Source organism: Balearica regulorum, chromosome 1 (genome assembly GCF_011004875.1).
Source record: "Balearica regulorum gibbericeps isolate bBalReg1 chromosome 1, bBalReg1.pri, whole genome shotgun sequence".
Taxonomy (NCBI): domain Eukaryota; kingdom Metazoa; phylum Chordata; class Aves; order Gruiformes; family Gruidae; genus Balearica; species Balearica regulorum.
Genome location: NC_046184.1, coordinates 113677311 through 113749399, shown reverse-complemented (window position 1 = coordinate 113749399; position 72089 = coordinate 113677311). Strand labels below are relative to the sequence as shown.

General features: G+C 41.1%; 1 protein-coding gene across 1 annotated transcript; it reads left to right on the top strand.

The window, feature by feature from the left end:
* Nucleotides 1–23861: 23861 nt before the first annotated feature.
* On the top strand, nt 23862–65570 carry ADAMTS5 (ADAM metallopeptidase with thrombospondin type 1 motif 5). The gene is made up of 8 exons (XM_075770198.1): nt 23862–24957; nt 36422–36554; nt 50458–50625; nt 56601–56884; nt 59414–59597; nt 60039–60214; nt 61067–61242; nt 64719–65570. Exons 1-8 carry the CDS (start codon nt 24010–24012, stop codon nt 65290–65292), a joined length of 2643 nt encoding a protein of 880 aa, XP_075626313.1. The 5' UTR covers nt 23862–24009; the 3' UTR covers nt 65293–65570.
* Nucleotides 65571–72089: the final 6519 nt, after the last annotated feature.

Genomic DNA, 72089 nt, shown 5'->3' with positions numbered 1-72089 from the left:
AAGTCTTTGTTTTTTTCAAAGACATTTTTGTGATCCTTTTTTAAAAGGAAAGCACATGTTCACAGTGTCTGGGTGCGTTCTGTAAAACCCCCCAACTTTCCGTAGGGATGGAGGTGTGGGAAACAAAAAAAAACCTAAAAAGATGCGCTGGTAAATCTTGAGAAATTTCTCAGTCACCTATGGAAATGTTATCTTATACAGTTTTTTGACTACATTAGATGCTTTTGCTACATTTTTTCCCCCCAAAAAAAGCTTAGGGAAGTAATTTTTGAGTCAGATTAAATAACAGGGGCTTATTCTTTGGTCTTGAACAGCCTCCTGCAAGGGCAACAGATTTGTTTGCAACCCACTGAAATGACTGGAAATTTGGAGGGTAAATCTGAGCAAGATACATGCTTGTGTCTGTTTCCATTTAAATTTAACGATGTATTTCTGCACTTGTTCTAACCAAGTACTGTGACGCTAAGCGGTTCTCCTGTCTACAGATGTCAGGAATGACTTGATATATTGGGATATTTGTGATGTTCATCTTTAAAAAGTTGGATACCAGTGCTCTCCCAGTACTTCAAGCAGTGTCACAGCTTCAGAGGTACTGCTGCTTCAGCAAATGTCAGGAAGCCGTGTGCTTGTCAGGTACCATATGGAGATTCCCAGAAGAGACTGAGCACTCTCAACTTTATTGCCTTCCCAGAGTTTCAGGTCACTGAGGACCATATCAAACTGAACCCTTTAGCAGATTGAATAATGATTTTTTTATTATTATTTTTATTTTTAATTATAGAGGCAAAAGAAGTAGCAGCACATGTGCTGGCTCCAATATTTCCATTTCAATCCAGCCCAGCTTCTGAGGATGTTAAGTGTGTGGCCTCTTTTGGACTTTGGAAATAAAAAGAGTATCTGAATAAAGCTTCCTTTTATTTGAAAAGAGAAGCATTCTTTTGAAACTGTCTCAAGTATCATACTTGGCTGGCAGCACATTTTGGGAAAGACAGGTGAGAAATGAAGCACATTCCTTCCATTATGCCTTTTGCCACAGTGTCCAGCTTTATCGTCTGGGCAATTACATGTCTTTGAAAAAAGCTCAAATACCAGTAAAGTTTTTACTTAAACCAAGACAGAAAAAAAGATATTTTAAGCTTATTACATTAAAACTTTATCTCTGCTTCACTTTGGTAGGACTAGAATAGTATTTAAGGAAAGCAGCAGATATTTCATTACTGTATGGGGCCTGATTTTTCTTAGACCATTTGATGGCTCTTAACGCACCACAATTTCAGTACAAGAGGCTGAGAGATGGGAGCAATTCATGGGGTCAGTTGGAGGTTTTTTCAAGTGTAAATAATTCCTTTAAATTTGTGAGTTACTTTCAACTGGGTTTTGCACATCAAAGAATCTATTTCCTCTTATTATTAAAAGTACTAGACGGATACATGTGAAAAACCCCTGCACTGAAACATGCTTTGGAGCAATCTGGGCATATAATAGTCTTCCTTAATTGTTTACATCAGTAATCCTATATTGAGTGCTCAGGTACTGTAGTAATAGATGATTTGTGAAATGGCAGTAAACAACTGTGCTCAAGGAATACTGGCTGCCATCATAACTACAACATACACCTGTTCTCATTTTCTTTTCATAGATTTAACTGATATTTTGCTTCAACAGTTCCATAGTTTTAGTAACTACCTAAATGAACACAGTCTCTATATGAAATGTCTTGTGCACAAAATTTATTAAAGAGTAAAGCCTGCCTTTGGAGGAGTCTGACAGTCATAAGAAATTTCATCACAGTGCTGAAGATAGAGAGGGCCTTTAGGAGCAGTGGGATCACTCCTACTGTTCTACTTCACATGTTTTGGGGTGGGTTTTTCTACAGTTTGCTAGGTTTCACTACCACATGTAAGTATTTTCATAGTCCTGTGCATGCTTCAGTTACCCTGTTTATGGTGCTCATGCTGTTTATGGTGCTCAGTGTCACAGCGGGGATTATTAACAGGCTCCTCAGGAGGGTGTTCACGTAAGGGGAGCAGACACAGGACTGTGATATGCTGGTTGAACAATGCTTACGTTGCATGCCAGCTGTTCCTCAGGCTTTGCAAAGAGCTTATACCCATCTTAAACCCCACTTAAGCCTTACTTTGATTTTTTTTCCTACATCTCCAACTAGTGAAAATTGGCAGTGATGTCTCTGTATGTTAGCTGGGGAGCTGGTCACTTGATCTGAGAAATGCTAATACCTGTATAAGAAATTGACTTTTTAAGAGTTTGGGAAATACATGTAATAACCTCTGGGACACCGAAGTTAAGAACTGTTGTTATTACAGTTTTTTTTCAAAGCAGCGTTGTTGAACAAAATGCAGATAGTGTCCTTCCCTTAATTTTGCTAGTCCCCGCTCCACCTGCATTTGCTGTTCTTCTACTTGTATCACAGACCCCTTCCAGAGACAGTAAGTTCCTGACTGCATTCTTCCTAATTACCACCTCATAACACCAGAAGACTCATCTTTTCTGGGGAAAGCTTCTTCTCGAATAAAAAAATGAGTCTGTGGCGTGGAGTATCTGCTGCTTTTATAGACCTACTCTTAAGAGCTATTCCTGCTGTGCTTGCAAAACCAAGGCCTTGAACTGGAAAAACCCCTGTGCTGTACTTGACAACAGAGTCAACATGACACTAGTAGGATTGTGATCATAGTTTTCATAGTAAAATCCAATTACTGAGTAGCAGTATCCTATATTTCTCATTTTCAAGACAAATATTAACACTTTTTAAAGGTGTAGCTGTGCTAAGCACATGCTGTCTTCTCACAAGCTCTCCTCTCCCATCCGCACCAGAGGAACCAGTTGTAGATGAAACCAAGGGGATGAGAGACATATTAGATTTTTTTTCATTTGGCTAGGTTTTTATTTCAATTTACACTTATCCAGAAAAGCAATTAGACACATACTTAGGGCCTGCTTTTTCTTGAATCAGGGCTTTAAAAATGTAATGTTCTTCTAGTCTGTAATCACTGTGTCTTCTTTAACTAAACTTTAACAAAGTGCTGCAAGTCATTTTGGACGATCAGACCCTGGGTCTGTAGAATTTCTCTTGATTCTTGACAGATATTCTTGGTATAGTGTAATAATATCTCCAGGAATTTTCAAACCTCTACCTCCTTGTGTCTGTCAACAAGTAGCTTGTGCACAAAAGCCGTTTGGCACATGCAAACTTGTAATGAAATAGGGCGTTTGAACGCAGCCATGCCTGCATATGCAGCTGTGTTCATTCTGTCCGTAGGCAATGCAGGGAAAACCTGGAAAAAATTTGGCATAAAGGGGGTAAAAGTTTCCCTGACAGATTCAATTTAAGGTGAGAATGAATGAGAACAAGTGGCAGGTCTATATTAGTTATGCCATGCTGGATACAAAGAGATAGTGTTATTTCACCAAAGTACAGCTCAGGCACATAGCTGGCTAGTAGACAGATAACAGAGGAGCAGGGGAAGTTCAGGTGTTACTGAGTTTTATCAGTACATAGGAGAAGACCTTACTTCTTGTGCAATTAACTGAAAGGAGAATATTCTCTTGCGCACACCTAGAGCCTCAGCTTGATACAGGCAGCCTTGAAAGAGAATCCTCTTGAAGAGACTTTGCTGAGAGGAGTTTATATTAGCTCCCACTTGAATTGAAAGCTATTCCACCTGCTGTCTGGCAGAAAGGCAGTGTGCATAATTAAAAGCAGACATTTCAAAGACTATGAGTACTCAGCAGGGTCTTGAATACTGAGAGTAGTGAAGGGTTCTACCTCATCTACACACTGTTTCCAGCCTTTAAGGACTCTGGAGAAATTAACTAGCGATATTTGGTTATTATTAATCCTGTTTACAATGGAAAAAGCATCTCAAATAATTTTTGGTGCCAAGAATCTGTTGTTTCAAGCAATTCACTAAGCAGACTCAGGCATTGCGAGTCCTCCCTAGTTAAAGCTTCTATGGTTTAATTTATTCCAGAGACTGGATCAGCAATGGTGGGAAGGTGAAAATTCTGTGTTTTGGAATTCAGTTTAGTGGGAGTGAGAAATTGTTTTTCTTTCCAGGCTCAGAAGAGATGCTGATTGCCATAAAATAAGCCCTTCCTAGGGAAAAGGTTTTATTGGTACCAGAGACAAATTTGTATTTAAGGTTACTAATTCCAAATTACTTTTTCTTCAACAAAGCCATGGTATTAGATGCTACAAATTTATAGTTTTTTCATCCCAAATGTAATCTGTGTTTGCTCATAAATTATCTGCTCTGAATAACTGATAACATTGCTGAGTGAGGGAGTCTAACATTTTCAAAGAATATATTTTTTGGTAGAATAAGTAGTAGCAATTAAACACAAATGAGAATATAATTACCTGCCCACTGTAAGTTTTCCATACTAGGATACCCAGTCAAGAAAAAATACCTTTGGTTCAAAAATGGGAAGGCATTGCATACATTGAAAAAACCCAAGTATTCAAAGAAACCACATGCTGATGACATCTCTTATTGGCCATATATTAACAGAGTTGTCTTTTTCTTCTAAGAATGTTAGAACTAATCACCAACTAGTAAACGTGTATTTTATGTTAATAAACTTAATTAACACCAAAGTTAATTTTCCTTTCATTCTTTCTCATTACAAGCCAGTCCTCAACAGAGACATGGACTAGATGACCGCTTCACACCTCTCCAAGGCTTATTTTTATGCCTGTAAGTTCAAGCAAACAATTTTTTTAAAATATTCCCCCCTCACCTCAAAAATATTATATTTGCCCTGTTCTCCCCATATGAAAGAAATTCATACATAGCCTCCCATGCAGTCATTTGAGCTTTAGTAATACTTTGACTATTTTGTCTGCAAACAATACTGCCTTTTTCTCAGAAGGTCTGATTCTGAAATATATAAACCATGTAATAAAATAGCATTGATTTTAAACAATTATTCATATGAACATATGTATTGCCATACGAATAGGGTTGTAGAATCAGGCCAGGATCATGCAAGTCACCACATAAGGATGGATTATAGGATTGGAGACGGATAACTGCATGAACCTGTAAACCCCGTTGTATTCCTGATTGTATTTTGAATCTCCTTTTGTATTAAAGGTTTACAAGTTATAAAGATACCCTATGAGAATTGCCAGACAGTGCTTTAATAAACATAGATCCTGCCTGAGCAACTCTTCTACACACACATAAATCCAATTCATTTCCTCTAGTATCTGATTTCAGCTGAAGTTGAAACGTGTCAGTGCAAGGAACTAGCTAGCCCCCTGCATAACCAGGTCAAGAGCAACGAAACAAATTTGAGTTACTCTATAAATGAATAAATATAAATATACAGGTAATAATAGTGGATTAAATGGGTGACATACCAAAGTGGGTTTTTCCTACTTCATCCTTTTTCTCTCCACCATCCTAGGTCACTTTCTACTACAGCCCTGTTTTTCTGCATACTGCCAACTTGGAAACCTCACATGCCTGAATACTGTCCAAAAAGCAGCACAACTTTACAGCCTGCAGTGGTTCATTCCCTGCTCCACTGTTGGGAAGCTACATAAGAGTGGTCAGTGGCGATGGAGAGAGGAGAGTTTTTCATGGTGTTTCAGGGCTGCAGTGAGCACTGTAACCATTTGCAGAGGTTCTCCAACCTTGTTACCTCTGCTGCATGGTGCAACAGCACCAGGCAATCAGCAGCCAGAGTAACCTTTGGCAGCCTAAATGCTCTTAGATATATCCAAATGAGAGACAAGGTTTATGTGGCTGCACAAGTGGGGAGAGTCCTGATGTTTCTTTTATAGAGTACTTTAAATGCTGGGACTTACTGCAAGAGTGTTCTATGTCTTTAGATACGTGAATAGTAGATTAGTTGTTTGTATATGGCAGTCAAAAATAGGTGGCTGGCTAATGGAAGAGTTCCTGAGTTTTATGAGATCAATAAAACTTGTTGTTGTACAGAGCACTTGGCTTTCCCTAGTAGTCTCTTACATCAGCTTTAATCAGGTTTCTCCCTGCATCATTGTGGGGGAGGCACTACTATGAGTTTTTTCAGCAGCCGTTACAGAAAGTCCGATGAAAACCCAGGCTTCGTGGCCCACTGGAGTGAACGGGCCTCATGGATGCACTTGAGTGCTTTGCTGAACCGGGGCCAGCCTGGGTGACACTGCCTCGCCAAGGAGCCATGTGTTGCGTCCTGTTGTTTGGTTTTGTTTTTTTTTTAAATCGGGAACAAGCTCTCCAGAACGAAAATGTGTGATATCCTCTTGTATATGGAAAACCTCATAAATAAGAACAGATGCTTCTAGTGCAGAGGCATTAGAAAGGCATTTCTTTTGAAAACAGCAGTTAGAAACACTTCACAACTTTCCTCCGTTTCTTGGATGATGAAATGGTTGAGAACTGAGACCAGAGATGGAAAGGCCCGCTAACCAGTTCCTTCCTCTATAAAGCAGACACTAAAGAGGAATTTGATCCAGATCCTGTCTTCTGCACATTCCACCACACACCTTGGGTCTGAGCTCCAAACCACTGAGGTCAGCTGGATGACTCCTCTGCAGTTCAGGGAATATTGTACCTGGTGCAGCAGACTTGGAAAATATCAAGGAGGCATGCCCGGTTTTGCTAAGGACATGGGCTGCTCTTATTAATCATGGCCTTAGAAACAGACAATCAATGCTACGTTTAAATTAAAAATTTAGAGAAAAATAGAAAAGAAGGTCAGAATAAGCAATGGGCCCATTTGCATTCAGGTCCCATTTTTCACATCACCCAAATATAAAGCAGGGCCTAGGAGGAAGAAAGATTTAGTGCCGGCTTCCTTCTAACAAAGCTGTGACTAATGGCATTATACCTTTTTATTTTTTTAAACCAAAGCTGAAATGAGGTAACAGGAGAAAAAAAAAAAATCCTTACAAATAGAGCTTACATTATGCTCATGGCCTCTCAGCCAGCCTGCACAATGCATGCCTCCCTTACCCCTTCCTCCTGTAGGATGGATCTCCTCCAGTTTCCCTGGTTGCTTGTTGTTAAAACAAAGACTGCTGTACGCTGTGCATCTTTTCACTGATGAGATTGTATTTTTGCATTATTTGGGAACCTGGATACAAGTCCACACCTCCAGCAAAACAAACAAACAAATGAAAAGAAAAAAAAACCCACAACGCTCATTTTGCAATGTCAGCCTGGATAAAACACCCTTTTGAGACATTTTACTCATCCTTTTACTCTGACCAAAAACAGCAGAATGAGATTCTGAACAGGCTGATCATATAGCAATGCCATTTTAATTGGGTTTGAGTTGATAGGTAGCAAAATGAATTTATTTACTGCATTATAAAATAAAGCATAGTTCAAGACTTAATGTAGCAAATTACCCTCCCTTTCACCAAAAGTAAAACTTATGTTTTGAAGTATGTGAAAATTCTTCTTTTTAATGGTATATGACGTTTAAATTACCTTATTTAGCTGGATAAAAACTGTTTCAGTTGAAACCCTGCCTTCGGTGAGTCAGTAAATATTTGTACAACCAACATCAGTAAAGGAAAAATTATGCAAGGCAAGTTTGCTTTTGTTTAGGCAAACAGAATGATAAAAATAAAATTGTTTCCTGTAAAATTAATGCTTAGTGAAATCTTACTTTTTCAAGTACTGTTATTAGGCAAAGCTGTAGATGTGTCAGCATAGTCCTAATATCAAATGCATGCACCAGAATCTTTCCAGTATCATAGCAATAATGTTAATAGATTCAAGAGGTACATGCATTGGTTGGGCACCAAAGAGTTCTTTTCTTCCAAGATTTGAGAACAAATTGAGGTAGAGATGCAGGAGAAGAAGATAAAACATGTCAGCTGAGGTCTTTCCAGACAACTAAAAAGACTCACCTTTTCACAGTTTTTCCACAATCATCTCTGATTTGGAATGATAAATGCCCATTGCTGGGATTTTCAAAGCATACCATTCCAAGGGATTACTAAATGTATTCCTAAATTATGCGGGGTTTTAGAAAACTCCATAGCCATTTCTAGTGACTTTCAATGGCATTTACGATTTCCAGAAAGGCCTCAGGCACATATCTGGAATATGAGTGTGAGAACCCGCAGAGAAGGTTTTGCTGCCATTTCCCAAAACCTCTCATATACGTAGTTTGTAGGTACTCCAACTCCAGCTCATTGCAAGTTTGGATGCTTATGGAATTTACATGAGCGTCTGCCATATTCAACCCTGAATAAACCCAAGATCTAAAACAAAATGAAAGAAAATCTGAGTTCTGAGGGATTTCTCATTTCTCTCTGTTTTGAGGCCCCTCGGCGGACCACAGTTCAGCCAGGATGTCCAGCTGACATGGACACCAGCCTGCCTGCTCACTTCTTTGTGTGTGCTTTGATCACCTGTGAATTTGCAAGCCAAAGGGCTGAAAACCTGACTCCAAATATGGTACAAGAGGATAAGGCCCTGAGCAGTATGAAGTAACGGGCGGATTGATTCAGTGGTTAATGAAGGGGCCAGAAGATCCTTATAGGCATCAATGTTGGCTCCTTTCCTGCTGATGGTCCAGGACCGCAGCCCAGTCTTCTGCTGTTTTACAGGCTGTCAGCAGGTCTCAGAGGAAACAATTTATTATCATGGGGGTCACTGTGTTCCCAGGTCAGTCTGATATATCCATCCTTGGCTACTCCTGGAGGTGGCTTTCTGTTGCTGTTGAAATTGAAACAGCTTTGTTAAAGGGCTCGCCCGTGCTCTAGGGGTTTGTTGCTCCAGCCCAGGCTCTCAGCATGACTCTGGCCGCACCACCTGATGTTACATCAGCTTTTCTCAGCTGCTCGGCTTGGAAAGAAGAGTAAGATGAACTTCCCTGTGCTGCAGTGCCATGAAGCAAATGACTGAGAGAGTCTCAAATCCTCTGATACAGAGGACCTTAGAGAAATAGATGCCATCCAGGCTCCTTGCCTGACGTAAGTCCCGTTACGAAGAATTTCACCTGTTAGTAGCTTGATTTCATGTTTGTCTCCTGAATCTGCGTATGTTCCTGCTGTGACTACTTGGTGACCAGAAAAGCAGTAGAGAAATTTCCAATAAAAAAGCACAGCAGTGGCAGGGTATAAAAAACTAGCTTTTGAAAATGCATATTTACCAAGCACAGTGCTAAAACCAGAATGTCTACAGATTTTTATGTATATACAAGAGGCACTGGATATTTCAAAGCCACTTCACTGTGGGCCTTCAACTTGGAGAGCTGTCTGGTATCCAGAAAACCTCTGCTCAAGAGTTGCAGCCTCTTAAATCTATGGAAGCAGAAATTAGCCTTTCCAGGTACCAAATCTGTATTTATTTCTAATTGAGGATCTTTTATTGTTGTCACGCTAAACAACAAGAAAATGTCCCAGCTCTTCAAAAAAAAACCAAATAACCTGTAGCTGTTAAGCTGAAGGCAACTTCTTTATTTTGTGAAGTTATTTTTCAGCAACTGGTTTCCTGCTTTCCAACAACTAGTAGGTCCCATGTCATCCCAGCTCCCTCCACAGCTCTGCAGCAGTGAAGGGCTTCCAGGTAGAGCAACAAGTCAGTCAGACGCATGCTTCCCTAAGAGATACTGCTGGAAGCAAACAGCCTCTTGGGCATCAGAAAGAGGTGGAAAGAACTGTCAGACCCACAGAGCCAGGACAGCAGGAGGCCACATCACCTGTGCTGCCCGAGCAGAGGACACTATATGACTGTGGTGGGGAGAAAAGAGAATCCAGGGGCAGCACCTGTTAGTGACATTTTAAGAAAACGGCTGCCAGCTGGAGGTAGGAGAGCTGGAAAGAGCAGAGTGTAATGAACACACTGAAAGGTCACAAAGATCTCTCAGCCTTTTTGCAAAACCTTTGCAAAAAGATTTCCAGCCTTTCAGAAGGGCTTCCTTGGTTTCTTTAGTGGAGGCAGTCAGAGGCCAAACAGAAAGCAAAGCAAATACAGGTTGAACATTCACAGTCACTAGATACTGTTAACAATCATTAAGCACTGTCTCCTGAGCCAGTAAATACCAGTTGTCTCAGCCCCAGACCAAAACACTACCTAACACTTTTGGAGTACAGCCTTTTACAAAAGAGAGGTTTCATCATTTCTGTTTTACTTTTTGGATGTGTTTTTCAAAGGTATAGACAGTATCAACATAATGTGAAAGACACAGTCATCCATGGGTCTGATTTTTCAGAAAAAAAACAGTAGAATGATTATTTCACAGTGGTTTTTAAGAGTAACAAAATTTTCATAATCATTCAGCAAACCTACCATAGAAAGACTCCCCACTAGCACTTTGCTCCTACTTCTGTAAAAGCATTGTGAAAAAACCTGCTAATTGATAATTTTAAATTGCATTTCAGTAAGGTAAGTAGGCTGACGACAACAACAAGGAACTTTACCTAAAGTATCTGAGTCTCAGACAAAACAAAGCCTATCTTATCTCCACATCAGTTTACATGCTGTAATCCAAAATGTTTCCATTTTGTTTGAAGAAGTAAAAAAGTTTTTACAGGAATTTCCCTTATTTTAAAATGACCGAATTAGTCCCAAAGTTTGCGCAGATTTCAAACAAAATATCAAGTGCAGTGAGACATAGCTGTTCTTTGCTTTGTTTACCCATCTGTTTCTCTGTATTTGGAGCAAGGAGGAAACATGGCAGAACTACTTAATGCAAATGGTACTGAGAATATGGAACAAGTTACCAGTGTTGGGAGTTAGTGAAGAGCATACATGTGTTCAAATTACAGGAGATTTGTTTCTCTGGTAGGGAGGATTGAGGGATGAAAATGCAAAACCATGGGATTCAGCTAAACTAAACAAAGGAATTGATACTATATTTTGGACCGGATGCCTTTTTCCTGAAAAGATTTTGCTTCCAAATTATTCAGGTGCAAACTTGTTGTCTGCCGAGACGGAGAGCCAAGAGCCCTTGATATTGCTTCTGGGTGTGACACGTGACTGCGGGCAGGGGGTTTCTGGTTGTTTTTCTTCTGATGCGAGTCTTAGTCTTTTTATCTGTAAAGTATGTGCGCTAGGAAAGGAGTCCTACAGGCTTCGGCTGAGGACTGGATTTTGGCCAGGCCTGAGTGGGTAGAAAGGAAGGGAGAGAAAGACGGGCCGGGAGTGGGGGTTGTTAGTGAGCTGCTTCATGTTCGCAGGGGAGGCTGCTGGGTGCAAGGAGGCTCCCTGAAACTGGCTCTAGACTAAGCATCAGTTCTGCATAAAAATCTGTTGGGCAAGGGCAATAGTTATGCCACATGTGTAACAGAAAACAGAAAAACACGTACTCCCTTACATGTTTTTCTTCTGAGGCAAAATTCCTCTGACATCCACAGAGGCAACACAGCTCTGAATCACCTGAGGACTGAGGTTTACCTACAAGGCATCATTCAACCCAGATGATTGCAAGGGCTTTGATATTAGCTCAAACACAGAACTGAGGTAACATGTCTGCAGGACTTCTAAATTAGAGCTGGCTTGCGTCCAGGCAGTTCGAAGCATAAGCAAAGGAGCCTCAGGTCTGTCTGCAATGTCCGTGTAGATGGGTTCTCAGATAGGATGCTCTGAAGTGTTGCCTCTTGTGGTTACTGTTAGCGTGTGGGTGGCTGAGTTCTCTGAATCACACATTGTAAAAACAGCAGTTTGACAGTGCCATTAACAATATAGATGGGTTTGGTTTCAGTATGAAAACTCTTCTTTTTGGAATTCCCCAGATCTGAGGAATGGATTGAAGGAAAAAAAAGAATCTGATTCAGAACTTGAAAGGAATTCATGTCTTTCCCACAACATTTACTACTGGGAAACATTACTAACTTTTACTATAACAGCTATTGACCAATAACTCTCCTAGTGTTTCCCTGGTAGCCCAGCAAAGTATAAGTAAAGAGGCTGGAGAATGAGAGTAGTTTGCTTTCCAACATTAAAAAATAAAATAAAATCCCCACCTTGTGCAGGCAAATATACATGCACACAGAGTGCCTTCAAATCTGCAGAAAGAGTCTGAAGTTCAAAATAATGGCAGAGCTTGCTAAAATTCATCAGGCCATGTGAACGCAGGGTACTCACACCACAACATAATGAAAGCCATCAGAGCTCCAACTTCATGTGGCTTTCACGGACCCACAGCGTCTGCTTGCTTTGTTTTGGAATTTTGCCTCTGCCCCATGCAAGTCGTTGCTTCAAGAGAACTATGTAAAGGAATCACCCTGGGTTTACAGAGCAGGAACAGCAGGAACATCTGAGCTGAACCATTCCAGGTGCATGTTAAAACAGGTTTAGCCAAATGAGAGAGGAGAAAGGTCCACGGGAGTTATACTGCAAAAAACAGACAGTCTGATATGCCACTGCCTTGCATTTTGTGCAGTCATTAATTTCCACATGCACAAACTGGGAGCAAGCCTCTGCTGCATCTTAATTCCTTGGCTAGTTATAATGGGGACCACTCCATATCACTGTAAATGAACATACAGATTAAAAAAAAAACCAAAACCACAACAGACTATAGGGCCTCACTCAGCCTTTACTTCCAAGGAAAAGTGCAGCTTATGCACAATGATATGCATTAAGGCTTTTTGTCAAGGATATGCAGATTTTCTTCACCCACTAAATGTTTTTTCCTTAATAGTTAAAACCCAACAGTAAGTGAGACTCCTATAGTGCTTTTCACTAAAAACTGGTCTGAACTGGACCAATGAACAGAGTGTTGAGTTAAAGATCACACAAAAGTGTAGACATGTTCCAAGTAAGGCCAAAAAAACCTGCAATGAGCATTTACCAAGAAGAGTTCTTCAGAAGATACAAGTGGGAAAGGACAGGGGGTTTTATGTCTCTGTGAAGTACAGGAGGGAGGTCCTATCGGAGCCCTGTATGTAGAAACGTGTACGAGCAGACAAAACAGAGCTCGAGTGAGGTCATGTCTTTGTCAGTGCCGCTCAGGAAGCCTGACTTCATTCTGTGGGACCCCAACAGTGATGTTCTAGATGGCAGCCCTGGGCCTGAATGACAAACGCTCCAGCAGACAAAGGATAAGAAGGAGGAAGTGACTATACGGCAGAGGGCTATTATTCAGACTTATTACAGTGTAGTTGCTCAGTGTGGTTCATGTGGATTTGCCTATGCACAGAAAATATGCAGCAAATGTTGACTGTATTGGAAACTGATAGACCTCAACATGTGATTGTAAAGAAGCGCTTATTATCAAGCAAGACTTTTCTGCTGCATACCACAGAACACAATTCTTGGCACAACACAATTTAATATTTTTATCAGTGACCTAGAAATAGACATAAAATCATAAAATAAGTTTGGGGGGCAGTCTAAGCTTTAAAATGGACACTGACATGAAGAATTTAGGATCCTGAAGAATAAGTATTGAGCAGGGCAGTACATCTGGAAACAAAGACTGTAAGCCATGACCTGAGAAGAGGAACATTTTCCTCAGAGAAGCAGGGACTCCACAAAAGCAAAGGCAGAAGCTGTGGCTGTTAATCAGCTAATGTGAGTTCCTGGTGTGGTGCTCTGCCCAACAGAGCTATGGCAAGTCACATTGTATGTGTATTTTACACTGGCATGAGCAGCACTGCTTTGTCCAGCTGCAATATCCACAGCCTAGAGAGACTTTTGATAAATTGAAGGAGGCTAAGACAAGGACCATGAGAATGACTGAAACAGTGAAAAAGAGATCTTTGCATAGGCACATGGTCCTTAATGTGTTTTAACCTCTCAAAGAAAATGAGTGACATGGCTATTATCTATAATTCTACAAAATAGGAAAAAGAAGTAGCAGATTCTTCAGACTAGCAGGCAAAACTTTAACCAGGTGTGATGGCTGGGCACTGTGGCTAAATGAACTCAGATTTGAAGTCAGACACAACTTTTTAACAGCTAAGGTTAATAAGCACTGGGACACCTTACCAAAGGCTGTCATTTCTTCCCTGGAAATATCAAAATCTTGGTCTTAATGAGTCAAATGGGTCAAGCTGAGTATTTTGGGTGTGAACACATGGCCCTTCTCGAGTCCAAACATACATTGGCTCCAAACTTTATGTGCACACTCCTCCACATACACCTGGAGGCTCAGATTTGAGAGCTTCCCAGCCGCAGCGGGGGAAGAGGCTCAAGCACAAACTACCCCTTAACGTCTTCTGTCTTCCCCCTGCCTTGGGCATAAGTCAGTGACCAAAGAAGAAGATGGCAAGGCTGACAATGGGGTGACTTACAGCTGCCTAACACAAACATGGTGCTAACACTCATCCTTCCTCACACAACAGCAGCTGGAACTTTGTGGTAGACCAGGTGATTGCACTGGTCAGCTTTCCAGGATGAAAAGGGTGGGGTTTTCTTGGGAAGAGACATGGGTGGGACATTGTTTTGTTATGTTTTCTTTTAAAACATGTCACCATATGGTTTCTGTGTTTTGAAGTAGTGAACTCCTGCTCTGTGCAAAGGAGAATGGTTTTCCTACACAGGGGATGGGTGAGTTTTTATGAACCGTGGAAAGTCATGCTGTTCGTTGGTGAGGGCTTGAGTACACACATTTTTCAGTTCATATTGGAGAATATAAAACCCAGTAAACGTCAGGGAGGAAAGAAGGTTGCCTGGTGTGGTTATGATCTGGACCATGACATGCACATTTCAAAATGTCCTCTTGGGAAAAAAAAAAATCTGAAAATATTACAGACAAGGGAGCAGAGAAGCAGAAGGGTTCTGAGAGAGGGTAGGTAATTTGGGAAATAGCCTTGAGGCTATGATGAAATCTCTGTAACTCAGACTACATAGGAGAGCAAAAGTTTGGGTGAATTTAGAGGTTTCTTGCCCTGTTCTCCTAACGCCTTGAAAGGTAGGCTGCCTCCATGGGTGCATATGTTTTGTATACTGCTTTTTAAATCTATTCCAGGTCACAAGAGATAGGAATGGCATTTTGTAGCATGATGTATAGTGGAGGTAGTGGTGTCGTCTGGTGGACCTGCTCTGGTTTTTCTACTGCTGAATATCGTGATAGATGGATTTTGAAAGGACCAGTTGTTCAGATTGACTTAAGATCAAGCTGTTCTCTTCTCTGTCCATACATTATATCTGCTAGGTACTTCATTTATTTCTTTGCAAATTTCTTTGCAACATGACTGCTGAAGATTTTCAAGACTCATATTTGACAATATTCTGGGTGTCCAGTTAAGAGGGAAATAATTTCCTGTGGTACATTGCAGTATCATGTAATAGAGCTCCAGGGAAATTTACCCATTCCTTTTAAACGCACCCCCTCCCGGAACAATGGTGAAAATGGAGTCATGATATTTAGTGATTTCCACCGCTTAACTTCCTGAAATGGAAACCATAATGAAATACCATGCACGCTATAGTACTGTATGGTCAGGAAAACTAGACAAAGTCTTCCATTGTACCAGTCTGGTTGTTACAGGAGAGGATCTGCCTACTTTGGTGTAACAGGATGTACTGCATATTTTGTAGTTTTGCCCAGTGCTCCAATCCCTGTGGGCTAAACCTTTTCAACAACAGCAATAAAAGAATAAAAAGACTGAGGCCCTTCTCTTATACCACTTTTATTTTAGGGGGATATTAAATACAAAGAGTTTCACTCTCGGTGGAAATTGTCCAACTGAATCCAGGATACTGTGTAATCATTAGGAACTGGAAAAACTCAAACTGCCTGTCTGTAGTGGCTTGGATAAGACCTGCTGGGTGCATTCCAGAAATGAATATTGCAGCTGTGATGAGACTTATGTTTGGTCTCTTCTTTCAGGGTCAATTGTGCCCTTATGCCCAAGGCCAGCATAAGCCTTATGCACCATCTGAGACCCATTTAAGCCCTTAAAATAAGACTAACATAGCATTTAAATGTTACATGGACCTCCTGGCCCTTTGGACAGAAGCGCGGGCATTACAAGATATGTGCTAATCATTAAAATGTATGCTTTCCACTGTTAAAGACAGTAAAATATATTCAGAAAACTACCTCCCTGTCTTACATATGCATTCTCTTATAATTTCTTCCTACGGTATCCTAGCCTGCAAAAGTGTCTAAAACATTTGCATCTGAAACGGAATATCGTGTAGCCTTCAGCTGACACTGCAGCCTCTTTGTGTCCTTCTGATGTTCCTCAACAGTCGTAGCAGGACTGTCCGCTCTAGGAAGTAGTGCATCTGGATAGGAGGAGAATCTGGACAGCAGAACAGCTGGTGCTAAGGACGTGACATCCACTCAGTATGCCTTTAGGTGGGTTTATTTGGTCTAGCTCCAGTCTAGTCCTGTGCTTTGTATGCCCTTGGGAACATATCTTCTGATTTAGTTTCATCCCAAAGGAATCCGGTTTGTGTGCTCCATGACCCCTACTTGGTACAAATCAAAGCATGGAAAGTGGAGATTATAGGGAGAGTCACTCCAAAAGCACATTCATGATTCTGCCCTAGATGCACCCTGTGTGCACCTACCTGCCTTCTTAGACAACGTACAAGACAAAGAAGTGCTCACAAAATGATCCTACTTGTGGATTAATGTTACAGAAGTATCTGTGGGGAGAGCAAGTTACAAGGTCTCCACGTTTCCCCTTCATGGCAAAGATTCCTATTTCAGTGAGGAGAAGCCAGCTGAAACTTTGTGCCAGGCAGTGGTGCCACCCGACAGCGTCCCTCCCCAGCTCCTGCCTCAGAGGACCTGCAAAGTTCTCTCTCCCTGAGTTTCAGGGCAACTGGGATTCAGATGGAAAAATCTGTGCACACGGCAACCAGAACTTGATATCTTAAGTGGTGCAGCGTGTGTATTAATGCCAGGTGAGATCTGGCAAGTGAATGTTTGTTTTAAATTTCTCTTTAATCACTCTTACAGTTTTAACTTTGAAGTCTAGGGAAGTACATTTTCTGGTTTATGCCTCAAATGACATGGAAAAAGATATTCCACCTACAGTACTGGAATATCATTTATAGATGTGTAAATTCATAAAGCTATGCCTCTAACAGTTTGCCCACATGGAACTATCCCAATTTGCATCAACTGAGAACTTGACTGAAAAAAAAAAAATAAAGAACATGTGAGGCATTTCTCTTATTATAATTACCCCAGTATTTCAGATCCAGCTATTTCAGAATATATGGAAGAACATATATCCAGCCTGTGTGCAAGATTTGGGTAGAAGTGAGGGGAGGCTATTTGCCCGCTAAATCAGTATTGAATTAGTTTTTGTTTAGACGTGGCTCATTAAAAATTTTAAGGCACATAGCTGGCTGAAAGGCTAGGTTCACGAATGGAGCTGGGAGGACAGGGAGAAGCTGAACTTACAAATCTTTGGAAAAATATTTTAAGAAATAATGATAAAAAGCGGTAAGGTTTGAAGGAGTACAAGAATACTTGGATTTATTCAAGTTCTGTTTTTCTACTACAGATGTTCTGCTAACTAGAGCAGAGATGTTCAGAGACCACATATTGGCTGTAAAATTCTAGGACTGAGATTAATTAAATGTCTGCTGCTCCTCATACAAACTAGACTCCAGAGTTTTTCAGGCCTTCCAGCCTTCTGAAAGAACAGCTGTAGAATACATCATGTGCATATCTTGCACTCTTAAAATGTATTTTTATAACAAGTGTCATTTTTTATAAGGAAAGTTTAACATCTTACCCTTCCTCTGATTATCTTGCTGCTGTTCAGAAAAAAAAGGATAAGGGTCTGATACTTACTATACTAACATCTGATACTTCCTGCAGAGCACTGCCTCCACCCAACATGTGTTTTTAAACAAAATTCATAGTAGGTTCAATGGTCACAATTATTCACTTATGTTGTGGTTTATGTGAGTTCATTTCTTGCAACAGTTGTAGGAAGGTGAGGACCCCGTTCCAGTCTATTCTCTAGGTCAATATCTAGGAAATACAATTTGTCATTTGTGCCTCCTTTTCCTCCTGACTGGACAATGTCATAGCTTCTTTTGATCAGTAAACTCACCCCTCCTCTGGATCCTGCTATGCAGGCAAGAGGTATACTATTATCATGTGATATATTTTTATATATGATTAATCTTGCAGAAATCTCTGTTCCTCTTCCATAAATGGATACCCTAACAATTTGATTTCTAGCCAGGCCTCAGACAGTTTCCTATTTTAATTTGATATGGTACCCACAAAGTCACAATATTCTTTTGTTGTTACACTAAAACAATACAGCTATTTAAATGGTGGCCAACCCAGCTTTAACGCTATACCCCTTACGGCTGTCTCCTTAGCTCTTATAGAAAAATGAAGCTGATGTCAAATGTAAAATTTTCAGCCTGCTGGAACTGTTATATACTCGATACATTACTTACACATGCCACTTATAAAAACATGAACCCCAAGCCAAAGGCGTCTCCTTCGCTCCCACATGGCTGTAGTTGAAGAAGATGTCATTGACCATAAAGAAGCAAGTAAAACATTTTGCCTTAAAGCTACAGTGCTTCACACCAAAAAGTCTTAACATTTCTTACCAAATACAACTGCTTTAAGCTCATGATTTTATTGTAACTGAAGATATTTTTATTCTAAACCTGGCCAATTACAACAACTATGGGTGATGGTCATATGCAGCGATGGCTTGTGAGGGGCACAAAGGTACAACCTAATGCCATCCAGGAACTTGCACACTAAGGAACACCAGCCTGCACCTTCTTTGTGAAAATACTTTCTAATTGTTTTTCTGAGGTAGATGTTACTTGACCTTTAGATAAATAATTTAGGGCCTACAAAAACTTTGGACTGGACTCCTTAGAAATGCCAGCTGTGTGTGGAGGAAATGCCAGCCATGAAAATGAGAGAACGTGCAAGCTTCCCGCTACTGCCTTTGTCACATGCAGTATGAGAAGGATGAAGAAGTTAGCTCAGTCTCCAGAAGCACTCAGTTCCAAACGCATCTGGTAAGACTGGCAGGAAGAATACACCAATAACGGTGAAGCTGGCTTATTTATCAGCCACAAACCTAGTTCAGTATCAACAAGCAAGTTAGAGTCAGTCAAAACAACTGTTAGGAGGTCGCCATCTGAATGGATTTTCATACCATTCAAACCACGTAAAGACACATAGTCCAAATAAGGGACAATGTTGACTATGCCACTGTCCTAGGGTGGGGGTCAAAGGCTGTATAACTTATTCCAAATGCCGGTATATCTAGTCCTTTCCAGAACGCTAACCAAAAATATTCATCTTTAAGAGTTCTTTGCAAAATTACTTATTATCTTACATAAAATACTTATATAAAAGTATACTTAATACTTATATAAAAATAAATATTATCTTGTATAAAATACTTATAATGAGTATTTTATTTAATAATGAGCACTTGCGAAATAAATGTCTTCAGTGGTTTTAATGCATCACCATAGGAAAGCCTTAAAACTAATAGACTTGAACATTATAATCATAATGTTTGTATTGTTAAAACTGCTGACAAGACTAATAAACCATGGTGGTTTTGAGAGGCAGCAAAGTATCACTGATAGATTTCTTGGGGGATAAAGATTCAAACAGCATCCTGTTGCAAGCAAGCTTGATCTTGCTGATACGCATAGTAAAAATGTCCGATAAAGTTAACAGAGGCTTTCAATTATCAGGAGGGACAAAGCTGTGCCATGTTAAGTGTGTTGCTTCAAGTAGATTCTTGGATAGGAACTTACCCAAACCTGGGTCCAGTTCCCAGCCATAGGCCTGTGTTGATCACAAGTCTATCAAATGTTGTTTGGTTGATATTACTTTAGAACATGTTGAGCAGGCAATTTTCTTGGGTTTGATTGGATCTTCCTATAATTTTATAGAAAAAGCTAATATCTGCCATAGTAATTGCTATCATCTCCCATGTGCGATTACATAGAAATGTCAGGCGCTTCTAACACTAGAACAATAAAAGCTGAACAGAATTTTTTTTTTTTTTTAAATTTCCAAGGAAGAAGAGTTAAGTGAATGGTGAGAGACAGGTGGTGTTGGGTAGGACACCTCTGCTAGGCCTTGATTACTATCAGAGGTCTGTAGGCAGACACAGGACTAATTTGTCGACACCTTGGATTAATGGTTTTCTACCCCTCCTAATGTGACTTGAGAATTGAAAAAGAGGTGATGTAAAATGGGACCCTTCTATAAGATGGTTTGAAGGACATGTGCATAAAATTATTAGCAACTTTGTCGGTATTTCCATGTCTCTCAAACTATTCGTTCATATGAATATATGCTTAGAGCAATATTTCTTATGTGGCTAAAATACTATATAATTAGGAATTCCCAGCTACTGAGGCTGTTACTTGAAGGATCCTAAAGGGTTTCATGGACAAACCCAGGGCATGAAATACAACCTTAATGAAAGCAGCTTACAGTTCCCAGAGACTCGAGAGGACTGCATCTTTTTACATCAGGATTGAATTTGGTCCACAGTGTACAAAACTTGTGTTGTGCCTTAAAGCTAATTGAGGATTTGTGGCTATCTCTCAGTGGGGAAAGGTCAGCTTTGAGATTTCCAGGTCGGAGCTGTTTGGCAAGGATTTAGTGTCATCCACAACTTGGGACATGCTAACAGCCTTTCTTGTTTAAAGGCGATGCTATAAATGTAAAAAGAGGCTAAGAGGGCAAAACTGGGAGGAAAAAGAAGACGATTCGTTTAAGTGATTTATCCTTACACTTCAAGGCTCTCAGACTAGAAGAGGGCTCCTCTTGTTGCATGAGGCATGACTGACCTATCTTTCCACTATTGCACTGCTGAGTTATTACAGTTTTGAAATGTAAATAGGAAAGACTTCATAATCTATGGGCTAATCTGCACGGGCTAATTTGTACCTTCTTGGAAAGCCTAGATCCTTGCTCAGTTAAACAGGGCTTTGTGGAAGCCTTGCCAACTTTTCCTGTCATTTGGGAAACCAAAGACAACCCAAGAGACGAGTAGTGAGATGCACCATTTAATTACTGCTAACCCTTCTAAGCATTCCTGTTTTTCCTAGGCTATATGGCGGGTCAGTTGGAATTATGCTGTAGCATGGGAGAACATTACACTGGCCTCTTGTGCACCATATGCCTTTTCATTGACAAACTAACACTTTTTTAATGAGAATTTCTGAGGTTATCCAAACTACATTCCTTATCCCAGATCTCATCTTTAGCACCTCTCCCAGAAGTATCTGAGAGTTTGGACCCAGACATATATGCGAATCCAGGGCTTGATCAGGTCCCAGTGAAGTCAATAAAAATATTGTTGGTGCTGAACAGATATCTACTAGGCTCAAATGAAAAGTAAAAGCCATCCAAGAAAAAGTGGGAGACAAATTACAGGTTCTTTTTTTAATCAAAATATGGTTTCGTCTTCTCTCTCCCTCCCTTTAATTTTTTTCAACTGTCTTAACTTTATAACTAGTTTAAAGGAACTGAGAAAATGTTTAAATTTTAAAATGTTGAATAGCCCTGGACCAATGCCCAAAAAATGTCGTGTGACCTTCCTGATATATAACTCTTAATTCTGGAACTTACTGACTCCAGTCAAGAATTTTTGGTGATGATAGAATACTGAAATGCAGAAACAGAAATACCAGGAGGTTGAGAAATGAACTTTTGTTCGCAGGTATCACCATTTCCAGAAAAATGGGAGGCAAGAGAACACCTGCAAAACTTTGGTGCGTTAAATATTTCATAAGCATAACCTCAGGGTTATGTTAATGTAATAATTTACATGGGAATATTAATTTTTTTAAACATTTGTGGCATTAGTTAACCTGTTCTTTACAGAAGCGCTAGACTCTCAAAGCAGCCTCTGGAAGCGACAGAGGCGGGCGCCGGTCTGCCATTCTCTGCGCATCCCACCACCACGGTCCTGATCCTGCGACGTAATACGGATGTGCACGTCACCCCCCTGCAGATGGAGCGGTGGGGCTGAGGTGCTCTTCACAGGCTGAGACGAGGCCGGAGAGCTGCATCCCCTCTGGAGTTGTGCAGCTAAAGAGCACCTGTTCCCGGCACCCGTCCTGGGACGTGGGCACACGAGGTAATGCGCACGTCTGTTGCCCTCGTGTCTGCGTCTGACGCGGTGCAAGAGCAGGCACCTGGCGATGCCGGGCCGCGTACCTCAGCGGGAGGGAAGCCAGCGGAGTCGGGCTCCCCTGGGGTCCCGCTCCTCTCGCCTTCCCGGAGCCCAGGCTGCCTTCCAGCCCTTGATCTCTCCCTCCTCGGCAGAGAGTGAGCTGTGTGCCAATCTCCTCTCACTCTCCGGGCCGTGTTAAGGTGGAAAGGGCAGATGAAAAAGTAAATGCAGACATCTGCACTTTGTGGTATCCCTGCCGGAGCGCGAAGCGGGGGAAGGAAGACGAGGGGATAGGGTGAGTGGATGTGTGTGTCAGTCAGCGGGGGGATGATCTAAGTATCTGAAGTCATTCAAAAGGTCAAAGCAAGCATTAACTCTTCCCCGCCCTCCCTCCTCCCCGGGGGCTCGGGGGAAATCACAGTCCGCCCAAACTAGATGACAGCTTGCCGGGACTTAATGACAGGCTGGGTGCAGACGAGCCGCGGCCGCCCAGACAAAGGGAGGAAGTTTGGTGCTGCCGCCGACCCGAGAAAGGTGCAGGGGCAGGGGACGAGCCGGGACACGGGGGGCAGCGGCGAGGGCGCACCCCCCGCCCGGCGCAGCCGCTCCGCTCCCCCCGGCCGCCGCACGGGCGCTCCGCATCACCGGCGCTCTCGTAAAAGCCCCGGCCGCTTCCCTCCCCTCCGAAAGCCAGGAGTAAACCTGCCTCCTCCACTGAACATTGCAAAATGAACGGCAGCGCCAGGCAGGAGAGAGGGGGAAGCGGGCAGGACGTGAGGTAAGCGCAGCTTCACCGTCCCCGGCCAGCGGTGACATCCCAAACCCCGGGTGACTCTGTGGCTTTAAGCGATTCCACGGAAATCTTGCGTTTTTCAGACACAAACATTTTTTCCCGGTCTCTCTCCCCTCCCCGGCTTCCTCCCTCTCTTCCCCTCTCCTGCCTCCCTCTCTCCCGCTCCCTCTCCCTCCTTTTCTCCTCCCCCGCAGCGCCCCCCCCTTTCCCCCTCCCCTCAAGTTTCTCCCTCTGATTAAATGAGAAGTGTGGGAGTGGTGGTTTTGAAGCTCTCCCTTTAAGAGGCAGCCTGCAGTGACGAATTGTTGAAATTGCCATTGCAGGATGGCATTCCGCTATAAATTCATTGTTCCACCTCCTCTCATCTTCACATTTCTCTCCCTTCTCCTCTTGTTCACATCGACAGACTGGGGATAACAACAACAACAACAGAAAAGATACTGGGAGGGGGCTTTTACAAAAATCCGGGACGTTTTCCGCTTCTTGGGCTTTTTTTTTTTTTTGCCTTTTTTTTTTTTTTTTTTTTGCCTTTTTAACCATCTCACCGGAGACGATCAAGGCGGGTTTTGGTGCCTGAATTTCTTCTCTCTCCTTCTCCTCCTTCTCTTCAAAACAAAAGGGGGCAAAAGAAGGAAAGGGAGCCCACCGGAGCCCGAGAAAGTGCCGAGTCGCAGCAGACCTGCCCCCTGCCCCTGCTGCTGCTGCTGCTGCTGCTGGTGATGATCCGGTGACTACAGCAGAGAAGTGGAAGAGGAGTGGGAAGTGCTCAAACTTCTCTACTTGCCGGGTCCGAGCCTCCTCTCCTCCTTTTTCTCTACTCCCCCCCTCCTTTGCCTCCCCAGCAGCAGTGATTTGGGATTTTTTGCCTGTCTCTTTCCTTCCATGTGCTCCCGGCTCTTCCCTGCAGAGAAACACAAAGTTCACACGCGAGCGGCTTTTGTTGACATTTTTTTCTCTCCCACTCACACTTGACTCGAGTTCGAGAGGGAGAACTTTCTTTTTGTTTTTTTTTCTTTTCCTTTTTTTTTTCCCCTCCTTCCCCCTCTCTCCTTCCCTTACCTACGTTGCTGCACTCCGCCGACCGGCTCTTTCCACCCCCCTACCCAACTCTTATTATTATTATTACTGCTATTAATTATCACCACCACTGTTGGCCGCTCCTGACGGCGAGGCAAGCATGCTCCTGAAGCTGGTCTCCCTGCTGCTGGCCGCCGAGCTGCACCTCGCTCTTGCCCAGCCGCCGGCACCTGCCGACAACGGCGCGCCGCCGCCCCCCGCCGCCGCCGCCGCCTCGCCGCCGCCCCGGCCCGGCCCTCCCCTCGGGCCGCCCCACCGCCCCCCGCCGCCCCGCGGGGCCAGCGGCGTCGTGCGGCGCCTCGACCCAACCTACGCGGGGGGCGGCAAGGCGGGCTACGTCCTCTACGCCGGGGGCCAGCGCTTCCTCCTCGACCTGGAGCGCGACGAGGCGGTGGGGGCGCGGGCGCCGCTGGCCGGCGGGCCGCCGCGCTGCTACTACCGCGGCACGGTGGACGGCAGCCCGCGCTCCCTGGCCGTCTTCAACCTCTGCGGCGGCCTCGACGGCTTCTTCGCCGTGGGCCGCTCCCGCTACACCGTCAAGCCGGCGCGGCGCGGCGGGGAGGCGGCCGGCCCGCGGATCTACGGGGAGGGCCCGGCCCGCATCCCGCACCTTTTCCGCAGGGACAGCTTCAGCTTCGAGACGGTGCCGGCCCGCACCAGCTGCGAGACCCGCGACCCGGCCGCGGCGGACGCGGCGGCGGGGGATGGCCGGCGGCGGCGGCGTCGCTCCGTCTCCCGGGCCCGGCAGGTGGAGCTGCTGCTGGTGGCTGACGCCTCCATGGTCCGCAAGTACGGGAAGGGGCTGCAGCACTACCTGCTCACCTTGTCCTCCATCGCCTCCCGGCTCTACGCCCACGCCAGCCTGGAGAACCATGTCCGGTTGGCCGTGGTGAAGGTGGTGGCCCTGGGCGAGAAGGAGAAGGGGCTGGAGGTCAACAGGAACGCCGCCACCACCCTCAAGAACTTCTGCAAGTGGCAACACCAGCACAACCGCCTCGATGACGACCATGACGAGCACTACGATGCCGCCATCCTCTTCACTCGCGAGGTAGGCATCACCCTGACTGACGGTGACTTGGCGTCCCTCGAGCAGTGTGTCGTGGGGTGACTGGGCGGCAGTGAGGCCGCCCTGGCAGCCCATCGGCCACGCTGCCCGGCTTTGCACGGTGGTTGCCTCCCCACTTACGCCTTCGGCCTTTCCATCGGGTTGCACTCCATCTCTGGGACCGGCAGCCACACACACAGCTGCTGGGGATGGAAGAGGGGCTGAAAACCCAACAAATTGTGTATGCATCGGTGTGTGCCCCCTCCCCTGCGAGGTCATCCCCACTGCGGGTACGCAGTCATTCGTGCCAGTGCAGCGCTGGGACTCCTGCCAGGGTGGAGAGGTGCTAATTTGCCTGATTCGGGGACTCGGCTGAGGCCGCTTAATTTAATCTCTGCTTGAGAGATGACGTTGTTCCATCTTTCCCAGTGAGATGTTTCACACACAGCTCCTCTCTCTCTGGGGAGGTGGTCCAGGCAAAGGGCTGATAGTGCTCCCTAGCCTAAATTAGTCCCCAAACAAACCTGCTAGGGAAAATGGTGGAGAACGCCTTAAAAGTACATGCGACTTCCTTGTTGAGTGCGTTGAGATGCTATTTCCAGCAAGAATAGCTCTGCCGCACTGGAAGCCGGCAGCGCTTGTGGTTCAAGGGTAGGACGTAAATGCAAACCGCAGGTAAACAGAGCTGCAGAAGTTGGGTGAGTTGGGCTGGTGGTAAGGGGGTGCAGGCTCTTCCTCATTCCCCAAGTGAAAAACGGGTGTCCCGATCAACTGTGGATCGGACCTTACCCGTGCAGAGCTGTGCCTTGCTCCCTACCCGGTTGTCAATTAATTGCATTGTCAGAGGTCGTTACGGGACATTGGTCTAGTAGACATGTGGCTGAGTTTATGCAATGAAGTTCTTCTGTAAGAATATCCCTTCAGCGGTTTGGGTTTGGTGTTTTCTTTTTTTCCTTTCCCCAAGTATGAAAAAAATAACTGCATGACTTTCCGTTCGTTTGAGTTCTCTTGCTTTTCTACATCATAGGAGCCTGCCAAAAAGGATGCTTTGGATGGTTTGTGGAAGGAGTTGCTCCAGAAGGGGGAAAAAAGCGCCTGGCTTGCTTTTATAGCTGTAAATAGTTGAAACATTAGGTTCTGTGTCAGTCAGGCATCACTTGTACAACAGGAGCTTTTTTTAGCAGTTTAAAGCCCATCGGTCCAATTTGCAAGCTTTCATTTTTTTATCATTATAATGTGAATGAAAGCAGGCTACCTAGGCTGGGTCAGAATGCTTTTGCGTTTTTCTATAAACATCCTTCTAATGGTTTATTAATTAAGCCTGGGCCAGAATCCATCACTTTTCACTAAGGAGTATTTTTCTCTGCCAGTATTCCCATTTATTTCCCTGGGATTTATTACAATTCAGAAACTCCTAGGGTGGCAGACTGTGAATCTTAACATCAATTATTAAGTTAATTTGGACTGAGGTAGGATGTGAATTTAAAGTGCACTTGCATTACAGATGCTTATCTGTAATTCTTTGGATGGATGCCCTCCTGCCAGAGTAAGAGTGTGCTGCTAATCAGTAATCCACTTTCAAAGACTCCTGAGCAAGGCATAAATTACTTCTTTTGGATGTAAGTAGTACCTAAACTAAAGAGAATGTCACAGTTCCTGTGGTCTCCTTCCACTCTTAAGATGCAAATATCGCTTGCACTGTTACTTAGGGATGTAAATGCTTTGCAAGGAAAAAGCACAGGCTTCCGTTTTCTTGGTTTACATTTTAACACGTTTAACTATGGGATTAGCTCCTCAGTGCAACTCAGTGTAACTTAATCTGCTTTAATGCGTGCACACGCACATTGTTTGGCATTACATTCCAGTATTCGACTCCATAAGAACAAGACTGTAGTTTCTTGCTACATGTGTTCATGATGTTCTTTGCAGGGAGTATGTGTGAGTCCACACGATTTTTATATGCTTACACTCAAAATGTCAACATGAATCTGTTTGCTCCTCTTGGAATGTAAACACAAAAAGGGTTAAAGAATGAAAAAGCAGCAGAGATGTTTCCCGGAGAAAACAGCCCCACTTTGAACTAAAGAGAGATTTTTTCCAGTTTAGCTTTTCAATGAGAGTGGCAGCAATTGGCAGGAGGATCCAACTTTTACAACTGTGTTTTGAATGTATGAAGTACGTTGCTTAGCTACTAGACGCCAAGCGATGGCTGCATGTTTTGATGGGCTCTGAATACCATCATGCTAATTTTTGAACATCCAGATGTCTTCTTCTAAATGGCTTGGGTTTTCGGCATGGGGTAAATGTGTGAGGTACATTTTCCATCTTTGTTTACTAACGGAGGCCACCTTGAACTTTGTGCCTCTGTGTCAACAGAATAATATTTGCAAATCATTTGTCAGCTGAACGCGTGTCCTCAGCTGTATGTAACTGTTTATGCGTAGTTAGAATTTAAATTATGCGTCCCTGTTGCCATACAAGTCTCTAATATAATAATAATCTTCATTCTGGAGCAGCATTTACTTGGATGTTATTTTTGACACCGAAAGAGGCTCTCTGAAAAGGTAGTAGCTTTACTTGAGTTCCTTATAAAAGAAGAATCCCATCAGAATTCAGCACCATTGCTTCCTCCTCTTGTCTTGTCATTACTTGTTTAAAGATAAATTAATAACCATTCATAGACTGAGAGTGTGCTGGCAGCTCTCCTTTATTATAAAATTAGTACTGGCGGTTCAAATTATCATCATCATTCATATTAGGAAGTACTTCCCATGCACAAAGATTTTTAGAAGGAGATTTACTGGTTCTGAATTAAAACATTCGCTCGCTTTTGGTCATAATCCACATTTACTTTGATAAGGGCTTTAAAGCAATCATGCTGCAGAGCATAGTAAATAGTAAATAAATATGAACATGGGTTCAGTTTTCAGACAACTGATGTTAGAACTATTTTCAGGCTCTACATTGCTTATCAGTGGTGGCAAGAACCATGTAACTAACTGTCCGTTAGCTGCAGTGAATCCGTTTATCCTGTAACTGCAAGGAAAACTACAGTAACGTGTCTGGTCATTATTATCACCTGTGTAGGAGATTGAAATTATCTATCACTAAATATTGCAGAAACATAGTTGGGTTGCACAGTGATGATTTAAATCCCCAATATCTAGTAAGGAGAAGTATATTTTCCCAGTGGTCTCAATTTGTTGTTTTGACCCATGATGGCCAGTCTCGAGCCTGACAGAGGTCTGATTTGTCAGTACCAAAGGTGATAATTTTCTAATAAGTCCTGTGAGAGCTTTCATTAAGGCAGTTTGCCTTAACAACCTTAAAGAAAATACATGGGTCCCCTGCTGTTCGACTACTTTGTGGTTGAGTCTTTGACAGCAGCTGTAAATTTTTGGGCCGCATGCATCCTCAGCGCATCTTCTGCGGAATATGGTGATGCGAGGACCTGATCATCTGGTGGCCAGGTGAGTCCTCCGCCCTGCGTGGTGGTAGAGGAGCAGCTGTATGGTGGGAAGGAGGAAGAGCTTGTAAAGCCCTCTTCCCTGGAGGTTAGCTCGCTTTGTTCTCAGTGGTGGTGAAGTCAACAGCAAATTTAGAATTTAGTCCGTTTCAGGCTTTTTTATTGTGAACAGTTCTCAGAAGCTGGAAACAGGTTATCTTCAGTCTTTAGGTTTTTACGGATGCAACAAAATAGTTGCCAGATTATTCATCACAGTAGAAAAGCGTATTAGATGTGATTTGCAAACTGCACTTGAACTCAAACTGTTTTTTTTTCTGAGGCCTATCCTGCTCTGCAATTATCCTCTAATATTCATCCAATCCCTTTTATTAGGGACCCTTAGTTAAATGCATTTGGACAAAATCCAGTTCTCTTGCTTTCCTTTCCCCCCAATTCTGAATCATGTGAAAATTAAAGTAGATATTTCTCACAGTAGATACAGGCAACAAGAGAAAGAAAAAATACTTTCCTAAGTGCTTGTTAGCATCATCCATGATAGTACCATCATGCCTGGCTCTAACAAAAAGTTCATGCTAGAGCCAAAGGCCACTGTCCTGCCTTTTTCTACACAGTAATTATATGGGTCTTGTGTGTGTGATTTAGTTTAACTGTCAATCTGACAGTGCTGTTGAAATTTAACAGCAAGCTTTGAATTATCTCAGCTCTACAGATGATAATTTCATTGCATGGAGCACATGCTTTCTTTGGCTTTAGTCCTTTCTTCTTTTTTTTCATTTTCTGTATTATCATCTTCCCACAATTATTATCCCATATTAGTAAAACAGATCACTGTACCAATGGTAAATAGAATATATTTCACTCATGTTTATTATTATTACTCTGAAGAAATTATAAGGTGATGTGTCTACCAGTTTCATAGTGTTTTCACCAATTTTGTTGGAAATCTAATACATTTAGATAATGTCCCTGGGGAAAATAAAGTGGGACATAACTTGTGCAGGAGAGGTATCGTGATGCACACTAATCTACAGGGATGGTGTGGGGTTTCCCCACAGAGGAACTACGGGTTAGGCAAGTTAAATTGCACATTTGCCCTTGTTCACCAGACACCAGTTTCATAACTGAAACTGTTTGCCCTTCCCCTCCCCATGCAAAGTCCAAATGCTTTCTGTGCATTTGGTCAATATTTTTAAATAATCTGTGGTTTGCATAATACTGCTGCATTTTCTGTATATGTTTTAGGGGAAAAAAAAAGTTTTGTTAATCTGTACACTCAGATCTTAAAAACTTAATCCAGTTTAGGGTCTATTTCTAATACTTGGTTGCAGAGTGTCCTTGGATACGTTGTACCTAGGGTCCCCATACCACGCCAGAGCAGAGTAAGAACATGTCAAAATACCCACTGCGGTGAGGAGGTAGTTTCTGAAGCCAGCAAGCATAGCATGCAAGTGCTAAACTTAGCCCAACGGGACATCACCCATACATTGGGTTTTCTTGAATTTTACCTTAGAATTCAGAAAGACAGCTCTGTACATTTGCGATTCAGATGCCCAAAACTCAGAGCTGTACTTATCTTATTAACCTGGAATGAAGATGACCTCAATTTTTAAGTTAAGCTATTGGAAGAAAATATGTGACTTTTTGGTTTTGGTCAGTATGGCAGGTTATCACCACTCCTGTTGTCTTCAAAAGGTAACTGGGCTTTGGTCTTCCCTCTCAAAGTATGGCCATGGGCGGACAAAGCAGTACGGCAGCGAGTCTGACAGGAGTCCTTCCTCGCTTCGCAGTGAGGCCAGGCCCTCTCCCTGGTGCCCTAACCTGGACGTCGCCATGAGCAAGACATGTCTCAGGAAGAGGACTTCCTCCAGGGCAGCAGCGTTCCACCCTTTTGGCTTGTAAAGTCTCTCCTTTTAAGTGTCATAGTATCGGTCGAGGGATAAAATAGACCATTCCCTAATTAGTTTGTTCACCAGTTAGCCCTTATTTCCACTATTCCTTTTGCAATCTGTCGTCTTTCGTCTCGTGCTCCTTTTGCCTTCCAGGCATCATGTGCTCCTTGGGTGATACCCGTAATACTCTCTGTTTGGGTGAGCTTTGCTTTCCTCCACACGTGCCGTTCCGTGTTGCTGTGACATTAATAAACTTTGACCCACTTTGCAGAGGGGCGCACGGGAGGGTGGACGTGTGGGTCCCAAATACCGCCTGGCCCCACCCTCCCTTTACAGGCCTGCGGTGGGAACGCTGCTGCAGGAAGTCGGAAAGTCGTATTTAATTCCTTCCTCTGCTTGAGGGATTTTAGGTCTGTATCGCCCACCTCCCAGGAGAGGCCCTTAACCGGTAGGTTGTAAGCTGTTCCAGGTGTTAAGGAAACTTTCCACTCCTCTGACCATAGCTATGTCACTGTTTAGCAAGTAATTCAAGATTCATATGGTGAGAAGGAGAGAAATCGTGACCTGAAGCCGCTGACTGGCGCGCACCGTTTAGAGCAAGGTGGCCTGTGTTCCCAAAGCACGGAGAGAAGACTGTTTCTGTAATTTACCCAAGGACTGTTCAGTGTAAAATACAGAAGCAGGCTGAGGAATAGGGACCAAAAATGAGGTCCCTTCACCAAGCGCCCTAAGCACTAACTGCAGTCAGGGCTAGGGAAACCTTTGGCACATGGGCTGCAACAGAAGAAGCCACAGCTCCCTGTGTGCACAGACACCTGCAGACCTTCATTGTAGACCGTAGTCTGGTGTAGACCATAGACCATAGGGTGCTCTCCTAAGAAACATGCTTCTAAGTATCCTCATCCCTCAAAGTAACTTGAAGCTGGATCACCTTCTTGTTGGGCAAAGGCTTTAGCTGATAAGCCATTGTAAAGAAACCTTAAAAGCAAGCAAGCAAACACACAGAGATCTAAAAGCTGTTGGCTGTGCTTTAAAAGAAGATGATGTGCAGCTGTGCCCAATAGAAAGCCTAATCCTGTTGGTTTCTCATACATCTGATCTGAGAACGTCTGTAGGCTGGGTTCGCTTAGGTGCAAAGATTGAGTAACATAAAGCATGTAAACCCTGATCAAACTGTAGTGTAAGCTAAGTGCTAAGCTGCTCAGGACTGTAAAACTATGGCACTTTGGGGCCGATAAGGTCACAAACTGCAAGTCCTGTGAAGGGTAGGTAACTCAAAGACCAGAGGACATGTGAGCCAATTTTGTTCTTCTGCCCTTACGTTCCACCAAACTGTCCCCATTGGTGCTTGAGTCCTGTTTTGGATACAGTCCACAGGCTCTGGCCTAATATCAGGTTTCACTAAACAGTTTATTCCTGGTTTTAAGCCTACTGCACAAATCAAAGAATTTCAGGTAAAATAAATTAACTGCTCCAGCAGGGAGCCACGACAGTTATCTTCATTCACAACAATGCCACGTATACATGGCAAACAGCCAGCTGCTCTTGATGTACTTATGAATGCCAAGAAAACTTGGCTTTTAATAAGCTGTCTAATTAACTACTAGTCTTATGATGTACAGCTCAGTTTTCCTAAGTCATTCCTTTGCCAAAGCTTAAGTCTTAACATCTCTTTCCTCCTGTGTAGCAAATGCATTTCCTAGTAATTCTTCTATTTTGAAACCACTGCAATAAAGATCAAGGGCCTTCTTTAGAAATATCAAGAAACACTTATTCTTCGAAGCTTCTGCCGCTGTTTGGAGACAATTAAATGAATATACAGATCTAAGTAAGCAATTAACTTTTTAAGTAGAAGCCACACACCATAGCGAAATAATAATTGGAAAGTGATTTTAAGTATCATGTAAGTCCTTGCTTTCGTAGTGCTTTAGCTGATGTATGAAAAGTTGAGGAGATCCACACAGATTTTTTAGATTGCATCAATACATCCAGGCCTGGTTTTAGCAACAAAATTGTTTTCAAGGGAAATAAAAACTTTTAATGTACTCCCAGAAACTTTACTTCATATAAGTCTGAGACTGCTTTCCAAGACTGCCCAGGAGAACTAAAAATGTGGCTATTGATGCTGGTAACAAATAATCTATGGCAAATACAGCTACAGGAGTTGTAAGTCAAAAGAAATTTTGCCATAAATATTTAAATCAGTGGAAGCGTAAACAGGTGTGATTTTCAAGAACATCGCTTGAAATCATGCTGTTGGGAAAGACTGTGTAGATAGGGAATGGTGAGTTGACCTGACAGCAAAATTTTCAGAATATTTGTCTCAGAGATGCCACTTCATTGGCTTCAGTTATGTATATATATACTATGTGATGCTATGAATAGAAATATATTAAAGTTCAAATGATGCAGAGGCAAGAGAAATAAGGAATAAATAAGACTATGAGTTGAGAACATAATGGAGCTAAGTCTTCAGTAATCTGCCTAAGTGATTGTCGACAAGGTCAGCATTAGCTTAAAAAATGTGTTGTTGACAATGTCAACATTAGCTTAAAAAATGCATCCTCATGCAGTCGCTTAGGACTGAAGTCTGCAACAAAAACCAGAAGGCTCAGCGCCTGCTCTCTGTTCAAAGCACAGCCAATGCATGCCCTGCTCTAGCAGCAGATGGACAACCCATAGACATCCCTCCGATAACAGCTTTGTACAAAGAAGCTAACGCCAGAAAATATTTCCTGTCCCTGTTTCCAATATCCTTTACAAGCCTCCTCCACCACTGCCCAGCTGGGATTCGGTAGGCGGCTGCAGGACTCCCCACGCCGCCTTGCTCAGATGGCTGGGGAGGCAGCACGGATGTGGTCACGGAACTGGCTGAAGGGAACGAGGATTTACTGTATCACTGTCCACCACTTTCTGAGCACAGTGTGGTCACTCTCCTCCCTTCTCCCTTACAGGGATCGTTGGTCTTACACCATCTGAGGACAGCTGTTTTCCAGCTGTTTGTGGAGTCTTGGAGGAGCTAGGTAATTTTACAGATAAGCAATTTGTAGAGTCACTTATCTTCTGTGGGATTTCCTAGGAGCAACCTTTAACTAATACAGCCCTTCAAGAAATGCATTTTATCTGACCCCAAATTGATGCATTTCATAAAGAAAGTGTAAAGCTTGCTTTGTTTTGTCTAGATAACTGTTACGCAGATGAGCACTGCCTTGAAAGTTGCTAGTGGGATGTTGAGATGTGTGGATATGTGTCATATTCGGGGAAATGATGGAAATAGAGGAACAGTGGTTTGATGAAGTGATGAGCTCTGAGGAAAACTTGGACATGCGGTATGGTAAAATGTCAGTGACACATAACATATGAAAAGTAACCAAACATTGCTCTGTCCTTTAGTGCTTGTCTATGTACATAGCTATTTTTCTGATGCCTTATGAAGGTGGCATAACACAATCTTTTGCATAGCTTTGGAAATTTTGAGGTTAGGATTAGTAACCAGCCAGGAGTTAGAAGGGCTGCTTACGGCTCACATCCCTGTCGTAATTCTCCATACTCCACACATGCCATCAGAAGTAACTCTAAGGAAGTTTATGAGATTACCTGCTTAAACGATTGTGTTCTTTTAATTGTACTTGTGTCATGAAGTCTGTAGAATCATTGTGAGATCTGGTTTTGTCTGCTGGTATAGCTTCATAGCCATATCACTGGCATAGTTTCTTGTATGCAAACGGAAATAAATCATGCACTGGCATAAGACATCTGTGTGCTGATATAATTGTGCCGATACTGGGAGTAGTACTGATGTAGGTATCTATGTAATAATGACACCCAAATACAGGAAAAGACCAGGGCCTGAATTAATGTATTTTACACTATCCTTGGTACTATCAACCTGAGAGTAATTTAGACCTCCTCCAGTAAGCTGCTTTCTGTCTAATGTATGTGCTTTTCAGTACTTGTGTAAGAATTTCTATGCAACTGCTTGTGTGGATTCAGTTCAAATGGCACTAGTATAAAGGTATCTTACTTCCTATACAGCTTACACTCATTTATTTAGTCCAATTATATCACCATGAAAAGGTATTTTTATTGGTACTATGCACATGCATTTTTTCTGAGTTTTGTTATGCACGCTGCTGTAGGTAAACCACTTACAGTTACATTTACATAGAGTTTACTCTATGTAAAATGTACCCTTAAACTGAAAGGGTGAGATTCAGAAGTGATACATAAAGGGCTAAATGGATGTGAACCCAAGCAAAAGTAATAGGAGTTTAAGGATTGTATCTTCCTGGTTTAATATGCCCCAGATGTTTGACACTAATATAACATGACCTCACTTAAGACCTCTTCCAAAATTGTCCAGAGATGCAGAAAATGATATGAAGTTTATTTGCCTAAAGAAAACTGGAAAAAAGTACTTGAAAATGGGCACCCTTATTGTGTACTTTCCAATAACCCATGCAGAGCCAGAAGCAAAGCCTGGGGAGCTGATTGGATGTCAAGGGTGGGAGCCAGTGGGGTTAGAGAGAAAATTCTCTGCATGTTATCTGCATTGCTACAGAATGGAAGTTTTTCTTAAACCATGGATTATTCCTGTGAAAATTTGGGAATTGAAATACTTTTGAACTTTATTCCTTCTCTTCTTGTGAGGCTGTTTTGTTCATTGGTACTGTGGCATTTAAATCTTGACATTAAGTAGCACCAAGAGTGCACTTACCAAAGAGTTCCCTGACACCTGGAGGCCAGAAGAACTGATCTCAAAATTCTTGCTCTATGTATGTAATATTGCTATGTAATTTTATCTTGAAAATGTCTTTATTTCATCTTGGGAAAAAAAATTACTTTTTTTTTTTTTTTTTTGATGAAGATATGCTCTTTCACAGTATCTGTGAACTCAGTGTCTTTTTCTTTGACTTCAGTGGGATTTGAATCCTGTGCATTTTCAAGTTTGCCTAAATTTGAAACTGTCATAATCAGTGAACATTGTTAACCTGGAACCTCATACAGGATATCTGTTATTCAGATGTATTAGTTATGAAAGGCTTCATGAAAGTCAGTCATTATAAAAGGAGATCTCAAGGGAAGGAGTCTTAAAAATGAAGGGGAAAAAGGTACTCTTTGATCATTTGGATAGTAACATTTGATAATACTGTCACGCCTTGGAAATGACATTTTCATTCAACCACAATGAAATGTCTAGGAGTGTTCCAAATGCATGGTACCTGTTTTTCCTTCTCAACCAAAAAAGAGTATATGTAGATTCAGGCTAGTACTCCTTCCTCTGCTTCAGTAGAAGCACCAAAAAGTTATTGTCGATGATTAAAACACTGTCTGACCAAAGCTACCTTCATCATTATTGTTATCAATGGTCATGATTGTTATCATCCTGGAATGGAAAGAAAAAACCCTAATGCTACCTCCATAGTTTTTGGAGACACCCCTTATCTACAAGTAGGAAGCATGTGATCAAGTTTTTGCACTAGTAAGACTGGGAATCAGGGGATTTTACTCTCTGTCATATGCCTGACTCTTTAAACAACCTTTGAGAATCGCTTAAATACTTGGTATATTGCGTAATACATTATTAATCATTGTACTACTTGACAGATAAGACATGAGAATTAATATATAACAATCTAATTTCTTTAAGTGCAAATATAAGACTTGCCTTTTGAAAAGTGATCTCTGATTCAAGGACCGATCCGGAATCTGAACCTTTCTCTCTATGCCTTGGTTCACCTTCTGTAAATAAAGGGAATATACTGGTTTTATTGTCAATGAAGAAATTCTTTTATGACCTGTATTTTGAGTACCTAACAATGAAAGTTTGAGCTTCTGTATGCATTGCAGAAATACAGACTAACAATAATTAATTATAGAACATTTCCAAATCCTGTTAAAGTCAATGAAAATATTCCCACTTACTTTACCTGGGATAGGATTGGGTTGTCATGCTTTTAAACTGCATTGACATCTTTAGATTGAAGCATATATTGATGTTTTTATCCAGGTTCTGCTGTTTGCAAAGGGCTGGTGACTTTAACCCATTGTTACCTATGGGTGTAAAAATTCATTTTAATGATTTTTTTTTTTTTATTTCCTTCCTGGGCAGGATTTATGTGGGCATCATTCATGTGATACTCTGGGAATGGCAGACGTTGGGACCATATGCTCTCCTGAGCGCAGCTGTGCAGTGATTGAAGATGACGGCCTCCATGCAGCTTTTACAGTGGCTCACGAAATTGGTATGCAGTGCCTTTTCTGTTCTCTTGCCAAATCAAACACTTGTAACAGCTGCATTAGTAACCAAAATACTTTGCAATTAATTCCAGATTTCCCCTGGTCCAGATACTCACTTGGGGATTAAGGCTGTATACATATGCACTTGGGGGTTAACTAATAAGGGATCAGAAGGCAAGTGAAGGCGCACAGTAGGTGTTTCCTTTCTGATAGTGTCATTTCTAAGCGGTAGTTGAAGTGAAAATTCAAAGGCTGCTGCTACTGTCCAAAGATGTCAATATGTGTCCCTCCTGAGAAAGCATTTGGCCCATCTATTATAATTCACATGCATTTAGTGCATACACAGTGGAAAATAACTCACTTTTTTGAACTACTTGCATGCTCTACTGTTACAAAATTTTTTTATTGGGACAATGTATTACCTGCAAAGGAAGGCTTTTGTGGAAAAAAACAGAGTTCAAATAGTTTTCTAAGTGTATGGAAATTCCACCTTTATGGTAAAATATGGTCCTAATGTGAATCATGAAATAAGTGAAATAATAGTATTTTGGTGATAAAGGTTTGGTCAAAAAACTTAATTTTAGTTTCCACCCCAGTGGACAGCAATTTAATGTAGGGGTTTTTCATGTACTTTCCAGAGGGATTTAAGATAGAGTTGGTGACAGAAGAAAGTTCATATTCTGGGGTATTACCTTTGTCATGATAAATTCCTTCAGCGAGACTGCTGCCATCTTGATTATTTTTAATTTACTAATATTTTGTGAGCTGTGTTCACTGGAAATACATTCGATATGAGGGCTATTCACTGGTGAGTGAACAGCAATTTAAAAGTGAAGAACATTCTTTTTTTTTTAACATTCTTGGAAGGAAATAACAAGGAAAGAACTTTCAGAGAGAGCCAATTTCTGAATTGCCTTGTACCTCATGCCAAACCAAAGTAAAGTTTACTTTGGGAGTATCGTTGCAGTAGTTCAGTTTTCAAGTAGCTAGCAGGTAGAGCCCGAGAGATGTGTGCCTTGCATATACCTGGCTCAGCAACCAGTGGTCACCAAGTATGAAAAAGCAGCTGGCATGTCAGTGACCTGACCCTTCAACAATTAATGAACCTAACCCTACTGCTCTTATGGTGCCACAAAGAAATGAAATCAGTAGTGGCTGGAGAGGGATCATGAGTTGCATGAAAGCATAAAATGCTGTGGCAGAATGAGTCCTCAAACTAGAAATTTTGTTTTAATGAATGGGAATATAAGTATAAAAGAAAAAGCCATCTGAAAACACTAGTTCAGAGCATTTGGAGAAAAGTACAGCAATACATCAAATGCATCTTCACATGAGATGAGTTTAGTGGCATCAAACCTGGATGGTGTGAAGCTAATGGCCCATCATGAGCCTGGTCTAGAACTGGGACAAGTAGATTGGCAAACTTAGCCAGTCTGCTAGAGGGACTGCTTGTATCTTGCATCCAGATGTGATGCTTACTGCTCAAGGTTAGCCGGCAATGGTGAGGTTGGATGAGGGAACTTCTTGTGATACCAGTGTTGATATATCTGATGTGTTGAAGAGGTGACTAATGCATCTCAACTACCATTTTATCAGCAATAAATACATATTTAGATAGATTAAAAAGGAAAGAACATAGATCAGTAAAGATAGGGATGAGCAGTAAATATACATATCATTACCTTGAATTCCACACAAAGAAAATGTGAACACAAGTGAATTATTTTTAGTGATCTAGAAGCACATTTTTGAAAAAGAGCCATTTTCATACCTAAACATTTACAAGAATCTGTAAAAGCTATAATTTTCAATGTAAAAAAGGCATGAATTGAAATGAATAAATAAGTACCCTAATGGACAAAAAAACTCTAGTTTGAGGTTGTTTAAAATAACATCGTTTTTTTTTTCTCCTCACCATAAGATTTTGAGAAAGGAGGGGTGTCAAGTCACAGAATGATCTTTGTGTGTGTGGCCTAAAGTGGGAGAAGTTGAGAAGAAAACACAGCTAAAATTGCTTGAGTACTTACATTAAATTAAAGGTCAAAAAAGGATGAAAAATAAAAGTGTGGCATGGATACCCTTTAGTTAAGCACTTTGGGGAAAAGCTTGCTTTATTTTATTTGGAGACCAGATTTCTTCCTATAATTCGGAAGTCTTAAAAGTTCCCCCTGTCCTGTGGGTAGGGTGTACCTTTAATTTTACAGCAGCTTAGTTATTCAGTGGAGTTCACCTGGCAGCATAGGAGATGCCCTGCAAGACAAAGGGCATACTAAGGGCTCTAAGCCTAAGATGCTCCTTTCTGTTAGTAGGAAGAGCAAGGTGAGCCGCTAAGTCAGTCAGAGTCACTGTCTGCAGTTTTTTAAATAACCCTGCTGCATGTGCGTGTGTAGCAGATGCAGCATCATTAACATGGACTTGATCCGGAGAATGGCTGTGTCCCCTCACTTTGACTTCAAGGGGATCTGAATGCTCTTGTTTCCTCTCTGAAGGAGCCAAGAGCATTTCTGAGGATCATATTCTTCCTCTGGAAGGCAACCAAAGTAAATGGAACTGCAGTTCCAACCAAACAGGATGATGCACAGCCCAGGGCCTCAGGTTGGATACGTGCATAGGAAGCCCAAAAGCAGCCCACTACAGAATAAAGTCTGATGCTTCTGTTGCCAGGGTTTCTACCACATTATGTGTTAGATGTTTATTTTATTTCTTTCAGATAAAATAGATGGATTTTGACCAGTGGTTTTTGAGGGGGAGAGTATGAATAAGCGGCAATAACAGGAAAAATCTCCAAAGGACTGTAAACAAGAGCACAGAAAGAAATATATGCAACAAAATTCTTAGTACAACTGATTAGCTGACAATAAGAGATGGAGATCCGTGTATAAAGATTGACGAGGTAGGACCTGAATCTTGTCCTACTTGTATGTAGGAAAATCAGGAATAATTTGTCTCCAGTGTCAAATGCAGAAAACAAGGATAATGCAGGAAAAAATAGGAGGAGACCTTGTAACTTTGAACGTGATAATCTAGTTTCTCCTGAAAATAAAGGGAAGCAGTGCTAATAGCATAAATGTTATTTTTAAATCATAGCCTGTCAAGACATCCAGCTACTAATGGTAAATCCATATATGGTTATTTTCTAGCCAGGGACATGCTGCTATCAGTTTGGACAGCAGTAGCTTTGCCATCTTCTGGATTCATGCCTGAAATCATCAGCTCAGCTCCATGTTGTGGCATATGGATGTCTTTTTTGACTTTAAGCAACTCCTTCAACTCTGCCTCCATAGCTTTGCAGGGATATCTGAGCTGGCTTTAAGCACAGTATGTAGACATTCTCCAAGTCTTTGTTATCATCAACCTATTGTCTATAAAAAAAGATGTTTCTTTATTTCATGCACTTCCCTGCTTCACAGGGACATCTGGGGAAAAGCATTAAAGAATCCACAATCCCTCATAATCTCAACATTTATTTAATGTTTTTCATAGGTTGGCTAGCATATTGCTTCTCCCTGTATCCCTTATTAAAATACCTACCAGGAAACAAAAATAACTAGATTCTCACTCTTAATAGTCTGGACTTTGGGATTGGAGATTCTGTTGCTTTTACAGTGTTGAATTATAAGCCACCCTGTGGATCCCAAGAAGATAAGCATGATCTAAATCACCAACAGACACAGTTAATCAATTTGAAGTAACCTTTACCATCTTTTGCAATGGGGTTTATACAATACATGACAATTCCTTGTTTAGTAGCCTGGTGTTGCATTTTGTGATGCAGTCACGGTCAGAAGTTTCTGGTGACTTTGGCTCCTCCTATGCTGGAGTCCTGCACGTCTCGGTACAGACAGCCCGCCATCCTAAAGGGTTTGTCATCTACAAAACCAAAATGAGAATAGTTCCAGAGAAAATAAGTGGAGCCACTGCTCATTTTATCAAGAGGTAATTTCACAAAATCGCTAAGGAAGTCCCAAGGAAAGCCAAGGATTAAACTTGTCTCTTGAGTTTCGAGATAGTCCTTAAATACAAAAGCATCCTTCCTGCAGTCTTTAAGCAGGCAAAGTTCCAGTTTAGTTCAGTGAGAGTTATGGGTCTAATAACTTTAATTATATGTATCTTTATTCTTCCCATCAATCTTGAAGAACTTTTTTTTTTTTTTAAGAGGCGATACAGAGAAAGCGCTGCCTTTTTGCTCAGTGGTAATGTTCATTTGACCTTTTGCAAAGTTCCTATTTCTCTGTTATGCAACCACACTGGCATGCTATTACTCCTTCTATCCTCCTGAGTAATATGGTTTACTGATGTTCTTTCCAAGTATTTTATTTTTAGAATATAGCTTAAAAATTGCTACATGGAATTAATTAAACCTCTGTTCATTAGTTTTCTTTTATCTTTTACATGTGACTTTAGAGAAGGGAAGGCCAAAGGGGGGCATAAAAACAATCTTCAAAATCGTTGCGAAAATTTACGTAATAAATCATTCTCCATGTCCACCTGGGACAGCACAAGGGGTAATGGCCTTAAATTGCAGCAAGGGAGATTTACTTTAAGCATTAGCCAAAATCATCTAACCAGAAGGATAGTTAAGGGCAGGAATGAATTGCTCGGGGAGGCTGTGAGATCTCCCTCGCTGGAGGTTTGCGGGAGCCGGCTGGCTGAAACTGCCGTGGCTTAGGGGACACGGATCTTGCCCTCGGGCAGAGGGATGCACAAGATGACTTTTCAAGGTCCCCTCCCAGCCTTATTTTCTACGCTCATGTGATGTTATCATGACTTCCTCCCCAGCTATACTGCCTAGCTGAACACCTAAAATCAAGGAACTGTACAGAAACTAAAACTAGAGAGTAACGCGTTTAATACGCAGTCTTTTTCAGCATGCTGTCATTCTGCAGCATCCGCCATCACTGAGGACAAAAGTGTTGCGAGTGCTGCCAGCAAAGTGTAGTGCTTTATTAAAGAGCATAATTTTATGTAAAGCCATTTTAGAAGTGAGGTATTACTCCTGGATTCCTTACTCGAGCAGTTCACTGAAATACATCAGTATACCACTTTGCTGAATTTTGAGTGGATTGAAAGTATTTATTCAGAGCGAGAGCCTGAATTTGAGTTGTAGGCCTCTGTAGAAAGAGGGCCATGTCTACTGTGTCCAACCTATGTAACCTGTGTAGCAAACGGCGTGACTCTGACCCTTCTCCAGAAGAAACTGAAACCAAGAACAACGTGTATGATATTTAAGTGGTATTCTTGCTTTTGATGTACGTAGAAGAGTCAAAAAATACTGCAATTCCGTATTTTACTACATGTGCTCATTTTGTATATACTCAAAGTAATTAAATGCACAGCCATCTTTTCTTTTCCACTGCTGAACATGTAGCCCTTTGATTTCAAGGCTGTCAAGATAAAGCAGATAACAACAAGCTTCAGACTTGACAGGTAAAAATCTTTTGTAGCCTTTCATTTTAAGGGGGATGCATTGCCAAGGGCGCACAGTCCCACAGGCACATGAAAAAATGGTTAAGGTTGTCTGAATTTCGTATTATCTTTCCTTCATGACAGACAAAGTTTAGGCAAATGTCCAGGTAATCATAATTAAGCAGACTTGCTTTCTTAAAACCAACAAAAAAAAAAAAATAGAGTGAAAGAGAGAGGGTGCACTCATCCAAATCTTCTCTGATGACATACATGAGAAAAATTACTTGATTACTTCTCTTTGAACCTTTTCCAAGGTTCTATCTAAAATTTAGCTTGCAAAAGCCCTTGAATTAAACCCCTATGAACACATCCCCTTTGGATGTGAGAAAAGATGGGCAGTCAGACTAAGCCCTCCCGAGAGGTGAAGAGCGGGCAAAAACTTTAACTGATGTTTCAAAACACAAACATCAGCTGTGCAAAAGGTTGCTGGTTAAAATTTTGGCTAAAGAGTCTTGGCTTGCCCAACAATATTTTGATTAATTTATAATGTTATATGTAATACATAATTGTTCCACCTGCAGGACACATGGTGCTTAAAACAAACTTTTTTTTAGTAAAACTGAGCCAGTTTGTATGGAAGAGTGGAGAGATGGAAGGGGGAAATTGATACAATGTAGAAAAATTGAATCCTCCTGTTCCCAATATGCTTGAGCTTTTCTTTTTCTACCATTTACTTTTAAGTCTGAGTAGATTAGGGATCTTTACCGTCTTAGCAGCTGTGAAGCAATTCTGATAGAGAAGTGAGGAGGTGGAGGGCCAGGTTCTCAACCAGGGACTTCAGGAAGTGACTTAGACCCAGCACTAACATTGCTCGAGTTTTCAGAGGTTTTCTGGAGTTGTGCTGTGTACACGTAACCTCATGAAGAATTAGATTAAATAAGTGCTGTGCTTTGAAAAGCTTCTCTGAATCCTGAAGCATCATAACTTAAAGCCAAATACATAGAGTGAAGTATCAGTATCTCTGCAACCATAAGGGAATTGAGAATGAACATGAGTTTTGCCTGATGTTTCGAAATAATAATTATCAAAAGAAGTTCACTTTGGCTGTCTGTGCCTGAACCCCTGTTCTTCCATATTGCAGGGGAAAGTAGGGATTGCTTTCCTCCTTGGCAGGTAAATATTACTGACATGATCATGTAGTTTTTGTGCAGAAAGTACTTCAAGAATAGAGAGAAAAGGCAGAATTACCCAAGAAACAGGCAGCAGGCGATGTAATTTATACATTCTTGCACTATCTACTCTCCCAGGGTTCGTTCATTTACCATGAATGAATTATATTCTTTGTGAGTTACTCAGGGTTGGACAGATGTGAAATGGGTGTCAGCATGTCCCACTTTTTCATTAAAATTAATACTTATCTTCTACATGCTCCATTAATTAGGATAGCAGATGTAGCGTGCACCTCCAAGACCACATCTTTTTAATAATTCTTTGAGTCTATGTGGACACATAGGTTTCTGATTGCATAGTCCTCATTGCCTGGACAGAATCTTGCCTGCAAATTGTCTGTCTGACGGGGGTGATGCATCTGTGATCTCCCACAGAAGTCTGCTATAACAAGCTGTTTCAGTAGAAGTTTGTTTTGTGTAAAGTCTGCAGGACTGGTGTATGAATGTCTGATTGTGGCTTTTTTTTTAATGTCTGCTGCTGAAAAGAAGCTGCACTTCAGACTATTGTTTCATTCAGTCTGAAGAACTCTTTTAAGCCAGAAATATTAAAAACTGCCTCTGGGCTGGAGGTTTAAAAGAGAGAGTGTTTTTTGTTTTTTTCTTTTTTCTTTCATAAATTATGGATAGCAGTCAAAGAATAGAAAATTGGAAGGAAAGTTCAAGTATGAAGAAAGAGTAATAACCAGTTTTACATTCTATACATGTTTTTCTAAGCTTGTGTAATTCATAACACTTCTGTTTTATATAAAAAACAACTTTATTAAACTTTATTGCTTAGGTCCATCATTTTTTATGCAAAATTCCCATGACTTCAAGAGGATTTCTGAGTGATATCAGTATGCAGTTCTTAACGAGGAGCCAAACACTCGCACAAGTTAGAAAAACAGTACATGCAGAAAGAAATGGTTTTATTTCAACAGTTACCACATGCAGTCTTTTTTTAGCAAAGGAGAGAGCGAGAGGCTCGTGCAGAAGGTATGGGCTGGTTATTAGAACAAGGAATGTTGAGCCAGGAGCTTCCTGAATCCTGATCCCATGGGAGCCAGTGACTCACTGGGTAACCTTGGGCAAATCACTTGACCTTCTTTTGTACCCCAGTCATCCCCACTGAAAATTAGGTGAAAGGCATGACCTCACTGAAAAACACATGCTTCATCAGGGCTGAGCTTTTCTAAGAAAACAAATTACAATGCCTGTAGCATTTTTTAGCATGCTGTGTCACTTTGCATGTGTCCTGTGGTCAAATTCAGTGCAAGAGCTGTTGTTTAACATGCTGTTCAGTTGAAGCGCTAGAGATCTGTGTATTTCCATAAACAACATTGGGTTTTTTTTTCCAGAAGGAAGAGCCACCACAATTTGTGTTTTAGCAAAAGCTGAGTTTTACTTGCGGTACGTTAGGGTTGCTCCTTCTTTTCTTTATTCCTATGCTTGAGATACTACTGGAAAATAAATGAGATTAGAGTAATTTTTGCATGCTGGAGACGTGGAGAACTTCTACAGATAGTCTAGTAACATATTTCAAGCCAATTCCAAAGAAGAAATATCCAAAATTCTGCTTAGCTTCCCAGGACTCCTGGGAAGAAAACGGCTGCAGTGCAATATGCCTCACCACACATCCAACGTAGCTCTGATGTGCTCCAGATTTACCTGCTGAACGCTTTGGGGGTGTCATTTCCTTCTTGGGCTGTAACAGGTGTTAGCCTTCAATAGCTGTTGGGGTAGGGAAACCTGTGCAGTGCAAGGTCCACTGTCAGGAACGCAGACAGTGCAGGTGAGCTGGGATCTGGGGGCTGATGACTGCTGTTGAGTCCTTCGTTTCTTGCTTCAGGATCTAAACAAACAGAGCTGTGTCAAGAGGCCTTTGCAGATGACGTTCCAAAATACATTAGAGGTCAAAGTCTGCAGGTTGCTTTCATGCTGCTTTCAACAGTTTACTGATGTAGTCACACCTTCTCTCTCCTCAAGGGGAGAAGGAGGGCTGTGAGGAAAGGCTGTCAGTCCATTTAGGTGGTTGGTCTTTTTGCTGTTTGGGAAGGAACTAATTTACAAGAAGGCTAGCTCCTCTTCACTTGCACGAGGGTAAACACTGCTTCCTTGCCATCTGTTTCTTTTACCATTTTGTGCATTCCTACAGCATAACTTAACTAAACACCATCCTGCTGGTAAAATTATATTATGTCATTTTCACTCAGTGGGAACTGTCAACACCAGTAAGATGCTTCATTAAGTAGAAAACATCAGATGATCTACTAACCCATTCTCAGTCATCATCTTACACAGCTGCTGGGAGCCTTTTTTCTCCCCCGTTTTTCAATAGCCTGGTTCAAAGTGCATAGTAATACAAAATGTTGTGGTGCTAAAATTGGCATCGTTTTTGAAACCTTCATTGTAAGATTTGTGTTTGTTAAGTCTTTGCTTTTGCCCAAAACTTTTGCTGGCGTTATGCTTACATGCAGGATCACTTGAAGGATCACCTGTCACTTTTTCACATTGGTTCTTATGAAAGGAAGCACCTCAGCAGTAAATGCCAGAAACCACCCTAATGTCCTGAGCTCTATATGGCAATACCAGCATGTTCATGCATGTGAGGGGTGGTGGGGTGAAGACTTTTCAAATAGGAAGGTCCCTTCTTTAGTTCTTGGATACAAAGGGGCAAAAGGCGCAGGTGTAGAAGTGTTTTGTTGTTCCCACTTCTGTGCTAAAAGGAGCATATATTAGCTAGACAGTCTTTAGAGATTGCAGATCATTGTGATATTTTGAATTTTAATTATTTTTAATGAAAGGCAAAAACAGTTTTAAGAGTCATCGTAAGTTTGTAATATGTTTTAATCTGGTTTAAGCCTGGTCAGAATGCCTTAAAAGCCAAAGCTAGGACAGAGAAAGATTTAGGTTGTGATAAGAATCAGGAATTTTAGTTCCATAAAATTTTTTGAAAGTTGCATTCACAGTGTTTATAAGCATACATACGAAATTAAAAGGAAAAACAGTATGAACAGAGAATCTATATATTTAATGCCATGAACAGATATTACCCTCACTGGTGGTTAATTTAGAAGCTGAAATACTGACAATTGGAATTATATATTTTGGAATTATTTGCTACTTACTGCTTCTTACCTTGTCATGATTTTTTTTAATTATTTTTGAAAAAAAATTAAAATAACAAGAGATTCACAAATACTTTGGGAAGCTTCTCCTCGAAAAGCTGAAGTCTGCCAAGTAAGTGACTTAGTTCTTGTCATGCATTAGAACAATGGCCTGATTTAATATGACAAAGTAGACGCTGTTAATGAGGTATGTCCTCAGTTCACCCCATTTATCATTGTTAAGTATAGAAGTTATGCTGCACTCTAATTAAAGGTGAAGTCAGTAGCTTGACACTTTCCAGAAGATGACCCTGTTTCACTTTCTTGTGCTTTTGCCAAAGTATTCAGGATGAAATGTTCTGTGCTGAATAGTCACCTGAGAAGCATTTCTTTTTATTTATTTACTCTGAACTTCTCCACAGAGACTGTCCAGCCATTTCTGAGTGGGAGACTAATTTGCGATTGTTTTATGGAAAAGTTTGCAGTCTTTCTGCTCAAAGTGAAGAGCTTGAGATTTGGCCGCAACCTTTCTCTTATCTAAAGAATATTCTTTTTTTTTTTTTTCTATATGGAGGAGGGAAAAAGAAAGGAAGAACAACTGTAATCTACAGCTCAGTGGTTACATTCTCTGCAGAGTCAGAGGGTCTCTCAGAGGGAAGGAAACGACACCATCTTTAGGCAGGGAAGCCAGGAGCAAGCTAAAGCACAATATACTCCCTGGCCTGCTCCAGGCATTGCTCGGCTGTAGGATTCCCATAGTTTAATGGGGTGTGACCACATTGCTCTGACAGTAGGTAGTCTAAGCTGAGGTTGCTTACAAATCACACTGCAGGAGGAGCTGGGGCTGAAAACCGCACGTAGGAAAGACAAAAAAGTCTTTCCAAAGCCAGGACTGATTAAATTGGTGCCAGGAGGAACTCACACACGGAAAAACTGTGTTAAAAGAATGCCATAGGCAGCAGAGAAGCTCAGAGATGCCCAAGTTGCACGTTCAGAAGCATCAGTGTTAACAGGGCCTGTGCGTATCTGCACTGTATGAAGTCATTTATTATGTGCTCATGTGGGATCTCTGCCACGTAAGATGAACAAAGTTATGAAAGGTGAAGCGTGGTTATGCAAGGAAGGGATCTGTATAGAGAGCAAAGTTGTATCTTAAATGGGTGGAGTGTTGCAGAGCAGTATCAGAGAGTGTTAAAGTTAAGAAACTTGAATTCAGCCCTACAAGACTGAATCCTTCACATCACGGAGTTTTGGGTGGTTCTAAATGGTGCTATAAAATGTTGAGCACTCTGAAAAATTAAGTTCTCAAATTGCTAGTTTGCACCCAACTATTATTGACATCCTACATCGAACATGCATTGTAAGCCATGTGATGTTATTCAGCCAAACTTTTTGAACAATCGTCCAGCTTTTGTTATTCACCCAGAACTATTTAGTACCTTAGAAATGAAACTCCTTTTCCACTGACAGAACCTTATTACCTTATTTCACAAGTATGCTGCAGTGAAGTAATTTCTTGCAGGGTTACAACTGTGAGCAGTCTTGGGACATAAAATAGAAAACCATTCTTCCTGCAACCTTTAAGCATGCAAGTTGTCTCAGAGAAGGTTGTTATAGTGAGACGTAGGTCAACCAGTATGGTGTTTTCATGCTTGATGTGCTAATTTTTTACAAATATAGCTGTATAATTGGTTGATAATACATGCATATTCAAGTGCACAGATTCAAGTAAAGCACAAGAAACTGGCCGAAACTCCTGAACAGCTCTGCAGAGCAGTGTGTGTGCGGTCCTGATTTAAATGGGGAGCTGCGCCGCACATTTAGGGGTATGCCAACAGAAGCTAGGGGATGGGGCTAAAGCCCTCTCTAGTAGAAGTTTGCTTAAGCTAGCAGAACACTGGTGAAACACGCTACAAGGAGTTATTTAATGTCAGCAGAAAATGGTTCTAGTTATATTACTAGTAGGCATGTGTTGAGGTTCATTAACCTGTCAGCTCTGCTCGTAGTTCTCAGACATGAGGTGTGACTTGGTGCCATTCAGTGCATTAGCACGAATACAAGCATAGCGATAACATTCTATAGAACGGCAGCCAAGAATAATATCATCTTTGCGTTTCCTGAAGACGCTCGTTGTCAGTGTCTAGGACTTTGGCCCACGTATAATAAGTATTGCCAAAGGAAAGTGGTTTTACCTATCAGAAAAAAATAAGCCCGAATCTTGCATATAAAACACACCAGTAATTAGACATGCCTTCCCTATGAAAGTTTGATTCATTATGTTTTTGCAGCAATGTACTTGTGATACAACATTGCAGTAGCAATTAGCAACAGTAGTAACCAGGAAACCAGTATTAACTGTCATCAGGGTTAACCCAGGTTCCTCGAATAAATTTATAATAATTTATAATACTACAGTATTATTCAAACAGTAGCTGTATTTGAATGATGTTGGTAAATGTGTGTACATCAGTGGAAGAGAGGAAAAAAGAGAAATGCCTTCTCCATTCACCTCCTCTCCAGTGGGGATCCAGTAGCTGCAGAAGACAGCCTGGCTGTTCTCAGTCATCATTGGTATGACTAGAAGTGACAGATAAGTTCCTCTTGTCACTTTTCCTGTAGCTCCATCTTTAGGTCAGGACCCCAGCATCACTGGGAGTAAGGCTGCCAGATGATACCTTGGCCTCTCTCACAGGACAGAAACCCTGATTTCTGATCTCCTGCAGCCGTAACACAGACTTCTGGTCAGATAGCTACTTTCCCAGTCTCAGATACAGCTCAACAGTGAGTGCTGCCTCCATCTCTTTCCTCTTGACTTCTCCCCCAAAGCAGATGAAAACAATGTAATAGCAAGTTTCTATCAATCAGGCAAATAGGCAAAATTTGCTGATTTTCTTCTTCTCCAGCCTGTATTTTAGGTATTATTATTGTTACTACTATTGTCATACGTACTATGGATATCAGAATATGATACCCTGCTATCAGTGTCCCTACTTGTGTCACCTTACAGCTAGTCTACAGCAGTTATACCAAAACATGAAGCCAATGGTACGTAGAAGGCTTTTAGTTGTTGCAGAATAATACAACCTGTCTCTTTGGCTGCTATTTGAGGGCATCAGGTTTATTTCTCTGCAGTGGCTTTGATGGGCTGGTCTTTGCCCTTATCATTAGAGTACTCTTGGTTTAGCCCCGGATGTCTTGATTACTCATCTCCTGGCCTACGCTGAAGACTGAATGTTACATTCAGGCTTGAGTTTCCTGCTGCTTTGGTTCCCATTCAGTTTTCTACCTCTTGGATAGTAAATTGGCTGTGAAATAATCCGGTGTGGTCTTGGAAATTGAAGTTAAACCTGATGTTTATAGAGGGAACAAAGTGTGTTGCCTGCAATCTATTGTTGTTGTCCAGAGACTAGAGAAGATGGGGATCACTGAACTACAGAAAAGGTTTCTGTTGCATTTACAAGAACTCACCTAGCACTGGACTGAACTCCCCTGGGCATTAATGATTTTTGCAAGTTCCATCATGTGCTGCTTTGTGTGCACATTGTTTTGTGTTCTGGAGTATAAATATACAATACCATATACATTCAAAAATAAAACCCAGCAAAACTAAAACCCTAACCAAAACAATACTAAAAAGCACCCTCCCACAAAACAAAACTCTCTACATGGAAGATACTATTTGAAAACATTATTCAGATTGCTTGATCCTTCAACAAGGAGTACACTTTAAGAATTTACATACAGTTTGTTTAGTTGCTCCATAAATACTAGGGTTTTTGTCCATTTAGAAAGATACTGTAATACCTTTCTAGACAGTTGCAGAACATCTTTACAGAGTGAAGTATTAAGTCTTCCTTGCTGAAGATGATTTGGAAAAACAGTAAGAGCTAAATTGTTGACTAATATAAATGAGTACGGTTCACTTTAGTCTTCATCAGGTTTCAGTTAGCACAGTTTGATGACATGTCAGCTGATGGCATTAGTTCCTTGCTATATTGAATGGTGTAAACTGTCACAGCTTTTTTGTCTTCAAGAAGAGATACCACATTTCAAGTGCCCTGCTTTGGGCTGCTGTTCAAAATTTGAGAACGAATTATACAATTCATTTTACCTTGACTGTGAGCTCCAGCTGGTAAACTCCATTATGGATAGTCATATCATTTTATTTATTTGTTTCATTTCTATAGGGCACTTGCTTGGGCTTTCCCATGACGACTCCAAATTTTGTGAGGAGAACTTTGGCTCCATGGAAGATAAGCGCCTCATGTCCTCCATTCTGACTAGCATTGATGCTTCAAAACCCTGGTCCAAATGCACTTCGGCAACTATAACAGAATTTTTTGATGATGGTCATGGTATGTATTATCACACCTTGTGTCAGCTACATATTAGTTTTTACTGTGATCTATTTTTTTTAATAAGAAAATTTTATACTTGCTTGTTCATTCCTTGCTCATCTTCAGGACTATCTTGGAAGTGCTTGCAAAGCAAGGCAAAGGTCTAAAAGGCTGGCAGAGTCTCACCCTCCCTTTGCATGATTCAAATGCAAGGGAAAAGAAAGAGTTGATGGAGTGTGTGTTGGCAATAATTTGGTTTGGAACATGGAGAGGTTTTTTTAAAAGCATGAAATTAGTCTTGTCTTCCCAAATGCCACAGATATGAGCTCAGAGAGTACTTTAAGCAGAGGACAGAAGGAAATGGCTCTTTCCTCACAGAAATTAAAATGGCTAGTATGGTCCACTTAACATTAGACTACAGATATGAGCAGTGTGTATGTGTTCTTGTTATGATTAATGACAGTTATTATGTTTATTATGCCATATTTATTATGTTTATAAAGCTATTGTATTTATTAAGTTTATGTAGAGGGGCTATAAGCAAGAACTAAGACTCTTCTGTGCTATATATGATAAAAGATTACTTCTGCCCCAGGAGCTTATCTTCCAAGTCATGTACCTAATATTTGTTAAATATGTCATTTACCCTTTGGAGAATAAGTGCAAAACTTTAATTTTCCAAAAGTAGTAATAAAACAGCATAGTCTTCACTCTTAATGAATTTTAAAGTCTTCATTGTGCTCCCAAAGCAACTGCAGTTCTTAAACCATTCAAATTCCAAAATGCTGAGATAAAAATGACATAATTGAGTGAATGGATCAAGTTGTTATGGTAACTGAAATGCTTATGGATAAAAAGTATGGTATGTCTGCTGAATGTAAAGGTTTTTTTGCTTTTAAATATTTTGTCGGCTAATTTCAGTGCTCTCTGTAATATTTTCTCCTGTTTTCCGCTATTGGAGAATGACTTCATTTTTTCTCTCAATTTTATTAGATCCATTAATCTGTACTGTCCTGTCTGAGGTCCATATTGCTCTGGCACTGACCTAATATTACCAAGTTAGTTTCCACATACGAAGAAAGCTTTGCTTTTTTGAGTTTAGTTACTGAGGTATAGTACAGTTCACTGGGGTAAAATAAAGGGACCTCCCTTGCCATCCATGAAGGACCTCTTAGAGAGCACAAGGAACTCTGAACTATGTTGCCTCTTCTGTTCCTCTCCTGCTGCAGGCGAGTAGAAATGTTGTTCTCATTTTTTCCCTCTTTTGGTGACCTCACTTCTTCTCTTTACAATGCATCCAGCTAACTACTTTCTCCAGCAATAAAGAAAGCGAAGAGAACATTTCTTCCACCCGCCTCACTTTGAGCTTGTTTGCACCTGGGGGATTCTTGAAATTTGGACCCTTATCCATGAGCTGGACCCAGTCTCAATATGGAAGTAAAGAGGGGCTGTAACAATCAGTCCTACAGATCTAAGAATATAACTCTGCCAGTTTTCTTCAGTAAAAGTAGGTAGGAGTTTCAGACCCTTCAGAGCTTCATTATGGTCTCCTTGTTCAGCATGAGTGCTGTTTTCCTGTGCATGAAGTTTAGCAGTCCTCAACTGCTCACACTTTTCACAAAGTCATGTATTCTTTGCTGCATGTGAAGGGCTTAGGATCTGTCAGTCTGTTAACACATGGGTTAGGGTACATTGCCCTTTCTAATGCTCATGAGTAGTTACCACTCAGGCATGTAGTAAAGAGTTATTGATGTGATGAAATAATTCACAGAAAATTTGTACTTCTTGTCATAGTGGTCCACAGTCCTCTGGGAATTAATTTTATTACTGATGCTATTGGTGTGATTTCAAATACACCGTGTTTAGGGAATCTCTTTTCTTGATAGATCAGGCCTTCAGAGGCCTTTTCTATGTAACAGTCTTCCTTTTCTGTTGAAGTTTATAACTTTTCAGTTATTTCTTTTAAATCAAAGATTTGTCATAACATAAACACTATCTATGAAGTAAAAATGAAAGCCAATTATTTAAATTGCAGTTTCTTCAAATTATTGTACTGAAAGGACATGCATTATTTTAGGAAGGGAACTTCTTCTGGGTTTAGTTTCTTCTAGCCAGTGAATAAATCAATAACTCCATAATTCCCATTTGTAATGTACAGTGAGTGCTGTACATTGGGTTGCTCATTTTTTTTTCTTAGCTGGGGCAGATATACTGTTATGTAGTTGCATACACCCTTTTTGTTTTCAAGAAGGTGCTCCCCTGCAGTCTTTCCATAGAAAGAAGAAAATCCTCTCTCTCTCAAGAATTATCTCTCAAGTGCTGCTAGGCAGAGGAGAAAAACCATAACCATTCAGGTGTAAATTTGAGCAGTGCTGCAGGAAATGTAGATGAGGAAAGCAGAAGATAGCAGCTGGAATGAAAGAATAAAAATATTCATATTCCAGGCTTTCTTTTAGGATGTTTGTGACGAGATTTTGCAGAGTCACAGGACGCTTGTGTGGGGAAACACTGAACAAGAGGAGACTCTTCCATTCTCTGATAGGCAGCATAAGCAGTTTGCACTAGACTTTTGTTCTGAACGGGCATGAGCTTATGAATTGTGCTTTGTGAAAAACAGGGCATGGCAGCATTGGTGTGGGGAAATAAATAAAGCACTTCATCTGCTGCTCCTTACAGCTAAGCGTAATGAAATGTGAATGAAGTCCAGAAGTTCGGATCTGTGAACAGTATTCTACTACAAAAGAACAGTCAATGTCTTATTAAAGCTTTAAGTAAGTTTCCCATATAGATTTAATGTTCACTCTGTACTGCTGTAACCACAAACATCACAGTCTTGAGTCTGTAATTCCTTAACATCACTTTATCAAGTACTGATGTTCCTATTTTCTAAATTTGGAAAGCGATGTTGGGGAGTGAACTCATCTTATAAAATGTGGGTATTTACTATGTAGGTAGCTACTCCTAAACTGAGTATTTAAGTTCCCATCATAGCACAGAGGAGTGTAATCAATGGTATCAATGGTTTGACTGACCTCATGAGTTGCATTAGTGGTGCTGAATTACACCATAAACTCGTTTTCGCCTGAGTAGTGAAACATCTGACAGCTGACTGAATTGCAGACACCAGCATTACATACAGATAAAGTCAGCTAAATAAATCCCAACATAAATGTCTTGCCCAAGGTCAACCAGGAGGTCTGGGGAGGATCAAGGTGCTGATTCCCTGTCTCCTGAGGCCCACTCTGAGAACTATAAACATCATCATCATCATCATATCACCATTTGTTTTACACTCATGATATGACCCCAGACAGCAGTTTGACATTTAGGAAGAAAAGGCTCAGTAAGTGTCCAGAAAACAGTGCCATTTGTTTCCATCTGCTTTTAGCCAACCCTTTCCTAAGGTACTAATTGCCTTTATTGTCATGCCAACCACTAGGCTGTGCTATGATTGCTTGCCATTTATTGTGTTTAGTCAGAGTGCTCAGTGCTCTGCGCAACCTGAAACAAGGACTATTTCTACTTTAATTAATTTATATCCTGGTTATCTGCTTCCTGCAGAGATCTTATTCTGCTTTTTTTCCCCAAGATATACTGCACATAACATTGAGGAGAGATAATGAGATGGCTCAATTAACACTGTCTTCAGACAACAATGGTACTTTATTCCAGGGCACACAAATGTCCTTTGGTACTCAGGACAAAAATGGGAATAGCAGTATATACATGCTCTATATGTTGCAGTGTAATGTAGTGTATTGAAGCCCTCTCTGCCCTCCCAACGAGGGGAACCAGGGAGAACCATTGTCCAACTTCTTAACTCTGTCTTTTCTGACCATTACAAGTAGGAGGTTGGACCAGCTTGTGGTGAAAAACCCACACTTCATTGCAACCCAGCTCAACATCTATAAATGTAAAGATTTTATTTTTTTCCTGTGGGGAAGCCTTAGGGACCTTTCCTATCTTCAGTGTTGAATTTATTGTGTGAGACAGCTGTAACACCTGGATTTATAGGCATTGTACTTGTTTCCTCAGAGCAATATCAATTCAGGAGAACTTTGGATCTCATTCCTCTGTATTCTGAAGGGGAAAAAAAGCCATATTTGCCATGTAAGCTTGTGGAACCTGTTTGTTATTCACATGTGAAAGATAGTCAAACTGGTGTTAGCTAAAATGATTGACAAATCACGTGTATGCAAGGATATGACTTTTTTTTTTTTTCTTTTTTCTCATGTCAGTCATTGTAGAACTCAGTGATGTGCAGCAGTGTCTGTCATGGCAAAATTATGTGTTATTGCACAGTATTAATGTTTTAAAATACTGAATAACGGTTGCACTTGGGAGTTGGATAAACACTGCGGTGTATATATAATAGTAGTGTATACCACTAAATGTTGACATGCTAGTGCCTTCCCATCACTGCCCTAACCTACTAGCTTCCTCCCTCATCACAAGGTATATGAACTAGGACTTCTGCTATTCTTTGCTTTTACAGAGTGTATTTTTGACAGCAACTTTTGCGAATTATATCCTTTCCAGAAACCCCAGAAAAAAAATATCTGTGCTTCCTCACTCTTCACCATGACTTTAATATTTTACACCACAACAGGCTTTGAATGCTAGAGGACTTTTGATTATCTTTATCTTATGGCACTCAGCTCATTGGTTAACATTGGCACACCTTGTCTTCATTAAAAAAGTCAGCGTAATCCAGATTAAAGATAAGGCTAGGGTAAATCAGGGTCAGCAAAGGACAGATGGAACAAGTTTCACAAGACAGAGAGTTTTTTGGTAGTAAGTGGTGATGCAGAAAGAATTCTTGGCTGATTTCGCTAATTGGCCTTAAACTTTAGAGGAAGAAAAGAACAGTTGCAGTAACTGTGTGTTCTAGAGGGAAAACACAAGCCATTGCAAGATGAGGTATTTGGTTGGTTTGAATTCATTGCCATCGCTTGACATTCTATCCCATTTTTGTGTAAATAGTGAGGATTTTATAGATAGCCTTTTTTCACCCATGATCCAACTGAAGAACACTGGTGTAGGTTCCAAAGTGAGGTAAATTGTGGTAAGTTATTTTGGCCAAGGATAAATGAAGCTTGCCCAGACCACATATCCCTTTCATGAAATGTAAAAGAGGTTGCACTGAATAAATAGTTCTGCATGTCAACGAGTAAGTTTTTCGATAGTAAAAAAAAAGCTATCAGTAGATCTTCTAGGACCTAAATGTGAATTCTCATTTTTAGAGTGTGCCAGACAAATCTTGACCTCTGCAATATATCTCAAAACACGTATTCAATTCTTTATGCTATTTTTTTCTATTTTTTCTGTTATTTATGTATTTTTGTATAAAATGGATAGCCCTCTTCAAACTAATTCCAGAAGCAGCAGCAGCCAAGTATCATTCCTTACAAGGAAAGCCCAGTCCAGATTTATCACCAACATTAGTTTTGATATGCAGCTTATACATTTCCTTTGATCTGTTGGGGAGGTTTTTTGGGTTGTGGGGTTTTTTTTTCTTTTAAATGCCTCATTGGCTATAAGTCTGGTTTTTGTGATTTTTCTGGCATCCCTTTAGAGGCTTTGCCATTTCTGAGATTCTATCTCAAAATTCAAATGACAACTTTGCGTACTTTGCCATGAGTCTTGATCATTCCTTAAAACACAAATTGATAAATAGAGTGGAATGTGTTCAGAGTGAATTCAAATAAAGGAAACCAGGATGAAAGGTTAAAGGGACCTGAGTAAAACTCATTTACACCCTCAGACTGGAAACAGACAGCTCGACACCTGGTGTGCTGCTCGGCGAGAACACAGTTATAGTAGTATGACCTTGTTCGAAACCTGATGACACTTCAGAGAGCCTTTCTGGTCATGTCAGCATCCTTTGAATGAGATTCACTGTCATTATTGGTCTGCCTAACTTGACTGACAGATTTGCAGCACTGCAGAGAAAACGAGGAAATGAGTAGTAACAGATTGGTGTGCTCTTTTAGGTAACTGTTTACTGGACCAACCGAGAAAGCAGATCATGGGCCCTGAGGAGCTTCCAGGACAAACCTACGATGCCATTCGTCAGTGCAAACTGGCGTTTGGGCCCGAATACACAGTGTGTCCCGGTATGGATGTGTGCTCTCGCCTCTGGTGTGCAGTTGTGCGCCAAGGTCAGATGGTTTGTCTGACTAAGAAGCTTCCTGCTGTGGAGGGAACACCATGTGGAAAAGGGAGGATATGCCTCCAGGGAAAATGTGTTGACAAAACCAAGAAGAAATACTACTCAGTAAGTTGCCAGCTGTGACTCTAGGGAATTCTAGAAGGCGTGATCCTCAAAGGCGCTGATTTCTGTGGGAGAGAAAGGGACTTTATGGAAGTCAAATTGAAAGCTGCCTTATTTTTTAGCATGTGATTGGAGTGTTACTGGTGAGGGATATAGTAAAAATGCTGCTGAGCTTCAGGAAGCATGTTTTCTTCTTGAAATATGAAAGCCTTCATTCCTGAAAAACTGGGAGCATCCCTTCAGATGTGCCCATTCAGTAAGTCAGATCTCAGGACATATGGACAGATTGTCAAGGACCCATTCATAGCTTCCTGACTTCTTGGCAATGGACTGCAAGATAAATCTGTAAATTGATTTTATAGCCCTTATCCAAAAGGTCCCAGGACCCTAACTCTACTGAAGAGAAAGATCAGTGAAGTTCATCCAGAATGTAATGTCTGGAGCAGAAAAGTTCATACCTCCAGTGACAGTTTCTCCTCTGTCAGCTTTATACATCTGAAGAGTCCCTGCGCTCTTGAGAGCTGTCAATTGCACAGTTCAGATACTTCTAAATTTACTGGGTAGACAGTAGCACCGCCCCTTCTCTTATAGCCACAGGAGAGGCACGGTCTTGTAGAGCTTTGTGGAGATATTTACAAACTATAAGAGTCATTCAAATAAAGCTACAGCCCTTGTAACACCCTTTTTCATAGAATTATATAGTTCTTCATGCAACACCGGTAAGTTGTTGCAATACTCTTCTTAGGGAGCCAAATTACCAGAGTTGCTGACATCTCTTGTCAGTAATTAAGAATCACAATAATTGCATTTAATTAATCATAGATTAGCCTTATGAATGTATCCTTGTGGTGGGTTGACCCTGGCTGGGGGCCAGGTGCCCACCAGAGCCGCTCTATCACTCGCCTCCTCAGCAAGGCAGGGAGGGGAGAAAGGAAGATGGAGAAAAAACAATCCCAAACTCGTGGGTCGAGATAAAGGCAGTTTAATGTAGCTAAAGCAAAAAGCCGCGCGCGGAAGCAAAGCAAAAAGCAAAGATTATTCTCTACTTCCCGTCAGCAGGCGATGTCCGGCCACTTCCTGGGAAGTAGGGCTTCAGTAAGCGTGCCCCTTACTCCGGAAGACAAACATTGTAAAAAAAACCAACGAATGCCCCTGCCCTGTTCCTCCCCCTATTCTCAGTTTCTTACTGCTGAGCATGACATCATATGGTATGGAATATCCCTTTGGTCAGTTTGGGTCAGCTGTCCTAGCTGTGTCCCCTCCCAAGATCTTGCCCACCCCCAGCCTGCTGCTGGGGAAAAAGAAATGTTGGAAAGCCTTGATGTGTGCTGGCACTGCTCAGTAGTAGCCAAAACACTGGTGTGTTATCAACAGTTTGCTAGCTACCAATACACAGCACAGCACTATGAGGGCTGCTGTGGGGAGAATTAACTCCATCTCAGCCAGACCCAATACGCTTAGTAATAAATAAGATGAATTCCCTCTCTAAGTTCGGTCTGTTTTGCTCGTGATGATAATTAGAGAATGATCTCTCCCTGTCCTTATCTCGACCCGTAAGGTTTTTTTTTTTGTTTTTTTTTTTCATTGTACCTTTTCTCCCCTGTCTAATGAAAGAGGGGAGTGATAGAGCGGCTCTGGTGGGCACCTGGCCCTCAGCCAGGGTCAACCCACCACAATCCTGGCAGCTGAATCCCCTGGAGCTAGTGTAAGGGAGCCTATTGGTGAGAATAGTAAAAAAAAATGAGCAGCACATGAGACTATGGACACTATTTCTGGTGCATGTGTGTCTTCCATGAAACAGGCTAAAGTTGGCTGCACAGAGCAAGGCCTAGTATTGCCTTTGCATGCACAGTGCCGAATGAGATGTCATCAATGTGCAGGTAAAAGAAATTAACTCTGCTGGGAGAAAGTCCCCAGTAGAGGGACTTGTTCAGAGCTGGATGCAGTAGTCCAGGTGGGGTCTCATGAGAGACAGGCTGAGAGAGTTGGGGTTGTTCAGCCTGGAGAAGAGAAGGCTCTGGGGAGAGCTTACAGCAGCCTTCCAGTACCTGGAGGAGAACTAAAGGAAAGCTGGAGAGGGACAGGTTACAAGGGCATGGAGTGATAGGACGAGGGGTAATGGCTTTAAGCTGAAGGGGGGTAGATTTAGAGTGGCTATTAGGAAGAAATTCTTTACTGTGAGGGCAGTGAGGCACTGGAACAGGTTGCCCAGAGAAGCTGTGGATGCCCCATCCCTGGAAGTGTTTAAGACCAGGTTGGATGGGGCTTTGGGCAACGTGGTCTAGTGGAGGGTGTCCCTGCCCATGGCAGGGGTGTTGGAACTAGATGATCTTTGAAGTCCCTTGGGTTCCAACCCAAACCATTCTGTGATTCTGTCATTCTGTGAAAAGGCTGCTAAGGCCTTTTATCCCTGATTAAAATGACCAAGGAATCACCTTCAGTTGAGGAAAACATTAGCAGTGTCTTTGAGATATAGCACCTTTATTCACATGTGGATGATGTCCTTACCTCCCACTATTCCATATATTTCAGGCTTCAAGCCATGGTAACTGGGGGTCCTGGGGACCTTGGGGACAGTGCTCTCGTACCTGTGGTGGTGGAGTTCAGTTTGCTTATCGTCACTGCAATAACCCAGCTCCTAGAAACAACGGCCGGTACTGCACCGGCAAGAGGGCCATCTACCGCTCCTGCAACGTCACACCCTGCCCAGCAAATGGTAAGTACCTTCATGCTGCAGCCTCTGTGTTCATAGATAGCAAATATTGAACATCTACTGTGAAAGGAAACAACAAAGGTCCATTGTGGTTCCTCCAAAATGTATTTACCAAGGCAAGACATTCATCATTATTAATACAATAGCGTAATTCTTCCCCTACCCTGACCACATACAGAAAGGACACTTGAATGAAAAGAAATTTCAGTCCTGGAAGATGAACCACAATGCAAAATTTAGTGCTTTAATGCTTTTTATGTCATGGGAAGATTTCCAAGCTAAAACAGTTGAAGGATTTGAAGGCCAGTTCTAAGTAAAGATGTGAAGTGGTGTTATCTTTAAAATTCTGTTAGAAAGAAATTGGAATAATAGATGGGCATAATGATATTTGCAGCATGGTAGCATGGTCTGAAATAGTCACTAATAATGTGAATAATTCTACAGCTAAATCTTTTCGACAAGAGCAGTGTGAAGCAAGAAATGGCTATCAGTCTGATGCAAAGGGTGTCAAGACATTTGTTGAATGGGTACCCAAGTATGCTGGAGTACTTCCCGGAGACGTTTGCAAGCTCACCTGCCGAGCCAAAGGAACAGGCTATTACGTGGTATTTTCTCAGAAGGTAACGGCATCTCCAATCATGATTTCATGCTCCAGTTTAGAAATGTCCTGTATCTTAGAAATCTTTCCCTACAGCAAGGGAAAAGAAGTTAATCGTACGATTAAAAGATTTAACTGTGTAATTCAATTTAGTGGTTTGATCTACTGGTTATACATTAGGACCAGAATTGGCTTCTAAAATGAGATAAGTTTTTCCACATCTCAGTATGTGGCTTCATGACAAGTATGGGGCTCTTAGTGCGCTCTGTACTAGTTTCTTTTCGGTAGTGGATAAAGGGCTTTCTTCCTGGAGAGTCATCTGTCATTCTGGGGTCTTCTGGAGGAGAAAGAGTACTGTGAGTAAAAGAATGTGTTTTAGCCTGAATTATATTAAGGGGGTCCAGAGTAACTCTTATGGAGCCAATTAATATAGAATAATTAGCCAATTAGTATAGATGTGACTTGCAGTCAGTTCGTTAGATCAGATGCAATTCGAACGGAAATGTCTCCCATGCTTACACTTGCCGTTTTCTGCCTCTAAATGTTATGAAGGTAACAATTAGATGTAGATAGTTCAAATGCAAGGTTATCTACAAGTACCGTTATTGTTACTAATAATAAGCTGTGAGATCTTCCTTAAAGCCAGGGTCATTCTAGTGTCTTACGGTGGAGTTATCTGTTATTGCTTTCAGCCCTTTGCTGAACTTCATCTGCTTTTGTGCTGGGAACATCAGAGAAATTCAGTCTGGGCTGTCAGAGTAGGCACTCTGTTCTGTGTGGGTGACATAAATAAGTAGCTGGGTTTTGCCAGTCAGATTCACAAAAGCAAATCTTTTCCATGGTAGTTTTAAATAACAGTCATTTGATTGCTTAGGTAACTGATGGTACTGAATGTCGACCGTACAGTAATTCTGTCTGCGTCCGGGGAAAATGCATACGAACTGGTTGTGATGGGATCATTGGTTCAAAGCTCCAGTATGACAAATGCGGGGTGTGTGGAGGAGACAATTCCAGCTGCACAAAAGTCATGGGAACCTTTACCAAAAAGAGGTATTGATCTTCAGTATTAGTAAATTTATCTTGTTCTGCAAATAGTAACTCTGCCATCTGCTTGCTTGCTTTCTGTCTCTAAACACAATTTAATTTCATATGAAGATTGAGATAAAAAGTACATTGCCTGCCCTTTATGGCACTTTCCAGATGGTTTCAGCTGGCCTCTTAACAATGCCCCGAAACTGGCAAATAGCGAACTGGCAAAACACTGTACCCAGTCCCTTTCTGATACAAAGTGCCGGTGATACAGGTGAGCACCCAGTAATAGGAAGTTTGCCAAGAATAAGGCGTAGCATCTTGCTCTGCTACTCTTGCTGGTCAGATGGCTTGTGGTTTCTAGAGGAGAGAGGAGTGAATCAGAAAGTTGTTAGGGTCACAATAATCTGGGTGTATCCGAAACTCTGTGTTTCCCAGATGATGCTGGGTTAGCAAATAGATGCTGAGAACGTGTTTCATCTCAGCTGACTTTGAATGACAATGAGGACATCCCACCTGATATAGTGACACGGATTCCTTGTGTAGTTAGTGGAGAGAAGCAGACAGCATTAGAGCACATCTGTAAAAGTCTTCCTTAATAGCTGAGGGGGATTATACCCTAAAAATACCTTTTCACACTGCTGACTATACATGGAGCTTAGATGACTAGATGAGATGTCAGAAGTAAACATGGGCTTAAACATGGCATTTGCTATATACCTTCATGTCCATTGGCATAATATCGATCTCCAGATGGATTTTTTTTAAAAGCAGTTATCCATAAGACATTTTTCTATCAGAGTTCAGCTTTTAGCTGTAACAAAACTTAATACAAGTAAAATAAAAGGAACTGCCCCCATGGTTTTCCCTGACCATGTTGAGGGCAGCAGTAAGCTTTGCACTGAGATACCAGTATGAAGTAAGTCTGCCTTCTCTCTGAACTCTCATGCCCCTCCCTCTTCAATTCTTAAGATTCATAAAAAAATCAGGATTTTTAATTATCATTTATATAGATTCCAACGTCTTAAAGGACTGCTGTAGTGATCTACTCTTAGAAACTTTCAGTTTACAGTTTCTACTCAGCGTCTGCAACTGCATTAGTGTACCATCTTTTAAAATGCACGTAAACTTGATTTTGTTTTATATCTTCCAAATTCTTACATAGCATATTGAAAGCTACCAGAAGTTGAAATCTGACTCTTGAAATGACCTTTTATTTCTATACATTTTCAATATACTGATTAATAGCAGTCAAAAATTACTTTAAGAGTGAATTTAACCTAAAAATAAACATAACTAATCTTCTTCCTGGTAAACCAATGATTATTTACCTAAAGATGCCAAAACACCTCTGCCAAAAAGAATGACTTTCCATCCAAATTAATAATTATAGAAACCAAATCTTTTCCAATTTGTAAATATTGAAATGTCTGGGATGTCTAAATGAAGAAGACAGCGTGAGATATACTTCATATGATTCAGTGATGATCCTTGTGCTGGAATCCAGGCTCCAGCAAAAATGTTAATGGGACTCCATGAATTTCAGTGAGGCCAGATTTGTAGCATAGATACACTTGAAAATGGAGAGATTCTATTATAATTATTCCTATGAAGTTACCATCTTACTCCTCAAATCATGCCTTTAACTGAAATGAGACTGGTCAGAGAGTAAAATATTAATTCAACCTCCATGCATTCAAAAAGTTGCGCCATTTAGAAAGAAATAGTCAACTTGTAAGTAACAAGTATGTTCCAACTTGATTTTGATTGAATTTTGGAGTGACAAGGATTTTTTTACTGGAAATACTGTTTGAGACAATTCCCTTATGTGAGTAATTGACTTTAAACCTCTCATTAAAATAGTGAAATCTTAATTGTCTGGTTTTACATGTAAAAGGGCAGTGGCTGTAGGAAAATTATCTTTTCTCCACTGAAAAATAGCAGCTCCTGCATTGCTGTCCATTATAAACCAAACTGTACATTAAACATACAGGGAAACTATTAAATGTACAAGGAGAAACTAGTATTTCCCTTTGCAGACAATTGCCATAACAGCATTTGTTTGTACTTTTTTCTTTTAAAGTAGTCAAAACATAATCTTCTGAAAAACATGGTTCCTAAGAACTTTTTAAAAGCCAAGTTGTCAGAAGTTAGGAAAGAGGAGAATTAAGGCTGCACGTGATTTCTTTGCGCACGTGGAGTGTTATAGTTCTTTGTGCAAACAACTTGAATTCTGCAGCATTGCTTTTAGTTTTTGAACAACTGATTTTGTAACTTTAATAACATGTTTTAACAGAGTTATTTTGGCAACTGTTATGTAAAAATATTTGTGCAGTGCTGTAGAGCAGAGTCTCCCCCAACCTGTTTTTCGCACCATATTCCTTCAGCTTTACGGAGGTGCTAAATCAATAGAGTTTTAGTCGTTGTCTCATAACTGCTGGAAATAGCAGTGGAATAGTACAAGCGTTTAATCTGTAGTCTGTGCAGTCTCTGCTTGTGCAGCCAAAAATTCTTGAAATTAGCAGTCTGCTCTTTAAACAATCCCAAAAGAGACCCCTTTGCTTTTATATATTTTTAATATATTTTTTCATTCCTTTTTTTCTGGAAGTTTCAGCACTAAATTTTTCAGATGTGAGGTACTTGCATAATGGTTTTGTCACAGGTTTAGAAATCAAAATACATGTCTCCAAAGTCCAGCTGGTAGCTTATAGCTATATGTAGTCTTCAGATTTTTTTCTATGTATCAGTAAAGTTAAAATAAATAACAAGCTTGAGATAGCGATAAGTTCCAGCACACTTGCAGGTTTTGAACACTTGGCACTTTTGGTAGAAGAGTTAAATATCTTTTTCTAAATCTGAATTAAGATACTTTGTAAGCAGCAACAGACAGAACTCTGTGATGGTACAAATTAAACATTTGGGCACACCTCATATTAGACACTTGACGATTAATCTTCCGCTTTATGAATTTCAAAGTAAACAAATTTTTTCTCAGTGATCAAGAGTATTTTTAAATGTTCCCAAGGTACCTCTACCCAGCTGTTACTCTGCTCATGCTTTCCTTAATCATCATTATAGCAAAGACAGCAAGAAACAGCTGTAACCAATGCATATCTCATTATCTTTCCTTGGCAGGCAAAGCGTGCATTGTATTTCATATCTCCCACCCTTTGCTGAAATATATAAGCTATCTATTATTGTTCATTTCTCTTGTATCTGACTCACGTAAAATCGTTACTAAAGCTAAAGATTAAGCAATTTGAAATAAGTGCAGTAGAAATTTCTTCAAGCATATAAAGAACAATACAATAGACAAACAGTGGAACCTGCTTAAATTAATCTTAGATGAGCCTCAAGCCAGATGGATTCAGGGCCTGAACTAAAATGAAGCAAGATGTGTCATGCCAGTGACTTCATTAGGCACTGTTGCAGTAAGACTTGAGGCTTATTTCGGGCTAGCTACTGAATGCTCTTTTTTTTTTTTTCCCTTCATTCAGCAAGGGCTACACCGACGTAGTGAAAATCCCAGAAGGGGCGACTCACATCAAAGTTCGGCAGTTCAAGACTAAGGACCAGAGCAGGTTCACTGCCTACCTAGCCCTGAAAAAGAAAAATGGTGAGTACCTTGTCAATGGAAAATATATGATCTCCACTTCAGAAACAATCATTGACATCAATGGGACTGTCATGAACTACAGCGGCTGGAGTCACAAAGATGATTTCTTGCACGCAATGGGACACTCTGCCACAAAAGAGGTTCTTATTGTACAGATACTTGCGACTGATCCAACTCAACCAGTGGACGTCCGCTATAGTTTCTTCGTGCCAAAGAAGCAAGGGCAAATGAATAACTCTGTCACCAGCAGTGGCAGCGGCAGCAGCAAAGTAACTCCACAGCTCATGCAACCCCGCTGGGTTACGGGGCCGTGGCTTTCTTGTTCTCGAACATGCGACACAGGGTGGCACACCAGGACTGTCCAGTGCAAAGACGGGCATGGAAAATTAGCTAAGGGATGTCTTCTCTCTCAGAGACCGTCAGCATTTAAACAGTGCTTGTTGAAAAAGTGTTAACCTGTGGTTGCGATCTTCTTTAAAAGAGGTTTGATTAAGCCATTGTTGACATACTGGTATTAGGTCTGCCCAGACAGAGAGAAGCAAAGGCTTCAATGTACTTGCATACAGTCTCAAATTATGGGCAGAATCTGCCTATTTGGACCAAATGAAGATGTGCACTGCTTTAAATAATAGTAGGGTGATCGTAATATGTCAAAAAAACCTAAGCATTAAAGTTGTTATAAGCCCTCTGTGTCTGCAAAAATATAAAATAAAATAATGCAAAAGAAGAAAAACTAGTGAATGGAGGATCCTGGGATATTTGAAGGTTACAGAATCATCTCCCCTTTTTCACCTACCTCTAATACAGTATGTCCTTAGAAAACATCACGTGTACCCACGATACCACAGTAGTTTATTTTATACTGTTTTGTAAATATCTTTCATTTGGTACGTCACTTTATATCACTTGGTTCTATTAAAAAATCAAAAGACAAACTGCATAAGCAAAGTGATTGACCAAAGTATATCTGCAGCCCTTGTGGACTCGGTCCGTTCTTCAGAAAGGGCTGCAGATGTTTTACTGGAAAATGACGAGCTTGCTGCTGGTTTTAAAAAGTAATCTCTTTTGGTTTTGACAAAAGGAAACGTTTTCACACTAGGAATTTCCTGACAGCAGATCATTATTCTATGACAAATACTGTGTTTCCACCCAGAAATTCTCAGGAGCATTGCAGCAGCTTGCAGAGCAGGGATCCCCACATGTGCGTTGCTCAATACCAGCACCATTAGCGAGTCCTCACCATGTGTATGTCAGACACGCACAGAAGGAGGATTTGGCTGCTAGAAGGAATTTGTGTACACTTTCCTTGTAAACCTTCCACTACTTCCAGCTGTGTCACAGCTTGGGGTCCTTGTTGTGGATGAACAATAGCTGCTAGCTTCTTCTTTCCATAAAACAAAGGCATACTGTATTTTGTAGAAAGTCGTTAGAGAACCAAAAATTACAGGTAAGATAATCATCAAGTGTCTTCTAACTCAGATATTCTGAGGCTGTGTTCAGCTGCTTTCTCTGTTGTTTTCTCTATGGCTTCCACCTTGAATCTAACAATGTGTAATGTACCTACATCTTTTGAAGAGGCTATAAAGGTCAAAAAAACACAGCAAGCAGTTAATATTTTATCACTGTTTTGTCCATCATGTCTAACTCTGGTATTCATCTTACCAGCAAAAGTTTGTAACTGTTTGTCTTTTTTGATTGTTTTGTGTGTTTGTGTGTTTGGGTTTTTTTAAAGCTATAGAAGGCATTCACGTTTTGTATATCTACCACGTTTGGGAGGAAAAGGGGTCACTAGGAAGTCCATCCACATCAGGATGTGGATGACTTGCCCGATATCAATAAGACTGTTTCCACAGTACAGGCAGTAGCTGGTAATAATTTTCATTGGCAGCAACTTCCAAATCCCCTTATTGTCTGGTAGAAGTTCTGTGACCGAGGATGGGCATTTCACCTTCTGCAGGTAACAGGTGGAGGCCTGACAGCAACCCCATTAAAATTGCTTCCTTTTATATCAGCAGGCTTTGAATTAAGGCCTAGAAAAACAGGTACCAAAAGAAATGGTTATAATATGCTCATGAAAATAGAATCCCATCTGTCTTTTATTCCTTCATTCATCCACACAGGCGAGTACAAGGCTGCAGGAGGATTTTCAGACAAGCCTCACAGCTGTAAGTCAGTGGTACTCGAGCACCAAAATACCCCGGGCTCTTCTGAAAATCCCAATCATGAAATCAGTTGAGAAAACTTGTTGTTATGTGTAGCAAGAAGGGCAGGTCTTGCTCCAGGCTGACACAAACATGTTTTTGCAACTGTGGCATGTTTGTATGAACTCTAAGAAAGCATGTGATGATTTCAAAACAGCATAGAATTGCTACATCTACAAGTATGAAACCTGGAAAAGGATCTATTTTTGTACCCGGTTCTAAATAAACAGTAATAGGGGCAGGGCCTCCTCCTCTGTCAAAGTAAGTGAATTACCAAAGAATGTTACTAGTCGTCTTCCACTTTCAAGAATGGTGTGGCCACCTCATTAGGAGTAGTCCTGTGCAAAACTGTGGATCTTGAGGAAAATTCCCCACTTAATCTCTGGTCCCACCCTAAGAACCAAGATCAAGGCTCTGAATATTTGCAGAGTTCTGGAAAATTAAGATTTATGCCTTCGCTACCTATTAACATAAGATCACTTTGAAGTGTCTTGTTTTCCTTTCAAGTAATCTAATTTTTACACATATATGTATTACACATCTTCTAGAACCTCTCAAAAAAGTTCATAACAAATAGAAACCATCATGAGAGGAAAAATAAGGAGACTTAATGTGTCTCAGCATAGACTTAACATTTGTCTCAGCATACAGCTGCTGTATTGTGGCATTTGTTTTTCCTGTGTTTTATCATAACAGAGACAGAATGTGCAAGTATTTGTGTTTGCATCATAGTGATAATTTATTATATGTACAACAGGATGAGTACAGCTTTTGGATGCTATTCAGACTCCAGAAGAGTAATACCATACGCGGGTAAAAATTTAAAGCTTCCTTAGATCAAGAGTATCTTTTTTCATGAAAAAGTTTATTTATAAAAAAGAAATAAATATGAGAACAAACCACTATAGTGATTTTTTCCCTTTTCACCAGTGTACTAATGAAGCAAATTAGCGTGAGCGAAAAGCAGCTGCCTTTGTCTGGTGAGAGGGCAAAGGGGACAGACCAAGGACGCAACCCTAAAAGTGTAAGATAAACTAAGTCGGCCTGCTCTAGTTAACACTTGCTTTTTAGCTGTTCTTTGTAAACAGACTCCAATTCCAAACCTTGCTTTTGTCAGTTGTAGCTATTTCATGTAACTGATGGATGAAACATTGGTGCAAGGTATGTGACTTTGTCATTTCAACTTCTGTTCTCAACTAAATGCCTTGTCACTCACACTGTGGTGTCATTGTTTACATTACTACCGAGTGTTGCCAAACAGGATTCATAAAATGCATCTAGGGGATAGAAACCCTGAGTATTGCTCTTCGCATAGACAGAAACAATCCTCAATGTTAAATTCACTACCGACTACTTGGGACACATCTCCAGTGCCCTTAGGTGGAGTTGGACCCCTCAGCATCGGTGGGTTTTAGAGCATCTGCTTCTCAAATAAGACATTCTCACTAGGAAGTGGCCTATCATCTTTGGTCTGACTGTATACAAGAAATTAAATTTAGCTGCCCTCCTGTGGAAACAGTTTTATCACAAGGGGGAGAAGGAATAGTCTTGTGGATTAATCACAATTGTAAAAAAAAAAAAAAGCAACACAGCACTGAAAAAATAAAATAATTTATTGTTTTTACAACTGGTATGTGAACGGATGTAATGAATTTATTTATTCTTATTTAACAGAAATACCAATTGTGCAAATTCTATATTTAATATGTTTTGCTATCGTCTCTGTCTCTCTCTTTCTCGCTCTCTTTTAATTTATGCTTCAAATTTGTGTTGAAAGTACGCCTTGTGAGTTTACATAATGTATGGCACTGGTTATTTTTTGTATGTTTTTATTTAGAAAGCTTTCTGCATGAAACAGGAGTATATGTGTATACATGTGTGCACACTGTATAGATGTATATTCTTTTTCTGCTACCATCTTTTTCTTAGAGAAGTTGTCGACCTTTAATTTTGTGGCACCTCATGCTCAAAGCTCCTTGTTACGCTTCACTTCTAAAATCTCTCGACTAGCAAGTCACAAAGGTCTGTGGACCAAAAAAATAAAAAACCCTGCCAGCTCCTAAAGAACTCGGTCAACAGACTTGCTTTGCACAGGCGCGTGCAATGCATGCTGCGTGCCTCAGTGATTTACCACCGAGGCTGGTAGGAGTCTTGCCCTTTGCTTCAATGGGAGCAAGTTCGGGCTTGTAGTGAATGAGAGTCCTCTACATGTGAATGAAGTTTCTCTGGGTTGTCAGGGTGGCAAGTGAGTCTTCTCTCGTGCAGCATCTTATGTTTAAGTGAAAACACTACAGAGAAACTTGTGTGCCTCTTTAAAAATATAGCTGAAACAATGTATGACTTGGTTTACAAAGACAACCATTAAAACTATTTTTTCAGTCCTTCCACCATTTATATACATATATAAGTATGTATATATGGCTATAAAAAAATCAAAAGTCCTATTCAGAAGGCTTTGCAATGTTTTACTTCATTGTGTTCTAGCTCTTTGCACCACATCAGGCAAAGTTAGAGGCAAAAAAGCCAGCAAAGCATGCATTCCCAGTGTTTCCCTGAAAATAACAGTATCTGTGTGCTTCCACTTTTCATCCAGTCCAACTACTGCTGAACTCAAGGGAACTTGTATTGGGTCCAGTGTAAGGGAAGCAATGCAAACAAACCTACAGCTTTTCTACAGTCAGTTTCTTTGACAGCACAAATGACTTCTGTAGCCACTTCACCGTAAGGGCGGTACTACAGACTGCAAATAACCTATTTCAAACTGTTGAAAGTTGCCTTGCTCACCGGTGCCCACATTCACACAGGTTAAATTCCAGCTCAGCCTCTCCGCCCGACGTCTGCTGCCATCCGGGCACTCCCGAGGACCCAGAGCCAGCCACCAGGCTTTAGATTAATTTGTGATGGCCAGTGGGCGATGCTTCCTCGCTTAAGACCCACTCCAAAATGTCAGGGAATGACTATAAGCCTTGACTTTGACAGTCTTTAGGGCAGGCTTTAAATGGGATTTGTAAGGGTGAAACCCCAGTAATTGCAGGTTTTCAGCAATACGTTTAGGTGAATTCCTCCTCGTGCTAATGAATGCTGTGCTGCTCTTTGTCACTGAGGAAGATGGTGCCTGTGGCAAGAGCCAAAATTAGATTCTCTGAGCATGGGTTGCAATTTTCAGAAAAAAAGTTGCCCATTTGGAGAGGTTTGTTCCTTTTTTTTTTTTTAATGAAGTAATTTATAGAGTTGCCAGAGTGCATCATTGCATTCATACTTGTCATTGGTAACATTTTGAAGAGGGTTTCTTACTGTGGGTACACTGATACTAGCTTGTATGATAAAGCTAGTTCAATATTCTTGTTTTGAATAACGTTGCAAATGCAGATCTTTCTGGTTTATCGTGTGTACCAGTAATGACACTTCACATAAGAGAAGTTATTAGGTCCTCAGCTGGCACCACAAAATGTAGCTTTGGGGTTTAGAAGATGTTATTACAAGTGCAAGTTTTCAGTGATAGCATACAAAATTTGAAACGCCCCAAGTCTTCAGGTGAGTGGTGTGAGAACTCCCCAGACACACCATACCAAACTTCCTGATACTGTCCCACTGCTCTGCACGCTGTGAAGTTGCAGGTCAGAAACAAAACTTACGGTGTGGTTTGCCCTGAAAGTTGTCTCTAGAGGCTCGCGGTCACTGTAAGGACACTAAAATCATTTCCACATACGTCAGCGTTGCATAGGCCGTGTTGAAACACATACGTGGGCACATGTAGAACTTAACTGTGGCTAAATGCAAATGCATGGGGTTTGTGCGTGTATGTGTATACTTGTGTATATATAAACACGTATATACACAAACGAGTATTTGGGGCTCCATTACTCCTACTCAGAGGGCAAAATAGCTACACCGGTTTTAGTTCTATCTATGTAAATTCAGAGTAACTTCATTACATCATTTGGCTTTGCAGGAGCTGCTTCAGACTTATACCACTTTAAGTGACAGAATAATTTGTCTTTTATAGGAACTGGTTTACACAATTTATCATATGAACTGTGAAACTTTCAGATAGTTTATCATATGAAACACACTCACTGACAGTCAAGCATATATGCATTGTTAAAATACCATCGGATACAGGAAATAATCTACTGAATTCAAGTAAGTTGGAGACAGTGTATACTCCTGTATAGCAATAAATCCATTTAATTTCTATTGCCAGGTCATCTGCCTAACATCAGATAAGATAAAACAAGAGAGGTACTGTGGGGAAGACTAAAGAGAAAGCACAACATTTGGTCTTGCTTAGTTTCATGTGCCTCTTTATACACTCGATGGGTGTCAGCATATTCTTTGTGCATTGCAGATAACTTGGCTGAAATACCAGTACCCCTTGAGAAACCGAGATGTGTCGCAGAACTTTTTTTCATCCTAGTATGTGTCTAATCAAAGAGAGTTAACATTTTTAGAGCACTACTATGTCAGCCAGTTTACATCATAAATAATATGTTATGCAAATTATAAATTCATTTGAACTGAATTGTACAAGGTCTACACTGTACTATGACACATTGAAGGCCAATATTTTGTTTTGTAAACTATTACATATGTATAATTTACCAGTTGTAATCTAAAAACATTTGATTCTGTGATTTCAGTAAAAGTAATAAATATAAACTGTATCATAGGTCCAAAATATTTGTTCTATATGGTATATTTGTGGGCTGCTGTTTGCCATTTGTGCCCCACTAGAGACAGACAAGCAGAAAGAGATCGAGCTGATCCCTACAGTAAGGCATAAATATTCTTTCTATGTGTAAACCCCTTTAGTTGTGGTGGGGTGGAGTTGTGTCAAAGTGGTTTTGTGAGTCGTGAAATGTAACCGGGCAGCGCAGAAAAGGGCTTTCAGTGCCCTTCCAGAGCCCCAAAGTTCCTATTTGCTGCAGCTGGGAGAGGTGGTATATACCAGCGATCTCCTGAGCTCCCCAGAGCCCCCATGAAATCCACGGGACCTGTCCAAAAGTAATGTCCTGCAGAATTAGTGGATTAAGATATTCAGAGTGAGATTC

Bases quoted from the DNA above. Each gene is read 5' to 3' on its own strand.
- ADAMTS5 (XM_075770198.1), top strand. From the start codon at position 24,010: ATGCTCCTGAAGCTGGTCTCCCTGCTGCTGGCCGCCGAGCTGCACCTC. The intron at 50,626-56,600 runs GTATGTATTATC...GTGCTCTTTTAG, and splicing joins ATTTTTTGATGATGGTCATG to GTAACTGTTTACTGGACCAA. The intron at 60,215-61,066 runs GTAACGGCATCT...TTGATTGCTTAG, and splicing joins ACGTGGTATTTTCTCAGAAG to GTAACTGATGGTACTGAATG.